General features: G+C 46.5%; 1 protein-coding gene across 1 annotated transcript; it reads right to left on the bottom strand.

Moving 5' to 3' along the window:
• Positions 1–32,738: 32,738 nt before the first annotated feature.
• Positions 32,739–65,533, bottom strand: LOC131216034 (uncharacterized). Its single transcript, XM_058210431.1, has 13 exons — positions 64,191–65,533; positions 58,821–59,128; positions 50,531–50,702; positions 46,202–46,337; positions 45,393–45,536; positions 45,119–45,319; positions 44,591–44,659; positions 43,471–43,580; positions 43,082–43,296; positions 41,267–41,405; positions 37,894–37,999; positions 36,563–36,722; positions 32,739–34,489 (listed from the first exon to the last, which is right to left on the bottom strand). Exons 1-13 carry the CDS (start codon positions 65,531–65,533, stop codon positions 32,739–32,741), a joined length of 4,854 nt encoding a protein of 1,617 aa, XP_058066414.1.
• Positions 65,534–72,089: the final 6,556 nt, after the last annotated feature.

The raw sequence follows: 72,089 nt of genomic DNA, 5'->3' as shown, positions 1-72,089 counted from the left end.
GATTAGCATGGCTGTTGGTCAACGATTTGCGCATCGATGCCTGGTCGTTAAATGGTTAAATTGCATCGGCTGTCAATCGACGTCCGGGGATTGTCGTAGTTTCGGGTTTCCTTCTCCTACGAGACAATTTTCCATTCAGCACACCTAGTTTAACGGTTCGCTGGTGCCCAATTTCCGTTTCGATTCCGTTTCTTGAGCTTGTTTCCGGAGCATTGCAGGGACCGGATGTTTCGGGAAGACAAAATTGGTTGGGTTTTGGTTGGTTGGCAAATTACATTATCAATGCACGACAGCACATCCCCAAAAGTCCGTGGTTTTGGGTGAGTGTTTGCCTTACCTTCCACCGACTGCGGATGGCGATCCGCTTCCTGGGTCCGCTGAAACGTTCCGACACCGATGGCGAACGAAAACGATGCTCAAATCAAAACGAATTAGCATACTTTTGCGGAGCAGTATATTTACTTTTAAAAGTCTACTTGTATTGATGCAGTGAGGCATTAAACAACGTGAATTTACAACGTGCTACGATGGCTTTAACAATAGTTATCGTTGTAAGAAGGGGATGTTGGGGCGAACACGTTGGTTCGCGCTAAAGTTACATCGATACCACACCGTGGAGCGTTTCGCGTCCTGCCTAAAAGAGATTGATATGATTTACGGGGTGCGAGGAAAGCGCTACCGGACACCAGTTATGCTAATTTATGTAACATACCAGCCCAGTCCTACACCACGCTTAAAGGGTTGCATAATCCGGGTGGCAACTAACGGTGACTGGTGGATGGCTTAAAAAGTGGCTGACGCTGCTAACACTGCTCATTGCTTGTGTTATGCAAATTTGACTATCGCTGCTAACCTTGCACGGTAACTTGCAGATGCGGTTGCGCTTTTCGGCGAACTGGGACTGTGTTCCGGGCGTGTACATAAATTGTCGGTGTATCTGTTGTGTATGTTCCTCTGGTGTGTTTTGAAGTTTGGTGCAAATCGTGTCACTATTTTCTTCGTGACGCGCGAGATGAATAGACCGCGGACCATGGGATGTTACGATTAAATTTGCTCTATCACCTGTGGATGCTCGTCGGTAAAAAGAATACTAAAAATTAAACTTGCAGTATGCCATTTATTTTGGATTGTTTTTAGCTTAAACTGTTTATAAAATCGTTGTATAATCGATCAGGAACTCTATTTGCAATCACATTTCAAGCAGATGTCGTGCATGAATAGTAGTGGGTAGACTCATTATATTCATAAATATTTAACGCGGACAATGCATATCGATTATGCACACAGCACGCCAAAGTGGCATCTGGTTCAATAAACACATTTCTTAATAACGAAAATGAGAACAAAAAATATGTTAATACTTTTGTCGAATTGCCCAGGGAAGGATTCCTGCATGCGCTATCACTATGCTGGAACCTGAATGTTGAGTATAATAAGCTTGATAGTACTCTGAAATGGATTAAATAAAGTTTTATTCATTCAGCATGTGCAATGTGTCAACAAAGTATGGTTATGGTAAAGAACCGACGAAGAAAATTAAGATTAAGCCAGATTTGAGTGTTGATACGCTAGTTAGCAATGATTTTCGTCCATAGCGTTCAAGCATTTATTTGCCACAAAAACCGGAACACGGAACAAAGGACTATGCCATACTTAGCAATGTTCATAATTAGTGTTAGATTACCATGTGGCCCTGGGAGTTTTTAAGGCCATTTGATAATGCTATTTATGCAAATTAATGTAATATATATCGCATTAGATAAATGGTTTCCCGTGCGGCAGGTGTTTTCTGACAGCCGCTCCGTCGGGTTGGTTTTACCGTCCATTATGTCCAAAACTTGGAATATGATTAAAAAAGAAACTGTATAGATAATTCCTACTCTGGGCTCTCTACGCTGCTTAACTAGCTCTTGGCACCAAGCGGTTCAAGCCATCTGCCACGCCCTGGGGATCGACACAGTTTGCGTCAGGTGAACCCTTACCACTCATCGGAGCCCCAGGACCTAAGCAGCGTTGTGTATCGTGATGTAATCGATTTTTAAATCTTGTACATTGTCTAAAGCGAACACGGATCGGAACGAGTGGATAAATATTTTAGAAGCACTCAACACTACCTGGCTCAGCTAGGTTCTGATTTCTCTGTCTATATCCTGTATTAGGATCCCATTGTTGAACGATTGGGCAAAACGAGATAACACATTTAGTCGATAAAGTGTAAATGCGTCGCTTCTCTTTGGGTATGCTTGCTACACTACGGAGGCGGTGGCAATAGGAGAGTCTTCATGTTTATCATACCACCATGCCGGTGAAGTTTGAAAAAATCAGTAATTTAAATGCAAATAAGGCACGGCCTGACATTTGCAGACGCGTCTACAGACCGATCATTCAATTGTCTACTTTCCATAGGATTGCGTTAATTCGCCACACAGTAGGCGCTGCCGTAAGATGAATAAATAAAAGATTTAATCGAATTTGTTGCAATGGCGACATTCGATTACCATAAATTCGTTTGATGTGCCTACTCGAGTGGGTCTTCAATGGAGTGCGGTTGGGGGCTGCAGTGAAATTTCTTCACATATGAAATGGTCGAATATTTACATTTGTTTCTTATTACGCTCCTCTTCTACGATGGGTACCTCACCCAGAATACCTAAGTTTTGAAGGGGCCTACGGTTCTACCTGATGGCGCATCTGGTCATAACCTTGCACGATATAGCACCCGGAATTTGAAGTATACAAAGTATTTGCGTCAATTTACTTGGAACCCACGGGCCACCATATGACGGCGCCATCAAAGCCAGCCGCGAATCAAAGTTTCAAATCTATTCCCTCATAGCGACGTCATAGGGATTTACCCGGGGATTCATGAATTTCTGCTCCTTAACCTTAACCCTTAACCTGCTGGCGTCTTTTGGAGCTAACCTCTGTCCTCGCAGATTCCTCGGCAAACATAATATCCTCTTGAGAACACTTCAAACCCACCAACAACGGATATTCTGTTCCTCTGTGCCGGTCGTTTGATGAAACGGTCCAGATAGAGATGTTTATGAGTGGATGGAAGCACTATTCATCCTTTTTTACTTCTATTGGTTTTTTTTCTCTCTTCCGGGTCGGGATGGTCGAGGGCCGAAAGATGCAAGATGCCAGATTGGTTTTTACGTTTCTTCCCCGCTTTATGGAATCTATTCGACACTATCTTTCAGCCGTTATCTGTACGGCTGATATGGTGGCGAAGAATGTTTTTTGAGTAAATAAAAGGATATTGAAACATCGTTAAAAACTATCTGATTCGGCTTTATTCCTGGCAATTGATCGTAAAAGGTCTAATGAAATTTTAACGTCTTTCGCATACCGTTTCGCTTCCTCGATTTGTGTTCGCCCGGTGCGTTTTCGTTTCCGGTAATGATCTGTTGTAAACGAGCTTGTCTTGTTATATATTACACAATGTTTTAATGATCACTTCGTTATGCCTTTTTTGATTTCCGAGATCACACCGTCTCTTGGCGAACTTTCGAGGAGGATGAATAAATGATTGGCAAACTGCAGACCACCAGTCACCAGACTGACACCAAATGGCGGTCGCTTGCCGAGTGCTTCGTCAACTGGCACTTTGCAAGTGGATAACTTGTGTCGGTGCGAAGTACCACCGCTGGCACTAACGGCATCCGTTGGCCTAATGAGCAACTTTCTTCCCTGTGGCAGCACTGTCAAGGATGGAGTTTTCGGCATTTGGCAACAGTTGCTACAGCTGCTGTTACTCTGCTTCCTACCCTAAGTAGGCACGTTACCCTTTTTAAAACGCTCTGTTCCCATAAGCTATCGGCACACGTGGACTTTACCGAAAGTGGTTTTAGTTTGCGGAAGCTGCGCAGAACAAATTTCCTGACTATCGTGCCAATTAACATCGCCCTGTGGCTGGGTTTTCGGTTAAACTTTCTTTTCTTAAAGAAACAAATGCTAGATGAGAAACAAAACGCTGCCGGGTGCAAAGGGTAGTAATGGGTTGCAAATTGAGGATATTAATTTGCCACATCGAGCGATGTGGGAGCGGTGCCTTGGCCACGTGAACAGTGGGTTAAGAAATTCAAGACACGAAAGTGCCTCGTTAACTTTCAAATATGAGATTATAATGATGATGACTTCATGAAAATGTTATCATTGCCGACGCTTTGTTACGATTTCGTATCTGCCAAAGGTCTATTTTTATGAAAAATTTTCTATTATAACAAATCTAGGCAAACAAATTTGTTTGCCAAATTTGTTTCAAAGCAACCAACGTTTTCAAGCAACAGTTTAACGTTTGAGTACATTTTTTTACAGTTTGGACGAATATGAGATATATTTATGAAGCCTCTCAAGTTGTTAAACGATTGTTCGTTATAATTAAAATGAAAACAAATTGTGAATTGAAGAGAATTATACTGGAAAGCATTGCAAACAGTGCGAAATGAAACATTACATTACAAACAACCATACAACATATAAGGGATAGTGTTCAGTACGGTTCTCACGTTTAAATTGCTACCCAACTTTAGACTTTATGTTACGAACCATTTTCCACGAAATAATTATCGTATTTACCAATTGAACAGTTATTACGGCCGTGTTTCGATCTGGCGCAGGCCTTCAATTGGTGGGTTGATCCCCTTTACGTGCTGTAATATAATACCTGACCCAGGGAAAGTCGATGACAGCACATCGACTTCGGAATACGTAGTTTGTAGAACCCATTATCACACAACCTGTGCAAGTTCTGTGTGATTATGCTACCCAACTTGGCAAGCCTGACGTTGTACCGAAACGTTTGTCCTGTTGAAGTGTGTCCGAATCAAATAGGTATAAGTTTGTAGAACGAAACAGTATTCTCATCATACATTACTCAGTGAGTATGCAAAGGCTAAAGATTTTACATTTCGTAGTGATTCAACTAAATCTTTCGTCATCATAACGTACCATTTAATCTTTTACTGTAAACCTGTGTACGGTTTTTTGGAAAAAAATTCGGTTGTAAGATCTTTATTATGAGGTTTGCTTGCTTGAAGGGTTTACATCAACCTTGAACCATCCAACCATTCTCTTGACGATAATGTAGTAATGTCCATAATTATGATCAAATGACCTAGCAAATGGAACAGAGATTTGTGGTCCGTTGTGCATATGTGCTAATTATCAGAAGAGTGTTTCTAATTGCTTATGCAGGAAACCAATCCTTCATCCGTGTGGTTCAGATTAGAGTTTTTCCACACAACTAAACGGCTAATCGGCGAACTGGGTGATTGATCTTTTCAACCTTTCTCAACCTTTGTTTCTAGACGATTTCATTCACTGTTTGCCGAAGCCAGACTCACGCCTGATGCCTATCGTAGTGGAACATTAACTCTGGTTCCAGTCGCACAGCTTCAGGCACAAATATAATAACAAGGGACATATTCCACCCACAGATGATTCGTCGTTCGGTTTCCCGATTAACCAAATTCAATTCGGTTGAATGTTACCTGTTTCAATACATTGTTTGTGAATGTTAGTTCGAAAACGGATCTGGTAGCCAGACCATTCTTAGATCATTGTCACAACTGATTGTAAAGATGAGTTCTTCAACGGTTCGTTGACAGATGCGGTGGTTTCCAGTATCTCGAAAGCCAAATGGTCCCTTACTAGCAAGATGTTGCGCCACACATTACGTTTTCCAAGAAGCCATGATACACGTCCAATTTCACACTCAATTGACTTGGTTACAAAACACATCTCTCGCGCTGAATGAATTTCGATTTAACACACAATTGGCGGCGTGCCGGTTGCGCGTGTATCTCACCAAATTGAAATAATAGGAATCGCGAGCGACAAGATCGATCTGCGCAATAACGATAGCAAATTAATCATGCATATCGTCTTCATCGGACTGTTGCGCCTATTTTGAACTAAATATAATGTCCTTGAACATCCTCCTGTTGCAAAGGTGCCGTACACAGCCTGTGGGTTCACCATCGACGGAAGTTAAAGTAATTCCCATTTTTCATAACTTTCCCGTTGATTGATGATGTCGCGCGGAAGGGACGCCCGAACGCACCTCCGAAGTATTTTTCATCGTTCCGTAATCGTCTGATTAGGACGGCGTAATCCACCGTCACTGTCACTGCGCCATTTTTAGCGCCACTGGCCTGCCACTTTCCACGCGATCCATCAAACTTGCCGAAAGATTGAGCAATTAATCAGTTATTGCATTTACGTTACGCTCGCGGCAGAAGTTATCGAGAAATACTAATTCAGACCATCGCTTTGCCACAAACGATGTTTGTTCTCGTTAAAGCTCAGCCGTCTCAATGATTTAAAACAAACTTTATGCACCACATTCCACACGACTCGTCCAGGGTCACTGTTTGCATTGTTGCTTGGGCGATCCAATTTCAGCGAGCGCCGTCGGCAAACAAAAATGATTGCATTGTTGGCGCCGATGTAGGCGTAAAATATGAGTTGTACGATGCATCTGGACGACCGTTTTTTATGTTTTCAAATTTTCTACTCCAACTGCGATGACGATCCTGCTGGTGACTGGTGCAACGGATCGCTTCCGCTCACCCGCTTTTAGAGTTACATAGTTGCCGTGTTCCACTCGCCACTAGGAGCTAGGACAAAATACAATCTGGCACGTGATGAGCATTGAATGATGTTCACGTGATCCCCTTTTTTTGTTTTGCGTTGACGAAACAAGTTTTCCAATCATTCACGCGCGCTGTCCCGTTCGTCCAAAGGTCGGTTTGTGCTGGCAGCAAAATTTATGACGTGAAATATAACAAAACACAGTGACAGCCTGGTCAGTCATGACATCGCTTCGGCAACAACGATTGTTTTAAAAGTTAAAACAGTAAAAAACGAGGATGAAGCAACATAAGCTAGTTAAGGGTGCCCGAAGGGTTTCCTTTGTTGACTGTGAATGATAACAATACACGTAAACTGTTCATGCATAATTGGTGTTTATTTTCTATTGTCGCTCAAAATTACATATTGACTCAGCTTGTTTCGTGCTGCATAAGAGAGAACGTTTGTTATTTTGAAGCCCAACACACCCAAATATCGTCCTGCGCGGTGCTGTAGACACTAATGCAAATGGATGGTGCCCACAAATTTTAATTATTCGCTTCGAATCTGCACGACCCCACCACCGTTTCCGAAGTGCATCCAACGGGCGCCGTGCCGATTCCATATTAAATCACTGCCAGTGCTTAGAGACAATGCCAAATGGATGGTTCCGAAACGTGGACCAGCATCGAGCTAATGCGTCAGTCCGGCGTCGAAATAACGTGTTTGGATGAAATTAATATTTCCCATGCCGGTACCGTGGTGTTGGCTGTGTCTGCATTCCATTCTAATCGCCAAAACGTGGCGTAACTATGCGTCACGATGAAATTCGATTAACAGAAATGTGCTCAAGTGCACGAAATCTGCGGATCGAACGAAGCGGTTCGTACGATGAGCCTGTTTGCTGCAAATTAAATTTTCATCGGTTCTTGTTAAAGGTCCCATTTTATTAATGGCAAGAATGTATTCGATAATACGTGTAATTCGTTTGCTGGGCCCTTAGTCCAGTGGACCGTGTTTTCGGCAGGCTGACGCAATTGGATAGTCGTTAAGGTTACCACCGTCATCGAGTTGTAGTTTCGTAATTTTACATACCGATTGTGGTAAACTATCATGAGTAGGTGAGTTTCGTTAGTTGATTCGCTAAACTATAATTTAAATTCATAGTTCCAAGTTACAGATTATAAATATTTAATTCAATGTGCATGCCATGTTTGATTTGTTTGTTTTCGATTATTTTTCACAAAAATGTAATTAGACTAAAACTGTTGCATCTGTTAAAAACGGCTTGAGTGTGTTATTTGCATACATTCTCGTTTAACTTAGTCCCGAATGCTATTCAACAAAATGCAGAATTTCTTTTCCGTTTCGTTCGGGTGCGGCCCAGAGAAGTCTAGCTCAAGTTCCACGTTGCAAGTTCTGCGGTGGAAAGCGCAAAGCCCGTCGTCAGAGCGCGACTTTTTCCTAGGAAGTGAGTACAAGCGTTTGGCTTACGGTAACGGGTACTGCGAATCCCAGGATTCATCATAACTTCCGTATCAGGCGCACTCCATTCATCGCAGTGAATGCTGAAAGCGATTAAATAGAATTTTCCACGCCAAAGCACAGCAGCTTTTCGGAAGTTATAAGCCTGCACCGTGGGAGACAGTTTGCCAGGCCAAATATAGTTAGACCAAGCGCAAAGAAGATTGGCTTTCACGATGAGCGCTAAGCAAATAACCACTCCAGCGAATAAAAAACTGAAAACCAATCTGTGGGAGAAGAACCATAAAATAAATAAGCAAAAATTCTTAAACTTCACTTCCTAAAAACGTCAAAAAAATGGTGGAAAAGACCGTGGTTCGCGGTTTAGTAAAGCATTACGTTGACATCTGATTGCTAAGGGGACAAAGTGTCCCGAAAAAGTGAAGGAAATCAGCAAGGCTCTTCATTTCCCAAAGAATTTACCTCCACACAGCACTTCATCAGTGATTTCCGGTGAAAAATTTCACCAATTTCTGTGCACCGCAACGTAGACAAACGGAAATGCCGTGACCGAGGTGTGACAAGGGGTGACCAGTGGAGCAGCGAAGTGGTTTGAGCTCCCCGATTGCGGGTACGAGATTGGAACCCCTTAAGCAGGACAAATTGGCTGTGTGAAACGTAAGCTACCCTCTCCTGTGACCATCTCCTCCCGGTGCCCTACATCATCGATGATAAACTTTTCCAATTCTTCAAAATGATTCGTCTCGCGGTCCTCCGCCAGCCTGTTGGGGGCATCGGGGGCAAGGAGGCAGTCAAGTATCAGCACGGCAACGGTGACCGTGCTGCTAATAAATCGATCGAAGGATTACGGTTGAGGCGAGGGTGAGGCCACTTTTTGTCAGCAAACCTCTCTTCCCGCGGTACTGATGACCAACTCCACGTCGTCAGGGTGAGAGCAAATGGTTCAGGGCCAAATTTTAGACTGCCTCCGTGGCCTTATCGCACCAGTAGAAGTCTCGACCAACCGTTTTGTAGGACGAACTTTCAAGACGGCCTCCCGGACAGTTCTGGATTCCTCCTGGGAGAAGTCAAGAGTTTCAAAGAATTTCGCAGAAGGAAGAAAATACTTCAAGGACTTCCAATTGTAGCACTTGGGGACCCCGTTGCTGGCCAGGGCACTTCTCGCTCCCTCGCTCCTGCATACAGACTGTCAACGGGGATGCGGTGAATGCTGTGGTCTCCCTGGGTCCCAGGCATGATAAATTTATTTCCGCTACCCAACTGTGAAGGACCAGGAACATTAACTTTAGTCGACCGTTTGACATACAAAAGCAGTTGGAGTTTGTTTCACTTTTTGCTACGTTCGTTTTCCGCTGGGCGGTGCTGGTCGTCGGATCGGTCATCTTTGATCGGTGGCCAACCCTGGGCCACCAGTAGCCCGGAAGTGTGTTCAAGCTAGGGCGATGGTTCATTTGCGTCGCAATCATCGTGTCAGCGAATCGAGAGGACAAGAAATTGATGCGGGACCGCCGTATGTTTTGTGATGATTTGCCTCAAGTACTTGCTTGATGTCCCACAATTTCAGTTCAAAAGTGTGTTTATGTTTGGTTTCTAGACAGATTTTTAGTCTGACAACGACAATGATCATCGATAGCGAGTACGAGCGTCCAAATAATTTTCATGTTTTCTGCAAAACAACCATTACCTTACTAGCCATGCAGTGGATACGATGCACTCCTCGCTCCTCGTTCATGCTGGACGAGTACATCACGGCCACCAGATTTTTATTTTCGACTCCCAAACCGGATGCTGCTACATACCGTATGTAGGGTGGCAGTGAAGCATAATCTTTATTGTGTTACGACGTGCTAATCCGGCGACTTTTCGGATCTAATGCTTTCGCCGAACGGGGCCACGGTCCGATTCGGCTCTCTAGACTATTTTTGGCGACGGAGAAATTGGGTTCGACCATGTGCAGTACGTTAGGAGACGATGGCTTGTTGCGTTGCCTCGGTGAAAGCTTGGCGAAGGTCTTTTGGTTCGTCTTGTTCGCCATAAACAGGACTCAGGGCCAGACGGTTGGACCGTGTGATTTATGATGGAGAATAATCTTCGGTTGAAGCCGTTAAATTGCCTTCTGAGTTGTACGTTGTGTTGTTAGATATATTTTTTTGCTGCGGTCGCTTTACATCGAGCCCCGAAGCACACGACCCTTGGCCAGCCATCGTTGGGTTTTGTCAATATTTTCCCATCGACATCCTTGTGACCTAGCACCAAGAGCGAAAGCTACAAAAAGTAAATTATCTTCCAGTGTTCCATGCGGCTTGTCTGCACTCGCGGTCTTGTAATGGATCAATGTGCGACGCCGCGATATGACGCATTATCAGCATCCGTTTCACACCCTTTGGGTTGTGTGTGGTGATCTCGGTCAGCCAATATGGAATGTTATGGCTTGAAGTGGCAGAAAATAAGCTTTCAGCTTGTTTAAGGTTTAGGTTAGCACAACTTGGGGTTACGAATTTCAACTGTTTGCCAACGTGTTTTTTAGTTGTATGCCGAAAATACGTTTCTATTATTCCAAATATGTACTGGCACGTATGAAGCGAGAGTTGAATATCTAGCATGAATGTGTATTTATGTTTAAATAAAATAAGATTTTTTTTAAACTACGAGTTTAGCTCTAAACAAAAGCGAGCCGAAAACACATGACACATTTCCAGACCCAAGCAGATAAGCTGAAATTTATTTTCTACCCAAAACCAAACCCCGTGACCTATTCATAGCTATGCTAAGTTGGGACATGAAGTACGTTTATCACGCCAATTGATTGTAGCAAATCCGAAGGTAATTCTGCTCACGTTTTCCAACTTACACGGGAACCCCAACAACTGAGCCTCGGAAAGGGGCCAAATGAATATGATTTATTAGCGCTTCCTGACGCCCGTTTTGTTCGTGTTGAATCGCACATGAAATGCACATGCAGCTCGTGTTGGCTCGATGGAAAAAAAACATTGGCAAACAAACCTATCTCCACCGCTTTGCTGTGTGCAGCGCAGTGCAGACACGGGTCTCTATCGTGTTGTAGTTGGTGTGAAAGTAATCTCCTTTTACTACGAAAACGGTGCGCTAGTGCCAGCTCAAGAAGATGATGCGCCGCATCCACGTTGTGGTAGAAATTAAATTTGCATCAGCCAGTAACGGCAACGGGCATCATGTGCCAGGCAGCGCTCGTTGAGCAAGTTTGAGAAATATGTGGCGCCCCGGAGCATGGCAGATGGATGTGAACTTTGGTCGGCGCGTTAAAGTTAACGCCATAGCACCACGTTTTGTTTCGTTCGAGTGGTTCGGGCTGGCCTGAAAGGCAATGATGGCAGATGGCAGATGGATGATGGCAGAGCAGAAAGGTGAACCCGCGGCAAAGCTGAAGGGATTAATAATTTAAAACCTTTGTAAATTGTAATTTAAATTGCATATTTGAAAGTGTGGGACATGATGACGTAATTGCTTCCTTATTTTCTATTTTCTTCAAATATGTACGATATTTTACATTTTGAACGATACTTATAACATGTAAGTAATAAAAATCCTACAGGCTTGGACCAATGTATGTGTCCATCGGCCTGTGCTCTACGAAAGTCTAGCCTAATCCACGTGGATAATAAATGCATTAATCAAGTTGATTCATAGCGCCAAAGGTGTGACGGATGCTTCGAACAGAAACGAAGGTTTCTTGAAGCTTAACTCCCTCCGGAAACGAGACTTTGTTCACAGTCTCTCGACACCTTCGAATTGCGCCTTTAATGTTTGGCAAGGTATGCCAGCTCCATGTCAGGCCGTAGTCACGATCCGGTTCATTGTGCGAGCCTTCGATAATTATAAATTTATCGGTATCAAGTCGTCGACAGTGCTGTAACGATAATCGCACAACCAATGGGTGGCCGTGCCAACCGTTGGCCATCAGCTGCTTAACCGCTGGCGTAGCTTTTGTAGGATTCGAAAATTGTATTATAAATTAGCGGACGGATTGACATGAGTTATGGTCCAGGGATAATTATTTTCGTCGGCGTATTATTAACGAACGGCTTGATGCTGTGTTTGGTGTTCGTTAGACGGCATAGATGATTTACAACAGAACGGAAGGTCTATCATGACTATACCAAGGATGAATCTTATTATGAATGGTTGATTTTATTCTGGATAGCAGCCAGGCTGCTCTGGACAGCAAGGCTTGTTTCAGTAAAAAATAGCAACAGTTTTCTTAACAGGTTTATCTTATTTCATGACGCATTCTGCACGGTGGCAAACATCTATTGTATTGAAGGTAATTAATGGTTATTTTTGTATCTGTACACAACTGTCCCTTAGGGAGCATGTTTGGATTCAATGTTTGGGTAACATAATACTTTTACTGCGACTTGTATATGTATTGAAACTTTTAGAGAGCCAGTTTTCAATTCTTTATCTATGACATTGATAAAGGAATTTGTTGCTACCAATGACCTTAGCCAAATTTCTCGAATGACATAATCGACAAAAACATAACTGTAAAAGTATCGAAGTTCATAAACAAAAGGAGGAGTACGAGTTTAAAAAAGGGATCTCCAAAACAAAAATGCGTGCATACAAGGATTGTAATAAAATATATTTATGCATACATCATGTTGCCGATGTCTGGTTCCCGGGGGTGGCAAAACCTGGGCATACACGGTAATCCGAACGTCATAATTGGTTACAATTTGAGAGATAAACTTATCCATTTTTTTTGTCAATCAACGCATACCGATTACATACCTCTTTTAATAAAACTTCAAGCACTAGCGATGAATAGTATACACGTTGAAGATTCAAAATAGGATGGTTTAATCAGAATTTAATGAAAAGTTAACGAATTTCACACTGCATCGTAGAAGAAAAATGGTTGCGAGATAGATACAAATAAAATGAAACTAATTTTTGCGTCGAGCATTTGCTCATTCTTTTCTAAATTGTAGTTTTCAATGTGGATTTCCTATAAAGTAAACAGTTTTGTTGAAACACCCTATTTCATTCATTATCAAATGCTTGGTTTTCGATTTGGTTCGTGTTGGAATGGAAGAGTCAATTTAGTAGCGAGCAAATCAGGGACAAATAAAATCGATATAAAATGGTTGCCAATTTTATTGGTGCGAAATAGTGGCACCGTCTTTTGGGAAGCGCCTAATCCAACCGGGCGCTGCGTTATAGTTGATGGGTTAATTAAAACGTAAATTGAGGCCGGTAAAGTTTTAAAAGGGACCAAATGCTGACCGTTTTTGGCCCGAATTGGTCGGTTACACATTCTCCGAAATTGGCCACCGGCTTCGAGGCCAGTTGGTTTTGGTGGAGCGTTGCTAATTTAATTTTGCCCATTGAATTTCTCAGCGCCCATTTGCATAGCAAAATTCGGCCGTAAAGTATCGCTTACCTGCTCATTAAGTCCATTAATGAAGCGACCGATCGAACCCCGCGGTGGTGGGCCACGGTAGCAGAACGGCATCGGAAAGACATCTTTGCGCAAAGGGTGCAGTAGCGACGGGTCGCAATCCTTTTATTTTCCAGACGAGCTGTTGTTTGTTTTGGCACTTCTCCTGTACCGCCTGATGGAAAGTTCTGAGAATTCATTCAACAATGTCCTTTATTGTCCATTTGAAGCTACAAAAATCTGTAAACGGAAACAATCTCGAGTCGTTGGTGTTGTTCCACGTCAAGCTGGAAAAGGTCGAAGGTAATTAGCTATTTATTAGACACTTTGTTCTATCGCCCCTTTGCAAACGATTATGCGGGGTTCGAGGTGGGTGGCGTATCTTGATGTTTTGTCTTAGAGCACCGTAAAAACTTTATATTGGTTCACCGCATGGTTAGTCATTGTAAATATCACTTTCCGTTGATCTCAAGCAATGGGCGAATTAGTTAAGATGAAGAGTTTGTCGGAATGTGTCTTTTGTTGAAGTTGTGCTCGTATGTTACTAGCTACAGTTACTGGGCCACAAGGCGAGCTAATGCCTGGGTCCGCCCCATTCATCGGAAGGCTTCTGCAGTGAATCTTTTCTTTGCTTACCAGGCAGTAACTACCGGCAGATAAAGAGAAGCAAGTTTGGGCGTGATTTAGATGGGTTGTCAGAATGTTAAATTTCATGTACCATTTTAAGTCGTCACTTTCTGCTCCACGAAGTTTCCCACGCTAGGTGGCCACAGCCAGCGTTTCCGCAGTGTTTGGCTAGTTTTCTGGGCTGTGTTTAGCTAGCGGACACCGTGAGCGACCAGCTGGTGATGAAAGGTGCTGGATAAAATTGAATTTATTTCTTGTTACATTACGTTGCCGTCTTTATCCCAGACGGACGATAGGCAAATCTCCGGCTCGTCTGCTCCGCTACTGGGCGACGAGGGAAACTTCCTTTTCGGCGAAGTTGCGCACAGGAAAGTTTCTGTTGGCGCAAGAGTAGCGTTCATTTCTTTTTCTTTTCTCGTTTGTATATTTTCGGTATCTTGTCAGCTCTCTGTGGCCGCCGTTCCCGCTTGCGGATCCAGGCGCTTGTGTCTGATCTGATGGAATTTACTGCCTAAAGACTATCTCCTGTCCTCGCCTTCGGTGTTCTGGTTGGAACTGGAAGATATCAAACTTACAGGCGACCGAGAGGAAAGATGGGGCTTGAAATGGGACGCACGTTTGAAGAAGGCCAGCTCCGCGGGCAGAGGCGCAAACTTTTGGCAAACCGGGCCGGAGCGTAACGGAAATGGAACGAACGTGGTAAGCTTATGATACTAGTGGTATTAGAAATCAATCAAACCCTCCAATGATCGGTCCCATCGGTCCGGGAGATCGTTGAACGCCTTCGAGATTAGTTTGGTTCGGGTCGTTTTGGGACCAGTCGGAAAAATCCATTTCGACCGAAAGTAGGACTCGGCTGCGAGACGTAACTTTCCAAAGAGCATGTGGCTTCGGAGAGGTGTCTTGTGTTAATAAAAAGGCTAACGGCTGGGAAGGCTGTCGATGGTGGTAACCGAAAAAGGATCGTGTTTATCGAAGTTTTCTCGGCTTGTAGCAGGACATCAGGCCGGCAAGTTCGGAAAGAAAGTTTATCGATACCGAAAGGACCCTAGAGAGTTTGTCGGAGAAAGGGGATAAATCTAGCATCGATCCATCCTGAGCATCCGACGGCTATTCAACGATTGTGCCACACGTTCATTACAACTGCCACACGCTTTTGATCACTTTCTTATGTTTATTCAGTCTCCCCTGTCTCCACCAGGGGCCCTTTAATGGTCGTTACGTTTGAGAGCATTCCTGATGTAATCGGTGCACGAGTTACAATTAACCTTTTCTTTCGTAGTTGTCAAAGAGTTTCGGAAGTTTTTGATCCCATTTGGAGTAGGGTGACCCTCTTCAATGGAATGTATATATTTGACATAGCCAGAGTCTGTTTGAGCTTAGGAAAATGTTATTTCTTTGTGAATATTTTTAAGAAATGTTGTTCTTGTTTAAATTACATCTAGGGCAAATATTGTTCACGTTTAATTTACTGTATGACAAGGACTGCGCCCTGGACTTGAAGTTCATATTGGCGAACCCAAAAACTTTTTTTTGTGGTGGGTTGTCTTGTTTATAAATGAACCAAAAGTTCCTTTTCTGAACGGGGATCCTGAACGCTACAAATCCCAGATGGGTATTCGATTCCCGAATTCCAGTAAAACACATCCCCATAACAAAATACGGCCAACGGATCGACCATTATTTTGGTGGCATACATATTTTCCTTAAGGATCTTATTGCCGGCCAAAAGTTGGGACAGTTGTTCTTTGGGGTACATTGTTACGATGGCAATACGGATTGGGTAGTGACCCTGAATGCTGTCACTTACTGTTTCTTTTTCAGGAAATGCTTAGGGCATACCGCTGTCAAGGGACTTTTATGCAAATTTCACATAAGCGGTAGTAAAGCAAACGGAAAACATTCAAGCCCATGTCAACAAATTGTTTCCCATAGAGTAGGCAATCAGATCTGTAAGCTGTATTGAAAGTGGACCTAAAATAAAACATTATTTTCTTCTACCCTTTTTTGTATTATTGTGCTTTGGAGGAAATTCAACACATAAAGGACCGGAAAGTTGATTTAGTATTTAACATCATTGCACACTTCACTTTGTTCTTCGTTTCTTTTCTTCGACCCAGCGAATGCTGGAATGTCTCCAGATCCACTAACTGAGAAAATTGATCGCCTTACCACAAATGCCCATCTTACCAACTACACACAAGTAGATCATTTTTAGAATATTTCTTGAGTTCCTTATGCGGCAGAGATAAAAGATTGAGAACGGACAGATACAATTTGACTGTACCTGGAAATTAGAACAAATTTTGGTCGTCCGGAATCCTTGATTCTTGGAACCGAGAGATCCAAAGAAACAATCAAATCAAACGCAAATTAAATATAACGTTTTGGGCGCGAAGAATTGATTGTTTTACAAAGTTCGCAACAAAAATGGAGGAGCGCACACGAAAATGCAAATAAAACAAAAAGTTCTTCTGTTGTTCTTTGGGTTGTACTTGTGTTATCTTTCTGCCACGATAACAAAAAAGACCGAAAAACCGTCGACAGTAACGCAGAGTGTAGAAAGGCGTCGTAATTTTGTTAGAAAAAATGTTCCAAAGAAGTCCGACCGTTACTGATTCAAAATGCGCCCGAATCGAACAAGATGCGCCCGGAGCTATAAATTAAATTTAACAAAATTGTTTGCTCCACCAACGGCCGCCATTGTGTGGGGCTTCCGAGGAAACGGCTTTCGCGGAGTTTGCGACGACGACGGCCCCGTGCAATGCAGTTTACCGTAAATGAATTATGAGTAAACTTCCTGAGTGCGAAGCGTTCCAGCGGGCATACGAAACGTTTGCTTTTTACCGACAATGGTGTATGAATGATTAATGGTTGCTGATGGACACGAGCCACTCGCTACGGAACCTAACCTTCCTGCCAGAGATGTGTCATTTATCTTGTCATTTTCTATAAACCCACCGTTGTCGGGGACGAAATGGACGGCGCGAGCCTCACTAGCTTCTAACGGTTTGAACACCCGACCCAGGCTACGACGAACATATGATGTCAAAGAGTCTATTGCCGTGAACGAGAACGAAGAAAATCAGTCCGAGTCGATATTGTGTCATAAGCACACAGCTCGCAGCAGAAGGTGCTTTAAGATTTAAACTGCTCCCATCCTGACCATCCTGGCGGGGTGGTGTTTGGTTTTGGCATTGTTTACGCCAAACTTTTTCGAAACTGTTGATGCCGATGAGCAACACGTTGGGACAGTGTTGACGGACTGTAGACTATGTGTGGTAGATCATTTCGAACACAAGTTGGGCAAATTTTAGGGCTGCTCCCAAAGTGCCACATACGAGCAAATGAGTATGGCTTACGATGACACTACCGTCCAGTTTCAAATTCACTTCAAACTGGAACACTTTTATACAACTTTTCAAATGCCCCAGGTTTTCATGTGCCTCGGAGTGTAAATACTGTGCCAAATGGCTTCCGTGCGCCATGTTGCCTTAAAGTAGTCTTAAAGTCGCTTAGTTAAAGCGGCGATGCGGTTCGCCGTTGAGTCGTAAACCAGTCGCGTTACAGGAGCTTCCACGGGGCTTTGGAGATTTTAGTGACACTTTCAACAGACTGCACCCGTTAACCTATTTAGCGGGCGCATGAAAGCTCCCTAATGTGTAATATTTTCTTAATGATGTCAGTTTCTATTAGATTTACGGTGCGGTGCTGTGGTGCCGATGCATCGGATTCAATTTTCCGGTGCATTACGTTGCGCTCCGGGGACATCGGTAATGGTAGATGCATTGTGGTTACTTACCATCTTTCAGTGCTTCAAAAGATGAAAAATAAAAGAGTCAAGAACCTGCAAAAAAGCATTTAAGGTTGAATCTTTTCAAAGAATTCGGCTAATGGAGTACCATTTTAAGCGCGTTTTACTTAAACGTTGTCTATTTACCACTGATCTCCAACCTACCGACAAACGAACGGAACGCTGCCACATTTTCTTGGGAAAAAAGACTTTTGGAAATCTCATTAATGGCTTTGTAAATAAACGACTGTGAATGAGAGCATGGTTCAGTTCATCCGATCCCTTTTTCGCAAACAAACAAAATAACAGACGATAATCCCAAACTGGAGACTGATAATCGGTAGCTTGGTAGGCGATAAGTCTTCACGGCACGAAAAAGCCATTTTGAGATGGATGGAATTATTCATTTTATTAACCCTTCGCGATGACTAATTCGATTGCAATGGCGAGCGTGAGATAAAAGGATGGAAAGATCGGAATGAAAGTTTCGCAAACTCTTTTATCGCACTCCGCGCACCGTCGTCCGTTTGCTCGAAAACAGCGTTGTTATGAAAATGGCAAGAAAAACGCACAAAGTGCGATCAAAACGCAAACTGTACCGAAAGGATTGCCGTTGCCGAGCTGTGTTTTCGGCGGAAGAAATGTTTACCATCCCCAGTACTGTTGCTTCTGTTTGATGAGCGAAGGGCGAGAAAGAAAGTAGACGTTTGCCGGGTTAAAGGATTCCGCGATTCGCTACAATGCATCAAATCGCCTCAAGAATATAAACCGGACCCTACGGGGGAGTAACGGCCATTTTTGTTTTTTGCTTCAAAGTTTTTGCCCCGGTCATTGATTTATTTAGATTTTATGCTTTTCCGCCAGTCGGGCAACCCAGGCGGAACGATGGATTAACACTAGTCTCAACCGAATCGCGTCTGGCCGGAAAAGGAAATAAAACGAGTAAATAAAACGAATAACTCCGACGATTCCGCTACGGAACAACACACAACAACAACTGGCCCTTTGGAAGGGCCTGGTCCGTAAGGAAGAAAGAGGGCGAAAAAAATGTTACTTAGCACCTATCCCGACCAACGATCGTTGAGTGTTGTTTCCGACTATGAATTATGGAATGTGCATAATGTTTCGCGAAAGCTGTTTTTGAATATAAATCCCCTATTGATACTTCTTTCGCAAGCGATAGACAGCGGGATGATTGATTCATGAGCCGTGGCTTATAGTACACACTTTTGCTACGACTTAGGCCCCGACTTCGCTTGTTATTCATTCGACGACATGGGTAAAACTTCGGTTGGCGCTTCTTTCTTTGTTCATACGCTTTGTACGATGATGATGTCCACAGCAAAAAAAAACTCTCTAAATTACCATTTTATTGGCCGACATAAGAGAGATTCATCGAAGCAAGGTATATTAAAAATTTTCTTTTGTTTCATATAAATATTTATGGCAACGTGGTAATATCGCAAATATTTTCTGACACGTTCAGAAAGTGAGCGGTCGTTGTGACGGGTTCTGTTGAAATATATACAAAAACTGGAATTCTCGTCAAATACTGAGGAACAAAGCATCGAAGCAGATTATTCGCTCGCTGATGTTTTATGCTACATTTGCTTCCAGCATCTGTCGTGAAATTTCTTCTTCTCATCGTTCGAAACCACTGCTCCATGTTGTTTGGGTCGCTTTACTGTGGCCAGCTGAACCGCTTTCGGAGGCAAAGTTCGAAGAAGAAGCAGACGATGCGGTCCTTCGCACAAAACCATACTGTTCTATGGTAGACTTTCAATTTTATGAAGATTCTTGAGCTTAAGTGAGCTCTGCAGAGAAAAGTTTAATTTATTCAGTACCATGTACCATGGAGGAAATAATGATTCGGAGTTCGGATTTCCTTTCGGGAAATTCCTAGTTTTTGCCCCGTCCGCGTTAACCTTTCGCATTCGTTATCAGGCTATTGCCTCTGGCAGATGAACGAAACTGGTGCTAGCTAAGCGCGGGAGCTTTGCAAAATCCGGGTAACATTTGGACGATGATTTGCTACTTGCAGTCGGATTGCGTTTGAGAGGAGCATCGGGGAAGACTGCAACGAGGAAGAAACAATATCAGTGTAATCATAACCCTTTATTAGAAGGTTAATAAAATCCGCACCGAAAACATGCCCAGAGGATCTTCAATTTCATTACGAAATGGTCCATTTCCTTGGTTAGTTTTTCCACGGAACCAATCACACTATCGAAGGGCGAATGTTGCCCCATTCGTGACATGTTTGCAGATACTCGTGTTTTAAAACCCATCCCAGGTACACCAGTTGCGCGAACAAACGTAACGACAAACATTCGGTTTTAGAGCCGTCCGGTAATCGCGTAGTTCACTCGCAACATGCAACAGGCCTCGGGAAACATGCCCCGAAATCACCACCGCCATCAGTATCGGGCTGTCGGGCAGTAAATTTTCTATTTCGTACAATTTCTCCAAAGCCGACGGGGCTACAACCGTAAGCGGCCATAAAATCAAGGATGCTTCGTCGGCGCAGAGTAGTATAATGTGGCAATTTGGCTCCCGGCTTCAGACGATAATCCCGTTTTATGAGTCCCGCAAGCCGCGTCGAGCGACCCCGGCCAGGGGTGTGAAATGTGTTGCCAATGGTGTTGTGCAATTTTACGAGCAGCGAAGGTATCGATAAGCGTCAAATTCGATGAGCAAACTACATTTTTCATCGTGTTTGTGGTAACATTCCGGAGCATATTATTTCGACCGACGGTGTAAGCAGGTCCGAGGTCCCCGTGTGCGCAGAAGACAAGTGATCAAGTACCTTGGCGCTGTCGGCACACACTTACTGGGAAGCCGCAGTATTTGTGCAACGATGAAACAGCAGCTCACATAAAAGTTTTATCACGGTATTCTGGCCGGTTTAGAATAAATCATTAATTTCATTTCTAGCGGGCCATTGATAAATTACATTTCTACACCTTCGAAAATGGTGCAAAAATGTTCACAAAAAGGCCAACACCAAAATGACCAGCTGAAAATACTCACTTTAAGCACATTTCATTTGCACACGGTCCAAGATTTCGACCGTAAATTCGGTAGGTGAGTTAATTTATTCAATTACGACCATAACTCTTATCAATTTAATTAAAAGATAGAACGCATCCAGTGGCTAGTGATTTATGGCGCCGCTGCAGTACATCGGCTGAGTCATTGAAAAGTGCAGCAAATTTATTTCCAACTTAAATTGATAGATAACCTGTTTTACAAATACATCAAATACATTTTTATTCCGAAAAACCCCATTTGCCCAGGTCGTAACAGGTTTCTTTTGTCAAAGAGCGCTTTACAGGATTGTGTCTGGTTATGATTTGCATTAGGTCCGATGCCGGTTGCTGTTACTCGTTTATCCTCAATTTATCGTGCATCATTTGTCCCCGAAATGGCAACGCTCGCAATTGACGACGACTGTCAATTTAGCAAAGCGGGCGGGCGTTCCAAGATTCCGAGAAACAAAGAGAACCAACGGAAAACCGGACCACGCGGTCGGCAAATCGTTTTACAATAAAGATAAAAAGGGCGCTCGAAATAAACGGTTCCTTGCGGAGCTTTGGTGCTGCCGCTGTCCGAGACCACCGATTGTTAACCACCGAATTACGAAATCCTGATTGAGACATGTCGATAAATAAATTGTCGCCCTCTCCGCTGCGTCGGGTGTTTCCGCAAGAACAGCAGAAGCGGCAGTGAGTGAGTGTAAATTGCGGACAGAATTTATGCTGCCGAGGCCTCAACCCATGTTCAGCCCGGTTTTCGTCGTGGAACTGGTGTTTACCTTCGCTTTATTTATTGTTCCATTCCTAAGGGGTTTGGCGAAGATTTTTCCACTGTCATCGCCATGGCCAAATCTAAGTGCGGTAACTAGCCATCAGCCAACGGACATAACGTCCTGGGTCAGGATCGTCACTCGGATGACCTCCCCGTTGACCTTCGGGCCCTGGCCAGCGGAAGCGGAGCACATCCTTTTTGTGTGCTAATTTATTGATTGCAAGACACCGAGGAGGACATCAGGGCAAATACATGTCGTTTGGCCTGTCCGGCCGCACGAGATGTTTATTGGCGTTTTTCGGTCCCCGGTCTTTTGCTTGTTTGCGATGGCTGAGGAATTTTAAGATCTCTTGTCCCAGTAGCCAGTCAGCCGCTTGGGGACCCACCTTCTTTATTTGCTGTTTCGTGACCATTTGCCGCTGATCAAGATTCCGAAAGGTGAATGATCATTTTATCGGAATGTGGTTAGCAAAAGGAACGAAAAACCACCCGTAATCGGCCCAGTGAGCTCGTCCCTTTTTATGCCATAATTTAACAGCATTTTAAGGGCAGATGTACGGATCATCTGACCGAGCTTTATGCCATCTTAAATAGGACAACAAAAAATGTGATAATATAATTAGAAGGCATTTTATCATGACGTCGCTCCGAGAAAATTTATAGCATGTGTTTTTATCAATGGAACAAAATGATAAAAGAATAATTGCCCTCACGGTCCGAACAAAAAAAAAGCACTGCTCGTTTCTTATCCCATTCGAGCTTTATTGCGACCCACCGTACGTTTTGTGGCGGCGTGGTAAAGGCAAAAATTACGAATAAATACGCGGCCCAGGTGAGCCGGAGGGCAATCGCCATTTGTCAAATTCGTTCGCCCGCGCGGAGGGGGCTTGAGGGAAATCTTGCGTTCATAATTCAATTCGTCGGCGTAATAACTCAAAATAATGGAAAGCAAAGCTTTTTCCCTCCGTGATTTGTCGCGAGTGGCTGGGCAGGCTACATTCGTCACGGTCGAAACCGGGTCGCCTACGACAGGTGGGCGAAGGCTCGGCCAAGGATCAGCTGTGGATGTGTCACCGATTTTCGGTCACTTTGCGATTTCACTTCATGGCTGTGGTTTTCTGTGTTACGCGTAAGTCCCAAGACGTCACCCGGCCATGTGGTTCTGAATGAGGTCGAATTTTACGGTTCAACAGCCGGTAGCTGTCCGGATGACATTATTCCTTTCCCGCCACCGCCCGCAGCGTAAGTCATGCGTCTCTTCTTTTGGCGTACGGAAACGTTTCTCATTCTCCAGAACGAGAAAGAGCGGGCATCACTCTACCTGTGGTCCTGTAACGACCCGAAATAGAAAATCATTTATTTTCACGCATCAAGAAAAATGGGGCTTCTTCCCTCTAGGCGGGGGGTTGGCCTTGGTAGTGCGTATCTCCGGTGAGCAATTTATCGTTGGATGGCCATTATTGGACGACATGAAGGCAGTCCTGGCGATCGGTTCGTTGGCGTAACGGTGCGTTGTAAATCATTTAACCTTGACCTCAGCGCTATCTTCTTTCTATGGTCGGTGAAGGTCCGGTCCGAAGATGATCCGGCAAAGACCAGCTTTGCAGAGGTGAGCCACCAGAGTCACGTGCATAACAATTCATTCGCTCGGTACAGTCTATTCGTTAAAGTGAGGTTATAAATAATGTGCTAATGCTAGTAATAAAAGAGGTGCGGTGCCTGAAACACTAGAGTGGAGCCTGCCAGACTAGCCAATGGACGTCGACTACTGTTGTTAAGCTCTTCATTTGTTGTCATTCCTATGACGGTTGCAATCGCCGATCTCCGACAGAAGGTAACACGGGTGCGATGGTCATTCGTTCCGCAGACAGATGCAATGTATGTATGCTAATCTTTTAGTAAAACATTTTATGCCTCGTTTGGAGTCATTGTTCCTGCATGTTTAAACACACATTTATTCACCTGAAACAACCCGGATTCGAAGCGGATGCATCTTCTTCATCTCTGCCAACTCTCCTCGCTTTAGTTCAAGAGCCTAGTTTCATCTCTCGACATCATGGGTCGTTTAATCAACAATTTAAACTGAAAAGTCTCAACTCGTTCGTTTGCCCGAGAAAATCCCTTACACCATTTCTTTCTGGCGTCGCAAAAGCGCAAAGTGGAAGAAGAGCCGGCCAATGGAACGGAGTTTGGTTCTGGATCACGCCTTTTGTAAATACAGGGGACAAAGTTGTATTCACACTTCCAATTAGTCCGAGGCACTTCGGTTGGACAACTTCGGTAGTCCGTAGATTTCTGTCTGTGATCTGTGAAGCAGCTTGGCCAACGATAGCAAGTCGCTTGGAGTGTCATTATCCATCTTCGGCTTAATCGTAGCAAAATTTTATGGACAACGTTGTGGGCGGAGACGTCAGGCGCCAGTCAGCAACTTGATCTTATTGTATTTGCTCTGATAGACGGGGAGGCGGTCTTTTCTGCAGGCTTCCGCTTATTTATTGTACATTATCGTGTGTCTCTCGGCGGGCGCTCTCAGGGCACTGCGGATTTGAGCGTTCCTGAAGGAACGACATGGGAGTCCTTTCGGTGCCATTAATTTTACCCCTGTTTCCACGGTATAATTAATTGCAAACTGATTCCTCTGTAAGGACCGAGTGTGTCAACAGAATGAAAGGAAAATGTCTTGACTGAAAACAGATAACGCGTCGCTGACTTCCAGACGTTGACACGGCTGACTTTAAACATACACATTTGTTTTAATTCGATTTTTGCCGCATGTTTATCAATCCGATTGATTCGCTGGAAGTAATCGAATGTTATTTATATGCAAATCACGCAATTAAACGTCACTTTTTCGATTTTTTTTGTTTCTCGCGACTGTTCCGTATCTGTATTGTTTTTGCTCTGTTGTGTTAATGGAACAGGAAGTTGATGAGAGAATCACTGATTGGCTCGTGGAATAACTGACAGCCTTGTTTATGCTGAAAAAATACTCAAAATGTTAATTCTTTCTCCGCCTACTCAGATGTCGAATGTCACCTTATGCTGCATTCGCGGCAAGGCAATGGAATCTCATGAAATATTAATGCTGCCCCGTTCTTAAGAGTCGGTAATGGAACGTCTCTCAATGTTCTTCGAGGGGAAGTTATTTTACGCTCTTAGGCGTACTATTGAATGCCATGAAAGCCGCCACGTAGAGGAGTAATTAGTAGAATTAGTGGACTGCAAGGTATTGAAGGTACAGGTCGCCTTTGTTATGAATATCGATCTTCTGCTCACATTTCTTAGGAATGGTGCTATCTTTATTTGGTCTCCCTTCCTAAGCGAATGAATAGACGAACGCCAAAGCTTGAATGTCACAGGAGACAGCATGAAAAGGATATATAAAAGGTTAAAGAAATAGACCACCAAATAACAACAACATGTATGCCAAACAAACGTGTAAACGCTTTACTCAGATGACGAGCTAGTATAGTGCTTGACTTTTTTACCTCCTCAATGCGGTGAAAAAGCCTTTGTTGATTTTTGCTGCGTATGCGCCAGACAGAATATGTGCTGAAGCGCTTCAAAGGAGCGAAAACACTCCACAGGCCGATGTCGGGTGCCTCACCGGATCAAACATATCCGATCCGCACCGAGCTTCGGTGCGTTTGACTAACAGCGATGGGACGGGAGCACAGCGTGGCGAGTAAATAACAATTTCGAACAGAAATTGTTTTTGAAAACAAATTACACTCGGTTCCCTTGGCGTGGCCCTTCTTCGAAAAACTTGAGGCCCGTTTTGCCAGTGAAAATTCCAGTGAGCTGAAGAGTTGCAATACGCCTATATAGCATCCGTCTATAGGACACTGCGAAAGCCAACAACACGTTTTTTGTCCGTATAATGACGTGTCAGCCGTTTGCAGATGACTTATTGATGCGTAACTACAGAACATTTGACAACAGGTACGTTATGCCATCATTTATTTTTAATCTTTTCGACCGCCTGAATGGATGTTAGAAGTGTAGATGTTGGAGTGTCTTGCGCTATTTACACCGAACAGTCTTGTTTATCTAGAACCTTAACTAACACACGGTGTCAAACGCCTACTTTGATCCTCGTTAAGCCAGGTGGAAGTTGGCGAAACGAGCAAAACTTTCATCCTCTGCCGACAATATTATTGTTGCGGCCGTGCTCTTTGCACAGTAACTATGGTGATTGGACCTTAGCGGTGTGGTTTGCGGCCAAAGGTGTCAATCGAGGATGGTCTTGGGAAACGGAAGCCTGCTGTCAGTGAAACTAATCAACTGTGTCCCGATGGCGTTGAAGTTTTTTCTTCGCCAGACGAACCGCGTGTCGCAGGCTGGGAAAAGTTGGTTTACACCATTTAACACCAACTGTTGCCCAACAACCAGATCCTGCCAAACTAACGACGGTGTTGAACGGCCTTTTTTTCTTTATGTAAAAGCAGCATCGGACGTAAGTCGTTGTGGAGATCGAAAAGTTGTAACAAGTTTTTCTTCGTTTTCAACAAGTTTTTCCAATGGTTTCGAATTTAGGATGAAGGTACACGGGAAAAATAATATCTACATGTTATTGAGTGTCTCGTTGCTACATGCAGATGAAACATCCAAAATATGCCGTGTGCGCTGCTCTGGTGATTTTAATTTTTTCGCCTATTACGATATTCCATTAGAACATAAGTTAACGAAACCGTGCACTGGAGGGGCAAATGTGTTTGCCATCCATGTTCTGGGCCTGGCCAGCGGGGAACATGTGGCAACGGAAGCGGGAATAAAAGGAAATGTGGTTCAGCCATGCATGAAGCGCAAAGTCAACGCCATAATTTCTTTCGAAAAGTTGGAATCCACTTCACCGGAAGCGGGGTCGCCGAGACATTGTGGGGTGTAGCATTAGAATTTGGCCCGCATTACAATGGAAAATCCTGGAATGCACGCACGACAACATATTGCAGATCCCGACAATCTCGAGGAAAAGGACCCTTCATGGCGGAAAGACCCAAGAAAGTTGTATGCGAAACATATATTTCCGTGTTGATCCCTTGTAACGAGTCTGGAAAATAAGGTCGTCCCTGGTCTTTTTTGTTTCCCGTTAGCTGAGCCAGGCGTATTGTAGAATTTCTTGGGTAGCTTATTTATGGACGGGAGATTCTTTAAAATACTGTATGTGCCTATCGACATTTCCCATTTGCCAACGCGCTAACAAATGCGTGTGAAAGCAAAGATTCTAAGCCAACACCCTAATGAAGTCCTTCATGGCCAATTCATTACCATTATGGACAGTAGTCTGTAAGCTATTACGACATGCAAATATTTCAGTGAACCCGCATTTTTTAATGTTCGAGGTCGCGCTTTCGGATTAGCAATGCAAATTATTTGTTCAACGATCTATCTTCTTTAATTATATCTTGACGGTGAATATTATTTGAAATACTCTAAAAAAGGTTTGGTTTTGTTTGCGGATCTCACCATTCTTGGAAGCAGGTCGCAGTAAATGGTCTTTCAATAACAGTTCTTCGAAGCGAAGCTTTTCACCACCGGTAGAGTGTGACTTGAACTTTTGCCTCTGGCTGAGTGAATAAGGAGATTTTGGTTGGATTTGATTAAGGTACCGACGGCAGGTGGAATTAATAAAAGTAATTAAATTACGTCTTTATCCGGAGCGACAATTTCTTCGGTGATTGTAAACATAATCTATACCTGGAATCAACAGCATTCTCAAAGCTCGACGACGGGATTCCAAAATTGAAAAGAAATGGAAAATTCGTTGATTTCATTTGACGCTTAAAGTCGTCCTGCCGATAGGCTGATATTGCAAGAAGTGCTACAAAAAAGCCGAAAAATAAATTTCACCGTTTTACCGATAAACTTGTATAGTTTAATTGTATAAGAACTTATCACTCTAAATCGAATTGAATTCGACACGAGGAAAATTCAAGCTTGTCAAGCAAGCTTAAGGTTCAGTTCATGAACTTTCCGGCCAGTGACTGTATTATTTTACTAGTTCGAAGACTGTAATATAAATTTGCAATTGACTCACAGCGAAAGATCATACTGGAACTTTTCATTGGAGTAAATATTTGAACATTGTTTGCAAAGTTTCAGCATCCCGATTGTTGTGATTGCACCACGACGCAGCTTCGGCATCATGTTTTAAGTAACAACCGGGGCATCTATTGACCAGAAAACAACTGCATTGGGCTTGGTTGAACCAACAGCCATAAATGATGTAAAGATGGTAGAACTCCGTAAGCTTGAGTCTGTTCAACGGGACGTGGGCGCCCGTCAAGACGTGACGCCCAAATCGTTGTTCTGCGCCATCAGCAGAGTAAGCAAAGTCAACGGTGAAGCTATTGGCAAATTTAAATGATTACAGCTCACGCCAACGGTGTCAACTCCCTTCAACAAACTCGACCCCAAAGTGGCTTGATGAAGAGGACCAAGAACCGAGCAAAAATGCTAACAATAATCAACCACACCGAGAACCTCTTGCAGAAGCCTTGTTCAGGGCGAGAGATATCTCGTTTCATTAATGATCCGCGACGAAGACGAGGTGCTACGCGGCTTGGTGACAATCAATGCCCTGCTCGGCGTTTGGAACGTTAAACATTCCGTGAAAATCGACCAAAACCCGACATCCTGCTTGTCACTGTTTTCGTTTGATTTTTGAACCTGAAGCATACCGTTTCAATAACCGGATTTTGTGACATTGGTGACGGGAACAAAGGCTAATCTGTCACGCGGTAGAGTGTTCCGGGCGGTTTCGCTTAAGGAAGTGTTACTTTGTGTCACTCTCCCTGATCAAACCGAAAAATCTTATCGCTACTTTTCCCAAACAAGACCCAGAACATTTATCACTCATGAATGCATAAATAAATTCTGATGATAAAAACACAAGCTTTTATGTGAAATATTTAACGATAAAAAAACCATTCCACTGGGCCTCATTCGGTATTCAGTGCTGATCGCTTCATTATGCGACGAATTGTGATAAAAAATAAATGATACATGGCCCGTGATTTGCATTACACACTCTCGTGGAGCGCAATGGTTTATCATGGTCACAACTTTATGCTTTATAGGGGTGAAATATTAAAACTCATTACTTTCACAGCGGATCCAGCGGACTCCGCAGATTGGCGCCGACTGCGGTTAATCAGCGGACTGGCATCATACCCAGCACGAAATTATTCATTACGAAATGAAGTCATTCCTTCATCCATTCGGGAGCTGCCTTCCAAAATCCATGCGTTCCATCGGACGTAAACGAATGAGGTACCAATTTTTAATTGGTTGGTTCGAGTTGGTTCGATAAAAACAAGATGCGCTGTAACTCTGACTTACCGAACACAGAAGGATGCTTCAGCGTCCGATTGTTCTCCTAAAAAGACTTTTCATAGAAATGGCGAAGCGATTTGTGTTTTCAAATTGATAAAATAGTACTTTTATTTAGTATAATAGTATTCTCTCTACTGGTCTCGCCAGAGGAAGATGAGAGCTTTTTCTCTGCCTTGGACTCAAACCTTGGACTAGTTCTTACGAGTTTTGGACTTAGCCTACAATCTTCGTGTGATAATATACGCAGTTTTTCGCCAATTTTTGGTACGCTACATATAGCTACACATAGCACGATTTGCTGACTTAAATGTATGACTGTACAAAACATTAACAAATTGTCCATCATGTTCGCCAAATGGTTCGCTAGTTTTGCTAGAATAATGCTGCTGCATCTTTGGCTAGTTCTGTGCACTGTGCTTCGATTTCGCTCACATGCAAATAATTCTGCGCGAAGCGTTCTGTGGGTAATCAATTAAACTATTTTACGTATAAATGTCTACTTAGTTATCTATCTCACTTTCAATGCTTCATGTGCAATGCGCTGGGATCAAAGGTGGACAATCGCTTGTGCACCTTATGCATTTTTAAAATAGTGTCGATTGAATAACGATTTTCGTTTGGAATGCTCACTGAATAAAGTACTTCCCAAGCGGCGATTGAGTGCAATATTCGATGGCTTAATATACGCGTGCTTTGGAACGTGTGTCGATTCAAATGTACAGTGATGCGATTGCTAGGCCTAGTAAAGTAATAGCAAGGGTCTTACAGATAGGGTCTGAACAAGTAAACCGTTTGTCGTCGTCGAACGGAACTAAAACTAAAACTCACAAAACCTACCACAACCAATGTTTACCTTTGTTTACTCTATTCATTTACCTATTATATTCGAACAGTCAACGAAGGATCCTTAAACTCTCTTCAGACTAGTGCAACGAATGTTTGAGCGCGTATTGAATGGGTCGCTTGTTTGTTTAACAGTATTTTTTACACTCTTACATTGTTTCTTTGTACATTGATGCAACGTTTCGTTCAGTGTCTCCATCTCTCTATATACAGTAACGATGTCTTTTGATTCTCCTTTTCGTTTCTACTTACGAATGTAGTAACGGTTCCGTGGCGTTGGTGCGCACTTTGTCAGCGTTTGAACACTACATCTTATAATCTAACGTACCTTCACCGGATGTTTTGGGTAAGGTTTCACGATATGTTTGATCAAACTCAGCTGCTAAAGAACGAGAGGCACCGGCAACAAATTGTCCACCAGAACCCAAACCAAAGCCACAGTCAGACGACCGCAGGACTTCCAGTGTGTCTCACCGACCCGAACAACGGAAGGAATCGCTTGCCAAGGGGCTCTCTTGGCTAACGAAACTTCTTCGGGGTGTCCTGGCAGTGCCCCCATTCGACCGAAGCTGGTCTTTGCCTAACGGAGGGTTTTGGTGAATTCTGTGGAGAATTTGTTGTTTCACAAAAAAGGATATTGAGCAGGAACTGAGGAGCTCGACCTCGGCCACAACTCCAAATGAAGGAACACGTATAGAACGTCACGTTAAATGGAAACACGTATAGAACGTCGAGTCTCGAACGGAAACCAGTTTTTCGGAGCGTTGATTGTTTTGATTAAAATTTCTGGCTAAACAGAGTTTTGCCTCTGCTAGGCGCTGAATTACGGTGCAATGGTCGTTTCCTGTTGCACACCTGAGCATCGGGTCCTCGAGGCTTGGGCCGTTCGAATCAATCATGTCCTAATAAGCTGTTCTGCGCAATCGACGCTGCGGTACCGTTATTGTGCAGTGTTTCGTGTTCTCACTCGTCTCGGACTGGTCATTCGTGCACAGATAATAGCGATTGAGCACGCCAAACGACTCGCTTCCGTGCCCGCCAACACGAAACAGCGTTGGCCCTTGGCGTAGGAAAGAAAGTCATCAGATAAGCGTAATCGTCTACCCGTTTATCAGATCTCAGCACATGTGTCATGAAACGCGTTCGGTTGAATTTCTTTGTGTCGCAATATTGTACTCTTCGACCGCGACCGGTGTTATGGCGCGATAAAAATAGTCCCCCAACCCAGCGGGCCATCACCCAACCATCCGATACCGTTCCCCGGCAATATGGAAGCAATGCATTTTGGACGATTTTATCATTCCTGCCAAGGGGTGGCCAAGTGACTCAAATGTCGTCAGGCGTCTCCATCGTCGATTTGATCCCGTTGCCACGTGACCGACCAGGCGCCTCCATCGCCGGAGGGATAAGTTAAATTTAATTTGAAACGCGATAGGAACGTTCCCGTCGCAGAGCTTCCGGTTTGCCGGGGCTTCACCAAACACTGCCATTCGTCCAACTCCGCTCTTGCACTGTCTGCAACCAGATGGAGGTCCACAGGAACCGCAGAAAAGATCAAAAGAATTACTTCGCTGTACTGCGAATCGTGGCTTCATTCTTGTGCACATTCTTCTGACCCGTGTGGGGCAGGGTAAACCAAAGCTACAACTTCTTTGTGTGAGACTTTGCGTGGGTTCGTGGGAAATTATAGGCGGCAGACGTTGTAACGAGTGTCAAGGGGAAAAATGCAACATTCAAACCGCTTGCTGACAGTTTGGCGTATCAATTTAAACATGTATTTGCAAATTTGTCACAACATTTCGACACCGAAAGGCGTTCGAACGAACGGAAGGAAATGTGTCGGGCTTTATTGACCGAAACCCGCTGGGGAAAATGAGGTGCCCTAAGTAACGCACTCTCTCAGAGAGCAATAAGGAAGCCAAGACAGGGCCATAAAATGGGGCTTTTTATCTTTCCCGGGGAACGCTACGCACTTTTCGAGCATTAGTAAACAATTTCACTGCACGGAATGCGGTGCGATTGTTCGATTTCATAAACATTCCAGATTACGGACGGCCCGGGCTTTGACGGCGCGCGGCCTGCGGGATTCCGTAAAATAAGAGCGTCATATTTCTGTGTTTGCCCACGATGGTGGGTTCATGTGTGGAGAAAATTGGAAATAATGTGGCAGGACAGCACTCACATGTTGTTGGCCGTGCCAGGAGCCGATCGCGAGCCAATGTACAAACAACTTTCTGCTCTCCATTATTGTGGCCGCCCTTCGGAGCGAAGGAGGAGCGTGCCGAGAAGTGTGTGGCGGCTGTCGCGCACCGTTTCCGGAGAGATAACATCAAGGAAATAGTAGCGTCCCTTTTTCCGGACGTGTTCCCGGGGGTTGAGTGTAGTACATAAATTGATTTTATGACTGCGACGTTTGGCGCGCATCGCGATGTTGATAAGCGTGTTTGTTATGCTCCAGCAAATGTGGATATGTGACGCAGTTAAAGCGATGCACGACAATGGCCGACATTGCTTCAATTATTCAGCGATTCCGGAATTCCGGAAAAGTTTTCCTACTTTTCACTGCACGTGGAGTCGAACGGGGCATGATTGTGAGCGAAAGAATGAAAATCAATCAGCCCGAAGGTAGTTAACTTTCGTTAAGTAACCCCGAAACGTTGTATGCTGTCCCGTCGTCACCGAAAACAACGTAATTACATTACAATTACAACTCTGGGGTGCGCACAAAGAGTGGCGTCCATTGTGTTCCCTAATCTGTCGGCGTCCGCGTCAATTCGATTGTAGTGCGCTGATTGGACGTCGGACGGATCCCGGGACTCGTTATCGTCGGTGTCGTGTAGCGTCAGTCTTTGCTCACACCGACACCTCCTCGGTATACTTGGAGCGATCGTTCAGATCGATGACCAAGCGCTTCTCGGGTGACTTCTTCTTCTTACCACTGCCCGTTCCGCTGGTACTGGCGCTTCCACTTCCACCACCACCGGCACCAGCGGCGGCACCGGCCGTTTCGAGCGTATTGGCGCTGCCACTGCCGCTGCTGTTGCCGTCGCTCGGGTTCAGAGGCGATCCATCCGGACGCTGTATCGTTTTGCCGCCAGGTGGCCCTACGCCGGTGGCGGTGATCGCTGTTGGATGCTCTCCGCCAACCGCCGTCGGTGAGCTGAGTGAGGATTCGATCGATTCGGACACTACTCGGATCCGTGACTGCTCGTCCGCCACCTCCAGCCCACTCAGGAGCTGCTCGTCGAAGCTGGCGGATTCGGTGGCCCCGGCCGTGGACTGGCTCGTGGACGAGTCCGCTCCGTCCGCGCTCGACCGCCGATGGTGGCGATGGTTCGGGTGTGCCCCCCGCGACCGGTTCTCGTTCTCCAGGTTCTGGAGCGCCGTCGTGAGTGCAGCTCGCATGAGGAAATTTTCTTGCAAACTATCTATCCTATTGCCGGAGTCGGCGTACAATTTGTTAAACTTTTCTAAGTTCCCCATCTGGGCGACCGGTGGGGCACTGGGCTGCGGCCGGTTGGCCCCCGCACCGGCACGTCGCGCCGCCTGATCCGCAGGGGCATGATTATCTAAATTATCACCGGAGCAGGAAGTTTGCCGTTGTCGTCGTTGCTGCTGCTGCTGCGGTGGATGGCAGTGCTGGTGGTTTACGGGCCGGTGGGGCTGATGTGGCGGATTATCACAAGATTCGAACGCTTTTGTACTGAGCTCACTGTAGTCACTGGACGTGCTGGAGACACACTGATGCTGCGGCGGTAGCGGTCCCTGCTGCTGCAGCTGGCTGGCACTCAAAAGAGCCGCACTCGAACCGCCGGCACCACTAAACTGACAGCTTAGCACCAGCTCGGAGCCGGGCCGTTTGGCTCGTCGGGCCCGGCCCTCGGCCTCCGACACATCGTTCACTGCACTTATCTTACAATTACAATTAACCGTGCGGCCCGCACTGCCGGCGTTGGAGTAATTTATCACACTATCGTTGTGGGGCTGCTCCCGCTGTCGATGCGAGCGTCTCGAAGGGCAGCAGCCACAACCGCAGCAGCAGCACTGGTCGCTACCGCACCGGTCCTCCTCGGCACCGCCACTGCACATGCACTGCAGCTGCTGGTGGTCCAGCCGAAAGTCACTGCCGTCGATCGATCGGGCTCCGGTGCCCGACTGCCGACCTGCATCGACGTCCTCTGCGTCCGCCACCTCGTCGGTGATGGTGATTCGCGTCTGCGACGCAACCATGGCCAATCCTCCGTCGGGCACTCCGTGGCAAACTCCGGTACCATTCGGGATGGTTGCGATCGTGCTGGTGTTGGTGCTCTTGTCTAGAAGCTGCACTGTGGGCGATGCACCGGAAGCGTTCGTTGTCGTCCCATCGAGGGCCGGCCGGATGGCTTCGGTCGGGCCGGCCTGGATGGCCTTCAGGGGACTGGGGGCTCCGAGGGCACCGAGGGCCGGTGGCTTGAGCGTGGAACAGCGACATGCTTCCATCAGACTCGCGACGGTCAAGATGGCGGCTCCGCGCTGTGGGATGCGCTCGTACAACCGCTGGAGTTGCGTGTAGAGCTGCTTCAGTTCTTCCGCTGCTTCCGTTTCCGTCAGCCGGCCCTCGTTCACTGCAACGAGACGAGAGAGAGACATACCGGATGTGGTCACTCCTTCACCATTACGCTGGGCGGGCTTTTTTCTTGCTCTAAAATGTGCTCGGCCGAAATCTGGCGACACCGAAGGGACAGATAAATTAGACCAAATACGTGCACCAGCCAGCTTACCGGTTAGCACCGTAACTGCGGTCCAGGCCAGGCGGCAGAAAAGCCCACCAACGAGCAGTTGAATCAAAAACCTCCTTATCCCAGGCCCGCAGAGAGTGCAACATTCTAATTAAAATAAACCAAACGAACATTTCCTGTTTCTCTCGTGCGCCGGGGTGCCGGGACTTATCAAAGATGAAGACCGCAGACAGAATGGAATGGACGACGGGCGGGTGTGGTCTTTAGCAGTCTGCTGCTCGTGTGCCAGTCGCACCATTTTTTCCCCATAATCCGGACCACCGTGCCACGAAACCGCCCTGTCACGGTCCAGAGAGCATTGGTGAGCTTTTTGATCGCATTCGCCGTTTTTCGTTCGTTTGTAAATCCGAAAAAAGGACATGGTGGACGAAATAGTTTGCTTTTTAATTTCCTCTCGCTGGCCACTGGGCTGCGGTCGTCGCTGGGTAGACTCCGTTCGGCACTGGGGTCACCACCACCTACCAGCATTAATATTCATGCACGGATGAAACGTGGCAAAAATCGATCGGAGGTGTTGTGCGGAGCGAAAAAACTCGTCGACGGCCATCCGCTCGGGTTCGAGAGATAGGAATTTAAAACAAACGCGTTTAAAACTTTAATGTCCATGCCTTTCTGTAAAAAACGGTATATTTACTAAACAATTCCCTACCAATCTCATCTATCAACCTGTGAGCGGCAATCGACCTCCACAGCTCGAGGGCCGCGCCCTGTCGCAATGCGACCCAAGCTGAACGATCGATAAGTAATAATTCTTCCTCGAGCTTAATCAACTGGCCACCAGAAAAGGGTCAGAAATCCTCTAAACGTCACTTGTGTGAGCATGGCCAGCGCTGCTAACTATGGCGCAGGGATAATGAAAATAGCTTCTCGATCATTCGCACCGGCTGCGGAATGCGATAACGATAATTCATCGGAAAATGGATGGGTCCGGGTGCCGGTCGCCGTTCCAAACAAGCGTCTCCATCCATTACTGCATTCATCATCCGCCCCGGGTCGGGGTCGGCCTCGTTGTCCCCGAAACCTGTTCTAGTGATTCTTGATCACTTGTGGCCGGCCAGCGAGGGCTGCGCCAACATTACATTCGGCCACCGGACCGGACCGGAACCTCCTTTCAGCCAGGGTTGTGCTTTGTGCGGGCACCCGCCCTGTGGCCCCCGCCGTCCGGCTGGCCGCACAACTTCCGCAATGATCTCGAGTGAGGTGATTTATCGAAATTTGCCTCGGACTGGTGTGTAATTGGTTTGCTCGGTTATTTGCTTTACTGTGGGGAAGTGGACTGAAAAAACCACATAGACCCAGACACACAGCGAGCGGACGACGCGAGTCCGGAACAGGAAACGAACGCGCAGCCAGGAAGCCTTTCCTGTTTGGTCGCTCCTTTTTTAGGACTTGTTTTGGGTCCATTTCTATCTATCCGTAACCTTTGATTTGCCCGAGAGCCCGAGAACCGGGGAGTGCCTGCCGGGGGTCCTCTCCATTCCCTGATAAATGGTGCAAAAGTTTGCCGGTTTTGTTGCTGCAGTGCGCTCCCGGAGCGTCCTCAGCTTATGTCAAATAGTTTTCCAAATTGAATTTAATGAAACGAAAACAATCTGGCACCCGCAGGGTACCTCTAGGGGTGTGTTGGGGTGTGTACATTTTGTGCATACCTCGGACCCGGGCAGGGAAACGCATCCCGCTCCTGAGCTGGGTTTGGGGGCACTGTGGGGTCCTCTAACCCGGAGCAAGGATGCGCTCGGTTTATTTTTCTCGATCCCTAACGCTTGCAGTGTCCACCCGGCGCCTTCCTGCAGGACTATGGGCTCCTTTTTTCGATTTGTTCCGTCGACAGGTTCCGATAAATTCTTGTGTGCCCCTGTGTCCCTTTCCCGAATGACCCCCGTTGTCCAGCTTACTTACCGATGTTTGCCCCAAGCTGGGCGGTGGATGTCGTGACGCTGCTCGCATTGGCGAAGGTACGTCCGTGCGAGCGGCTAATAAATTTGGCACCAGATGGCTTGATGCCGAGACCGGTCGGATCGTCCTGATGTTTGCCGCCGCCCCGGAACACCAGGTAAACCTGTAAGTAAAGGTACGATCGTGAACGATTTCCTCCCCAGCCGGTTTGGCGAGAAGTTTTTGAATGCTGAAACTTGTCCGCCGCTAGGATGTGGGAAAGGAACACGGACGGGACATCCAATTAAGCATTCCGTCGTCAACTTTCGGCCCGTTACCGCTCCGGGCGTTCTGGATTGGGTGAATTCATCTGGGAGGGCGCAATCTTTAGTAGGAACACTTGTAAAATATCATTTTATCGGGAAACTCAATCACGGATGTGGCGGGTTGCCTGGGCGGAAGAGCTATTGGCCAGATTTAATTGAAGAGCGGAAAGGATTTGGGTTCAAAAATGTTGGTCGGTGTTGTTGGAACGAAAGCGGCGCATTCAGAACAGAATCTTTACTTTATTGTCCTGAAGTAAAATATGAGCATTTCAATTCGCAATGGAAAATTATTTAATTCAGGTTCTCTTTTGTGTGTTCTATTCAAATTAGTGCTCGGAAGCCTGTCAAGGCGATAAACGTCCAAAGCATTATAAAATCCGTTTCATCATCTGTTCATATTATGCTGGTGGCCCTGTCGTCGTCCTCAGCTTAAAAGGCATAGATTTGAGCTAGATGGAATGCTGGATTCCAAGAAATTTATCGCAAAGAAAAATCCTTAGATCTTTCGGTACCGGTGCACCCGGCGTGTCGCCTTTTTTTCCTCCGGATGAGTTTTTTATCAACACTCGAAAGCGGTGCATTGCCTCGGCAAACGGTTTCTGGGTAGTTTTTGTTGATTTCTGTTTGCGCCATGTCACTAAAGCGCCTCGCGAAACGAGCAAGAAATAGAAATAAACGTAAGAATTAAAAACTCCCTTTTGTCCACTTCCACTTTGCCCGCTGACAGCCACTCGTTCCAAAGAAGCAAACAAACCCCAAAACATCCGACCGTTTAGCGACGGGATCGTGACTTAGAAAAACGACGTTGTTTCGCAAGAAAAAGAGCTCTTGAAGCAGCAGCACCACCACCACCAGCAGCAATCAACTTTCCCCAAAAGGACATTTATTTGGCTCACCATTCCCGGGACGGGACGGCGGAATGGGGATGGGCAAAGAATAACGATTGGGAAATCCCCGGCAATCCAGCTTCGAACTCGTTCGGGAACTGTGGCTCGCTACGGGGCTCGGGGTGGGCCATACAATCCTTACCTTGCTGCCAAAAATCAAAGCCAGCAGCAGCGTGACCGTAAGCTGCGTGTGACAGAAAAATATGATGTACAATAAATCGGGATTAGCGGGCGACTGCAGGAACAACCTGTAATAAAAAGAAAACGGTTGGTGAGCAAACGGCCGCAAGGACAGGAACGGGAAAGAACACGGTTGATGGCATAAGAAAAACTGTAATGTAATGCGGGCGCAACGGAACGGGAGTGCCATTCCGTTCCAGAGCCGCCACGAAAGGATGCTAGGGAAGAAAGCGCACACATAATGGCCATCAACACTCTCATCATCGGTGTCGTCGCGTCGGTGTGGCATAAAGATCGTGGATGATCTTTAGTATTCTCCCCCCGAAAACTCTGCTGCATCCCAGAAAATAGGGCAAAGGTTCTGGAGTTTGAAAGTTCTCTCCCGGCGAGAACATCGGCCACGAGAATCTTCTTGCGCAGGAGCCTTCCACATTTTAACTGCCAAAGAAATGACGTCTTCAAATCGCTAGGGGCTGTGGCCTTACTGTGGTGCACTGATTTCCAAGATGACAAATCTGGCCGGCTGGAGAGTACCGGTTTGACGCGTTCGCAACATCCACGGGCCCCGGGGGAAGATGCAAAATTGTTGAATAGTTTATTGCGGGAGGTCATTAAGCTGGAGCTGCTGGAGAAAAAGTTCCCCGAAGGCCACCGTCACAGATCCTTCATCCCTGAGCATCCTTCTGATGTCTTCTTGAGCGGTGCCGTCAAAATGGCCTTCTGGACGGTGGGGGATTGATTATTCCCATCCGGCCGTGGCCGTCGTGGCGTCGTGGAAAGGCCGACGGGTGGCAGTACGATTTATTACCGACAACCGACTTTTTGTGGGGGTTTCTTCTCACCACGAAAGCCTCGTCGGTCGCGACCGACCGACGTGGACCGGCCAACTGGCTTGATTTATTTTACACCATGTTTTGTTTCGTTTGGCTTTTTCGTGTGGCGTTTTTTCGTGCCGCTTTTCTTCGCTTTCCGCCATCCCAACGCATCTTGCGGATGAGTTGGCAGCTGAGTGTTTGTTTCTTGTTTTTGCCTGCCTTGCGGTGTGCCCCGAAAAAAGTGCGCTTTCCCGGTCGACCAGGAATGGTGAAAAATGGAAATGGTTAGCTCCGGACTCCGGAGAGATGCTTTTGCGGGAGAAAAAACCGACCACGGTGGTAGATGGAATCTTTGTTCCTTTACTTTTGCCTGGCCACTGATGCAGCCAAAGCAGGAAGCATCTCGGATGGTCGGCCTGGGGAGATGGATCGGCTGGCATCTTCTTACGTCAAACCGGTGATGCATGAACCTTTTCAGCGGATCTCAAACAGTTTCATTCTTTGCGATTGGTCCGTTCCGTTGCCAGAAAGCCCACGATGACCATTTGACTAGCGTCGAATGAACGGGATTTGTACGCTTTTTGCCCTGCCAGCCGGGACCAACTAGTGGTTATATAGTGGCTCCCAGGTGGTATGTTGGTGTTGCGTAGTGTAGCGTTGAGTGAAGTGATAAGATAAATTGAGCAAAGAGAGCTTTTTTGTTGGCATTTCCAATTGATTTTTATCGATTGAAAATTGTTGCAAATGTGCTTTCTTACTTCAACAGATTACTCGGGCACAGAGATGTTCACATTGTAATGGACCTACAGCACATCGGCACTAATCTGGGCTAATCTCACTGGCAAGACCAAAAACTTTCCGAAACCGATGACTGGGACCATCCCGGTGCTGCTCTTTTGTGGCCAGTGAGCGCAATCTTGCTCGAGTTTCGCTTAACTCAGGTAATGGTACGCAAAGGAAGCTACATTTTCCAATAAATACGCTCGCCTTGAATATCAATGAAGCGTATTTGCATAGCCCGGAGTGCGGCTGCTAAGGCTAGTGGCCATGTTGACCTGCGCTTGAGCGAGCCGGAGTTGCCTTTCGACCATTAACCGACGTGGATCGCAGATAAGTGCGATTCTGGAGCCAGAGCGAATGGAAGTCTGTTAAGAAACGGACATTAAAAACCCATCATCGGAAGGATCGATGAAAGTGGCAACCAACCAACCGGCCACCCCTCGATGATGGGTTGTGGTAATGTTCCCACACTTTTCATCCATAAATCCAACGGATCCGGCCAGTATCAACAAACGATAGGGCCCAACGTAAGCGCCAGAAATGCTTAATAAAAAGCTCTCCAAAGGGTACGCCCATGATGATGATGAACGCTCGATGATTTTATCCAACTGCGGCGGGGCTCGTAAAGCATCACCAACATTCGAATCTTATGGGCCACCCGGTGAAGGATCCATGCGGAGTCGATTCATGGCCATATGTTGCCGACTTGGCACACACACTCTCTACAGATTGGATACAAACTAAAAAACGACCCCAGACGACGTGGAATATTAAACAAAATGAAATACCTCGTTCACCGCGGTCAATCGGTGTGTGCAAATTCGCAACTCATTGTAGCAATCTGTTATGACCTGGTGCGAGCGGTGAAGTGGCCAGGTGGCAAAGCAACATGTTTGTCTGGCAAGTGAAGGGTTTAAGGATAATAATTTTTATATTCAAACGTTCATTAGTTTGCAATCGATTGCCATCGTCGATAGCGACGGATGCAGCCGGAACAGGCGTCACGGTCACTGCTGTGAATATGCTTTTTGCATCACTCTCCGATGCATAATTAAATTCAATATTGGGTAAACTTTTTATGCTTTTCGCTGTTTGGCGTTGGCCGATTTCAAAGTGCAACTGCTTGAAATATGCATCCGCATTGATTGCACGCTCGGAGTGCTGGCCAAATGCGTGGTTCGCTGCCCGTTTACCAACCGCGGCCGCAAATTAATAATCGATCGCGATTTTTTGTGTCCGTACTTCATTCCGTGTCCGGCTGTGCCTTTGAAGTGTCGGAGCGTTTCCTCTTGGATTCGGACAATCGATTTGGAGGGGCACTCTGATTAATTAAATTCGAACCTCTTTGTAAATGGATTGCCAAACTGAGGATGACAAATATTTGTTATTAATTATTTTGGCAAAGTTTGAAGCAAAATGTGAAGTACTTTCAGCACTTCCGTTTCGTGGCCGTTTTCGATTCCAAAGAGTAACTCGCTCGTAATTGGAATGAAAGGTGTTATAAAAACAATCGTATACAAAAGCTAGAAGTAACGGAGGCTTTGCTTGCATTTTAAAATACATTTTCAGTGAACTCAGGTCCGGCTAATAGTGACTTTGCAATGTGTTAATGATCGTGTCCCCGGCTATTGGCCGATGGCACAGCCACCGAAACGCTGGCACCCATCAACTTAGTGAATAGGAGCATAGCTTTGGAGTGTAAATCATGCGTGACGTTCGTCTGTCTGATAATATACTTACATGGACACGTTGAGGAAGCATGTCAGAAGGAATTCGTTGTAGATCGCCATCGAAATGAAGCGGCTTTCGTTGAACTCGGACGGTGCCTTCCGCACCATGATGCAGAGCCGAACGCCCCAAGCCAGAAACAGGACTTCCACTGCGAATATCGGTCGGACGGGTCGGTGTGTAGGGTTTTTTTTATTTTGTTTTTATGTTTCGCCATATTTCACGGCCAGCGGTACACCGGAAGTGTATGGTTTGGGCGATGGATTTTGCACCGCCATTGTTGTTAGTATCGATGGAACGGCGTACGGCACACGATGTAGCAAGAAAAAAGGAAATTTTACGGTTTTTGCTTTAGTATGTAGGTTCGGTCGAATTTTTCATCCCGGACAACCCGGAAAAGGTATCTCAGTTGTGGCGAGAAGAAGGTTTGTTTAGTTTTCATATTTTAGAGGCAAACTTCGGGCGCTGTTTGAGTTACGGTAAATATTTTTTAATCAAACGGGAAAAGTCCCACGAAAGCTTGGGCGCCACAAAGGTTGGGAGCCCCACAAAATATGGATAGATAAGAAGTTGTTTCGAACAAAAACAACTGTTCCCATCCTGACCCACCAGTGTGTTACCGGCAGCAAAAGTTGGATCCAATTTGTAACGTACGCTGAGGGCCGAAGCTCTGCACTATCCTGCGAGCTTGTGCATACTAAAGGGTTCTCCCTCGAAAGGTGCCTGGAGTAGAGAACAAATTTACTGGCACCTTTCTTTTTCGGTGGCAAGTAAAACATCGTACCCGTTACTCCAAAATCTCATTCTTCTTGCACAAAAAATGAAAGTTTCATGTTGTGTTGCCAAACAGCGCTCTTCTACACTGTTACGTGGCGCACGGCATGGTAGTTAGTATCATGAAGTTGTTACAAGAAACTAACGGCCGTACGAGGAGCGAAAAGAAACCCGTTTCCGGGATCGACCCTTGGCACCATGTGCCAGTAATTGAAGCTTAGAGTGCACACGCGGACTTTCTAGCAAGCCGAGGCTCGCCTCAGCGCGTGCAGTTCACCATAGGTTTGTCGGCAAACTAATGACGAAAAGCGGCCACTGTGAACCAAACATAGGAAGGTGGTTCGCCTTCTTGGAAGCGAGTTTTTGTGGCCATGATGAAGTGATTGCACAAAGGTGTGAAAGTTAGTCCATGGTTTTTCCTACACAGCCGGAAAAGGAAGAAACTGTTACAAGTTTGAACCGACTACGGGCGTAAGCGGGCGTTCGTTTGAAATATGCTTTTAATAGTAAACTTTTGGGCCAACTTGGGCTCTGGCACTTTTTGTGATATACCACGCAGTCGTGTAATTAAAATAATAATAATTCAAAACACTGCAAGACGAAGGAGGGCGCTGTGAAAACATAAAGTGGATCCTATGAAATAACTCTCGCAGTTTAATGCTTGTTAAAGGGTTGATACTTCTGGCTTGTTGAAGGGAGCCTGTACCGAACTGCAAGTTCGTTATTATCGCACGTTTTGCGCCTGCACGCAAAATTAATCGTAACTTTCACCATTAAATTATGGCCACCCGGCGTCTTAGTCTGTCTGCACAGTTAGTGCCATTACGGGAAACAACTTCCGCTGGCGCATCCGTGTTGAGGTTGACCACGGTGCTGTGCAAAATAAAAACCAAGAAAAACTCTGCGAATCCCAATGATTCGCCCGTCGAGCCCGGGGCCATTGGCTGGGAAAGCCAATTAAACGGACCAAAACATTTTAATTAATCCAACTCGGTTGACTTGAGCTACGTGGAAGGGCTCGACCGTTGGGCGCTGCCGACGGCGGATACTTACTCGACGTGAAGGTATGGTCCCACCAGTCGGTTTTGCACAGGAACGCTTTCAGGTTGTCGGCCGTACGGCCCACGATCACGACCGGCGGGGCCACTAAGGTGCGCACCAGGAGTGCGATCCCCACGCAACCGCACAGCACTCCGATCCGCTTCAGTAGATACGCGTCCGTGATTTTGACCGCCTTCGCTGACCGGACGCGAAAAATGACCGATATGCTGGAAGAGTCGGGTACCAAAACGAATAGAAACGTTAATTACCCGCCGTGCATGATAATTTTTTGTTGGTTTATTTGCAATTTACTGTGCACATTTCTTTCGTTTTTGAAGAAAGACGTTCGTTTTGTGCGGAGGATTCGGTTCCTGATGCGTTCACCGTCAACGTCAACTTACCGCCAGGTTTTCAGCATCAGCGCCCCATAGGTCAGGGAAAATCCGATTTCCCGTAGCCAGATGCGTGCCGTGCAGGAGTAGAGCGATGGCGGTGGATACATCACTACCGACTGGAAAAGAGACGGAAGGATATTTTTTTACGTTTCCAGACTTGTGTTGAAAATGCAATCGACAATTTGCGAACTGGCATGGAGCCGAAAAGGACAATTATGGCACAAATTGTTATCTCTCTTATTTCACAGTTTTCGCACGACGAGGATCGCTCTTGGTAGTTATTTATGCAGATTGCTGTAGGTACGGCATGTTGAATTCTTTATTGGACTGCGTAGCGAACCTCTCTCAAATTTCTGGCTACGATGTCGAAGACTGCGATGACTTATTCGCGATGAGCATAAATGAGAATAATTAGTGATGCCGACAGTATCCGAACGAAGTTAAGAGCAGGTTTTTCATCGGCTCTGTAGCGTCACCTGCCGCTGGATTTTTACGGTCATTACTTTGACGCCAGCAATGAGGGAGGAATTGCTTTAAATGCTCCTTTCGCACGGTAGTCACCACAGTTATGCATCACAACGCTAGCGCCTGCAAGAGACACATGACTGGACACTCAGGAGTAGCGAAGCAACACAACACTGTGAACTGTGAGCACTGATTTATGTTCGTTTTGGCCTCGTATTTGGCGCGCTTTTTTGTGTAGAATGTAATGGAAAAAGCACACAACGCAACTCGTGTTTCAGTATTCATGAATTCAAAATCAAATTAAAGACAACGTATTGTACGTGGCTTTTTTCTGGTCGTTGTTCACACAGCGATAATCCTTTTTAAGAATATTTTCTAGTGACGGTCGCTTTTTGTGGAATTCTTGGAGCGAAAGATTTGACAGAGAATTTGGAGAATTTATTGCACGCAGCGACTCGAAGCTGGTGGATACAAGGAAAACCTAATCGGCTTGAAACGGAACAAGATTAATGTACCGACGGTACGGATTGCTCCCGCCCAAGCCATAAGGCAGCATACGGTGCCGAAAGGGACAGTTTTCCGCTGAAAGCTACAGTCAAATACGAAACGTATCCTTTCTATTCAACCCGGCCAACCCCGGTGCCGGCGGCAGAAGACTTACCGTGCAATAAATGCAAAACGCACCCAGAGCGATTACGCGCAGCAGCGCCGGACTTGCAGCACGAACAACCTGTGAGATTGTGGAGAGTGGACGAAAGAGACAGACAGGGAAAAAACTGTGTTAAAGAGGAAAATTACATGTTCCGTTTTTGTGCTCGAAGGAGTTTAATTTCAAGAGAATTTTCGCAAATAATTGCCAGCTTTTATTCGCTAGGGATAAAAGTTTTGCGCTTGTCTGTCCTTTTTACGGTAAACTGTCCGGGTAATTTTGAGCATTGCATTTCGGCTATGGACTCGTCCTTGGTAAAATTTTTTGACTTTTTAATTTAAAAGAGTTTTAATTTTAATTCTTAATTTTTCAATTGTCAGTCAATTCAATTGGTGTTGCATGATCATAATGTACTGATCATTTGGTAATGACCAGATCGAAGGTTTCCGATTGAGTCATCATCAGATTGCGTTAATCGTGTACTCGTATAATCGTGTTCGAAGAAAAATGTCTGTGTTATCTGAGAAAAGTGCTTCATACCTTAACTTGTTGATATTTGAACGTAAAAACGGCGGCAGGAGGCAGAAGACCAATAACGGCACAGGCCAACACAAGGATAGAGGTCCGCATCGGCCAGTTTAAGGCCGCTACGCACGGTGACGCATCTTCGCAGGAGTCGCATCCTTCGGCACATTGCAGACACTCGTAGGAGTTTGGTATGCTGTACGTGCTATACTCATTCTGGAGCCAAAAGAACGTAATTAATCTTCCGTCTCGAGAGAGCCATTGACAAGCCGCAACTTCAGACACTTACCAACATAAGCTTTTCGTACTCTTCCTCCAGCGTGCTGCCATTGAAGTACTTTTGCTCGATGGTCGTATCCGGAAAGTAGTAGCCCTTACGGCAGATGCATCGATAGGATCCGCGACGAAAGCCTAGACCCGGAATGGGAGTGCACTGTAAAAAACACACCGACGAGGATTACTATTGGACCGTTGACCGTCATTAAATTAATTAGAACTAATGAAAACAATGAAAATTTATCGTTTTTGGCATCGCCAACGTGAGCTGCACGACACAGAAAAAATAAATCCTGCCTCTGAGAGGTGGTGCACCTTTGAAATTTTAATGCGCTGGTCATACGTCAACAGCCCGCCCACGTCCCCGAAATGTGTTGTTGTTGCGAGTAGCAAAAAGGTGAAAAGCTGCCCTTACAGGCCGCCCGTAACGGACCAAGCTACCGGAATTACTGGGCGCCAAACATGGTTTTTTTTCTAAATAAAGCCTTCGCTCCGTTGCACCCTTTTCACGTTTCGGGAGAAAAACAAGAAACAAGTTGAACTTTTCGCCATCCTACACAGGCCATAAAGATGACGCCGAATACCCGGCGCGGTGAACCATGCTGACGGGTTTTTCGAAATAACGCCAGAATTGGCTGCTTTGTCTGTCGACGTACCAAGATACTGAAAGAAAAGCGAAACTCTAGAGACAATAGTCCACCGCCGACATCACGCAAAAGCTGAAACAATTGGCACACAACGATTTTCACGCACCACCGCTCCGGTTGCTGTGGGTTGAACTGGGGAATGTAATGAAACTGAAAGTGTAGGGACGCGACTTACCTCCGTGGTCCGCTGCTTGCACTTGTCCGTCCCGGCGAAAATGTTTAATGGCTGCGGGGCCCCGGATGGTGAGTTCTTCTGCGAACACTGATCAATGTCGACGCGCCGTAAGTCGATATCTATTCCGGATGTTCCTCTGGAAGGGCAGAGAACCATAAGGAAGTGGATCAAAAAGGCAGAAAAATCGTTTATATAGATTTACGAAGTAAAGACTAACGGAACAGAGATTTGAGAAACATTAACAATGGAACCCTTACTTTTATCACTAACACAATGTTTTAAGGGGCTAGGAACTAGGCCACTGAAAACGATATCAAAGCAGAGCATTCGGTGGGAAGTGACGTTACTTTACGAACCCGGCGTAATGGAATAATTGTAGGTTGGTTTTCTTATAAGCTGACGGTCATTGCTTTGTGGGTGAAGTGACACGAGCCATGTTGCGCCTACGCTCGACCGACAGATTATATCCCCGGTGGGCTCAAATGATTGAGTTACCAACAATCAACCAACGCACCACCTTACGTGCCGATTTTGGTTAATAATTCATAAAAAATGCACCCACTCGTGGCAGCGACATGCCGAGGAATCCCCGGAGGTCGTGAAAGTTTAATCTGATGAAAGCAAAACGATCGGTAGGCGGACGCAATAGTTACGCTGGGTAATCGGAAGCGATGAAACGGATCGAGAGCAGACAAACTGGCGGCCGCGCTGAAAGTAATCCTATTAAGTTGTCGCTCATTGATTTTTAATTGAACATGAAATGGCTGGCTGGCAGGCCCATCGTCAGAGGGAAGGATCCGGTTTTCGCATCCGCCCACACAGCGAGGCGTCCGACACCGGCTTAGGACGCTGGATGCAATCCGGCAGAGGAGGACAACCACGTCCCACGAGACCGCCACTCTCAGCAGGCTTGTTAATAAGTGAAAGTCAAAGTTGGCCCGAACAATCCGTCGAACTTTCTCCAAGCGTCCATTTCGGGAAACCCCACGGGACGCCCGGAACGGCATGAGCTTTTTTCCGCAAACTCATCATTCTTCCTGCTGCCGAGCGATAAGTCGTGATCGACTCGTGATAAGCGTGGCGTTCTGAAAAATATTCCACATTTCGATTACAGACATCGTTGCCTTTTCTTGTTTGCTGCATCGATCCACTTCGGTTCCAGTCTGCGGTTTCAGGCGTTTCTTTTTCAATCTTGGAACCGTTCATGGTGCGTCACCTTAAGCGCTGTCTGTCTGAGTCAACGCTGCGTGGGGCTTACGGGTGACGAAGTTTTCCGGCAACTCTTCCGGGAACAAACTTTTACATTCTTCGTTTCATCGCCACTGATCAACTCTGTTTTGTTTGTGTTCGAAGAAGGGTAGCGCCAGAGTGCTGAACGGGCGCTTCCCGGCGTAGAAGTTTCGAGCAGCAGCCAGGGCCATTTTTCGCTTCAGTTTGCTGCCGAAAGAAAATTGACTTGACTCCTTTCGAAACCAATCGCTGGGGATGTTGTAGTTGCCTCAACTTTGCCACCGAGTGCTATACTTGGTCAACAGAATAGACGCATTGCAATTGTCCAAAGAAACCTTGTAAATTTTTCGTCGGATTCTCCCTGATTCTGAAGCTGTGTGATTGTGTTACTGATGATTGTGTTAAATTGATTTTAGTTCTTTTAGCATCCCCGTAACTTATTATGCCACGAAGATCACTCGACCAAAGTGAAGCTTTGTCATTAATCACTCAGCTCGGCGACGATTTTCATCTCCGAACGGCCATGCAATGGCAAAAGTGACGCTTACCGCTGATTGCAATCTTCCAATCCATTCGGGGCGTGTCTATTCGAGTTTTCCTTCCGTGCTCGAAACTATTAATTATCGCCCGATAATTGATAGCAAACTCTCGATCGATCGGTGCCTTACCGAAAGTAAATTCGGTGTTTGAGATGTTCTTTTTGCATGCACCGTTTGAAACGCTTGAAAGAAAGAGATTGTGCCATCGATAAAGACTCTGATTAATAGAAGCCACAGTAATTGCTCTCGCCGGAACCCAATGGTCCGGGGCGGGTTTTTGGGCTGCAAGGCATGGTGGACCAATAATTGAAAGTCCGCGTGATATCCGCGTAACAAAGAGGTCTGCTTGAAGCGAGTAGTATTGACAGGCAGTGCTTTCTTCTTCCGAGCGCAGAGGAGGATTTATGATACTCCCGAAGCACACTGAAGATAAGCGGATTAGGATGCCGATTGTTGTTGCCAGTTTGAACCATTGTTAATTATCGACGTCGAACAAAGGCCACCCATTCTATGGTGGACCACTAAGTTGCTTTAGCGAGGAAAAGTAATGCTTCAAAGATCTTGTTGACGCACGTAGAAGACACTTCCAACAATGGACCGAGCTTCGTGGTTTAATAAGATTGCAGGTGCCCACAGACGATGCGGTAACGCTCTGTGCTGATGGAAAGATCTTATCGAAGAACCGAGATCAACCACTCTGGCCAGCACTGGCCCATTTGACTACCATTTTGTGTCGCCTCGTCTTGGAAGTGATTCAGTAAAATAGACTCCATTTTGGTCTATCCATCACGTTTTAAGAGCCAATGCTCGATGAGACCTTTAACACGGTGGTCACTCTTGAACGCACTCGAGGGCTGAGAAAAAGTTCTGACAGATCACTGTTCTGCGGCGGCGTCTAGGCTCGATTGGTTCGATGGTTCGATTGGTGGTTCGATTTATTGACCAATGATGTAACGATGAGTGATTTACGATACTTGGCGACTTTTGCCTCCCGGTGACGGATGCCTTAGACGTAAATAAGGCCGCCCTTTGGGGAGAGGAATGGATCCTCGCTCAGGGAAGTTGACACCCTCGGACCGAACGGTGGACCGCAACAAGTCAGCCATTAACTGAGGCCTGCGACATTCGTGAAGCGGCAGGTTCGTGTCCAAAAATTACCACAATCAATTTTCACTTGTGTGCCACGGTCTGATAGCCACAAGTGGGCTACTCCTGCGCCGGTGGTCAGCAGCTGTGTGCTGTGAGCATTTGATGAGGCCCCTGACCGGTACGATGGCAGCGATTTTTCTTGCCCACCCCCGTTCCGGATGAGTGGCCGTCTAGCGATTGCTTCTTGTGGCTTTCGTCATGCGAAATTTTGTTATGAAAGCTAGCCGATCTGGTCTGGAGATTTTGTTTTCTTCCCACTGGCAGGAAGCGGGAACAGAGGCTCATTCAATCAAATCCCATTACGGTTTTGCACGTTCGGTCGTCGTGCAAACGCTGGTGACCACAGCGTTGACGCAGAGGGAATGATAGCCGAGCGGCCGGCACAACCGATTCAACCGGTAGCCCTTTTCCCGTGTTCCTTACATCTTGCGGCCGGTTTCACCACAACTGCCAATATAGCGTCTGAGGTTAGCTGAGCGAAGCGGCGTCATGTTGGCTTCAGGAATTCGTTTTCTCGTTCGTTCGAGCTCGACCGACTGGAAATCATTTTTGTTCCACTCTTTCGGTCGGCTGAGCCTTGCCGAGGGAGTTCTGCACGCCCATTGACAATGGCGATTTTTCTTAACCTCACTATCCAGCCGGAATCCAATTGGATGCGCGCCCGGGACAGAAACTTCTCTCACTAAGCCCGCACATAATCCCCCTTACGGTAGCGGCATTTTTGCAACCTCCGCCGGTGCTGCTGCCAACAACACGGATATACATTGGCATTCCCAGAAAACGTTGCTTCCCATCCCAGGCCTGGAAGTTGAAGAATGAGAACAATTATTTGTGGCCGAAAAAAGCATGCCAGCACCAATGGCACGTTCTGTGTGTCGAGGCGATCGTCACGTGGATGCTGCTTCGCTCGCTAGCGCACAGATCGGAAATCGAAAGTTCAGCAATTATGTGCCACAGACCCATTAATAATGCTGTCGATAGATAACGAGCGCACCCTGGCCGCACCATTGTGTGAGTCCGACCATGTTCCGGATTGCGATCGTGCCGCTGCATCGCAATCGCCGGTTTTCTACACTCGATAATTGAGCAGTTTTCATTTAATGTTTTTTTAACACGCTGCATTCACTTTACCGAGGACAAAATAATCAGTGTGACGAAGACTCACAAAGGTTTGTTTTGCTGATAGTTTTTGTTATTTAACCGCCGAACTGCGTGCCTTCTGCTCGATTGCCGTGGAGGCGCCTGGTGGTTTCAAGGCTGACCAAATTACTTCTGGCTTCCAATAAATGGGCTTTTAAAGGAGCTTGTTAAATGCATTCGTTTCAAATGTCAGAAGCCGTGGGCGAGTTCCTTCAATATTGTTAATGTGTCTAGCGTTCTCCTACCGCCGAGCAGCACAAGCTAAACTTACTTGAAGAAATAGGTTCCATTCTCATAGCCAAAGAATGGAACGGTGTACGTCAGCATCCAGATATTTCCGCCTCCACAATCGTAGTATGGTTTTGACCAGCGTCCGTCTTCGTACTTCACCGACAGGATCTCGTCTGCTTGCCGCTCGGTGTTGTTCGTATACACGTGGAAGGCTGAAGAAGGTAAAGAGCCAATGGCAGAGAAAAGATGGACGGCATTAATAATGAATGTTGAAGAAAAATTAAAAGTTTTCTTCTATTGCTTTCTCCGCATTCAACATATTTTGATTAAATGACTCGTTTACGCTTTGCTGCAATAGGAAGCAATCAAGTGAAAGCCGTCACGTCAGAATCTTGAAGTGGCAATCCATTTGCTTGAAAGGTTTTTTATTGGCAGCGGATAGAACAAAATGTAATAAATTGGTTCATGAGTTCACCCGAAACACGTTTTAGATTTTACAATACCTCCATTTTATTGCAAAACTTACTGGAACAATAAAGTGAAAATTTAGTAAAAACAAAGCAGGAGAAAAGTTTCACAAGCTTTAAGTTGATCAGTCCCCCGGGCACCGGAGACACTAGTTGGTTTGAACGGCTATTCTTTCATCAACCTGTCCCGATAGTCTCATTGGAGAAAGTTTAAAATGAATGCTACAGCTAGTTGAAGAAGATGATAAAGTATTAATTCACCCCGTTCTCTTTTCGTACCTGATGCGAAAAATCGAAAATCGCGTAACATCAAAAGGCTTGCTCCAACCTCCACAAAGTTTGAGCCGATTTTGGGCACAGGGGTTTATTAACGAGAAAGGATTGCGCTGTCGAGGAACTTCCGTTAATGTGATTTCATCAGGTGTACCAAAGGCTCTCACTTTTCCAATCATTATACAGCATTCGAGAGAGGCATGTTCCCGGGACGCTTTCGAATTTGCGTCAAAAGGGTAACTTTTTGAAATTCGATGAATAGTCGATGGGCTGGGCTCGAAATGATACGGGTTAAGTTTCAGTTTTCGCTTCCAGTCTTATTTGGACAGTATAGTAACGACCCGTACGAGAAACATTCTGCTCGAATGGTTTCGCCGGCTTAGGCTCGGCACTCGATTCCCCGGAGATTCTGCGACAGAATTTGCCAAAGCAAACTCACAATAATGGCGACATTTTCCGTACCGTGATCGAAGCACCGTTCCGGATGATTTCGACAACCGAAGCGCGTTTCCGAACTCGACCTCAAACCAATTGTTGATTCAATTGTATACTTATCGTTACGCTTGTTGGGTTGACCTTTCCAGAGGCTTACGGATGCTTTAACTTACTCCTTCTGATTTTATGTTTTTTCAGGTGGAGCATTAGGCATTCTGGGTACTGAAGAAAACAAAAGCACACCGACGATCCCATGTTAGGATCGAGCATTTGAAACACGTCACCCGACGGTCCGGAAGCAAGCTAATCTCTCATATGTAGTATAGGAACCGGAAGCACCCGTGTATCGCATATTATCTTCCTGTAATCCGTGACATTACCAGCGGTTTATGTTTCACAAGCATAATCACCTCCGCGGTTTATCTCCCATATGAGCCAAATTCCAAAACGTTCTCGAGTGCTTGGCGCCCAAACTCAAGCTTTAATATCAGCGCCGTGGCCACGATTGCGTGACATGGTAATCTAAATAAAATATTTTTATGAACATTATGTTGACACCGAAACCCCTTATGACGGTTGTGCCATGCCTTTATTTTCACTCATCGTCTTCCACTCGAAGATGTTCCCATTTTGACATTCGTTTGTTTTTGTTTGTCGGTTTGTTTGCGTTGGCTGTCTTGGTCGGTTGTTGTTGTGTGTTCATTTCATAATAAACCGGCACACAATGGGAAAACTGGAAACGGAATCCACAGGCCGTACCCTAGTGGCATGGCAGTCGGATTATACGTTGGCATGATGATGTTGAGCTCGGGCCGCCACTGGCTGAAAACGAAAGGATGCCCTCTGTTTGGACACGGATGCAGACTCGTTGAAGGGTCTTGAAAACCAGCAAAGCGGTTCATCATATGGCAGGGACGTTTCTCGGTGTTGGCGAACCGCTTGTTCTATACACTGGAGCAGCCGGAATGAGAAAGGCAGATTGTTTCGCCATGAGTTTTTCATTCATTTTCTTTTGCTCTTTACGAGAGTTCTGCTCTTGCAAGTTTGGCTGTAATCGAGTCGATGGTCCCGTGAAGCGAACATACATATGTATCCGGGGGATCTTTCTTCGCTTGAATGCTGGCCAGCCAGTCTGAGGACACACCGAACTTTTCTCAAGCCTATCGAACAGAGATACCGACAACCCGGCCCGGTACGGTGGTAATAGTGCCGTTGAGTGTGATTTCTGCGAACGTCGATGGCGGGCTGGAAAAATATGTTTGTTGACTATGCTGTTAGCACGAAGCACCGTTTATACTTCCTGAGCAAGCACACTGTCTAGAGGCTAGAGCCTCGAGGGCGAAACTGAACCTTACTAAGGCCCCTGCAGTTCAACGTTCGTCTCGCACCGAACCGCCGTGGAAGACTCACAGGCGAGGAAATCGCACGAAAGTGAGTTATAATAATCATCCCGTCGTGTATAGAGTGACAGAGAGAAAATTGACATCGTGTCGTGTTAGCCAATCTGCTACTTTACGCAGAACGGAACTTCGAACATGCCCCTGGAGAAATAGGACCGGATCATGTTCGGGTTTGAGTTTTCCGGTTTTACGAGCTCACCGGGTTTTTTCTATTGTTTATGCCATCGTTCGTTGCCGTAAGTCTCTTAGGACTAGCTACTCGGGTCAAAGGTTTAAAATTTCTTTAAGCTCACATAATGAGGCAGTTTGTCACTTAGCTTGATATATACGGGTTTTCGCTGCTCTCGGATCGATTTACGTGTAAAAACTGGCTTCGCCAACACAACGATGCAGTATGCAACAAGCTGTGGCCTAAATGTAAAGGAAACATTCGTTTAAACTCGACACAATTGGGACAATTTCTCTGCTTTCGTGCCTGACAGCAACTTCTTTTAGATAGGAGTATAAAAACTATAATCTTAAGGCAGAAAAAATGTGCCTGCAATGGAATTGAATTGAGAAAGTATAAATAGAAAGAAAATTCATTCTAGCATACGTTGGCAGGTCGGAATCAAAACACAGTTCTGGAACCTCCTATGCCCGGCCGTTGTAAGCATAAGAAATTGCTTCGTTTCTTGCTCGTAAACGAAGGGGCACCAAATACATACAATTTTGTCCGAAAGTGTAAAAGGCCGGCGTGGTTCCAAATACCGTAGATTCTACGAATTCGATTAGTTCAATACAACGGAAATGCTAACCATTCCGCAGTACCAGCGCTGTCCACGCTCGTTGCTGCGTATCATTATAACAAATCAGGACATTGCGACGCTCGAGAGCAACGGCAAAATCTGTGCCTAGCGCGAAAGACCATCGTTTGCGATACACTTCGTCCGATCGTTGCAGCCATTGCGGCACTATTGGCAAAATTTACCGCTGCACAAGTGGAAGCAATTAAGTTGCCGGGACTCCGGTCCGTTGGCCGTTCGATGCAGGACGTGGTCAATTTGCGATTGTAAAGCGTAGGAGAAAGATTATGTTTTAGGTCGAACAAACTTTTGGGACATTTTCCAAAGTTCTTTGGAAATACGTTCTTTCTCATGCACCTTCTGGTTGGTGCTGTTTCTAATTACCGCGTTCGAAGCCACTGATCGGAGCTGATTATCGCGAGCTTGTGCTTGTAATTTACCCAAAATAGAAAATACGCAAAGTTAATTAAAATGGGGTTCTCAATTCAAATTTGATGTCAATACCATTTATAACGCTGTTCCTACGAAACGGGCTCTTCCGTTACAATAATCCTGTTACGATTCTGTGCCAACACGTGATGAGAAATGAGAATGAATGAGATTGGATCTAAATTCATAGAACCGTCGAATTATGCTAATCGGAGCCTCATTGTTCAAAGAAAACTCCAAATCTTCATGCCTCAGAAAACTTTACCATATGCCGAAGCTACTGGGACCGACGGTGGATCGTCTAGTGCTGGGCCACTTGGTTATAATTTCCCTACAATCCCCCAGGATTTCACACGCTGGAAACTAATTGTTTCACTCGACAACGCCACAATGCCACCGTCTAGCTGTCACGCATGACAAGCTACGTGGGAATTTAATTTCAACGATTAATTATTTCTGTCCCAAGTTTCGCTCCCCGATAAGCGAGCTGCTGGAAAAGCCGACCACAAGTACGGCGCTGGCACCGTGCAATGGCAATCCTGTACTGATTCCAGAATCTGGTGTAGAAGCTGTCAGCCGGCGGTCGATTCCCGTGGCTTATCTCGCGCTTCCAGGTGTCGTTGCGATGGCTTTTCGACTTACACCGGGCGACCGATTTTGTACCGACAAACCGGAAGCGTCATGAAATCCTTCCCAAGCCACGATTCAGCTTATCCCTTCAGCCTTTTCTTTCACAGTGCGGATCCTGATTGGAACTTTTCGCCATTCGCGCCAATTTTGGTCGAAAATGGAGACACAATTCCTTGCCCAATTCGCACAACGCCAATCGCCAATCGTTTGTATAGAAGCACACATCGAAAGTTGTGCTTTTTAGCTGTCATATTACCCACTAGTTCGGGGCTGGAATTACCTGGCTGCCGTATAATCCAACCGGGCGGCCTACCGGGCCCCTGTAGGTTGATTTGTGTGAATCAACCCAAATTCTAACCTATTCTTGCGCGTGTTTTCGCACGCGATTTTGGCGAATTCCGAGGACGAGGATGGTTTGCTTGGCGAAGAAAAGTTTTTGAAACAAATTGGGTGCAGTATTGAGCTGGGCTGCGCTGGGGAGAGTTTACTGGGGAGACCTGCACGCGGTTTTGCTATGCGGCAAAGAAGAAGAAAAAAACAAATCGATAAACACCATTTAGCGAGTGGAAGTAATTTAACGACCCTCCAATTGCTCACGGAAGGAATAAAACCCGTAGCAAAGCGGAAGTCATACTCCGAACCTCCGGGGGTCGGATTGAATATTTTATCGTCAGACACGGGATGGGCACGGGACCGGACCGGTTTGGACACTGCGGTAAAATCCGATCGCACGGGAGTAATGTGTTCCTGGGGCTGAGGGAAGCAGATAAAACTGACCGTCCCGTCTTCGCTTGGTTCTGTGGCCTGTAGACCGCCCCGGTGCAGATGGAAGTCGAAGCTCGAAACGGGGAATCCGCAGTGCACTTATGGCGGTCTGCAACAGAATTCGAATAATTTGTCCGCGCGTGTTCGACGCTTTACTTTCACATGGTTTCCAACTTTGAATTATTCATGCGCGTGCGGGACGGGGAAATCCTGCAGTAAGGTTATTTTTACGGTAAAATAATTCGCGAGTAAACGCAACGGAGGCAGAAGACAGACAAAGTGTAAAATTAATCGCTACTCCATTGTGCTTTTGACATAAAATAAACGGTTTTATAAACGGTAAGGACGAAACTGAAAGTAACAGCGGGTTGAGGGAAAAGCAACACGCCAGAACGCAGCAAAAGTGACCTCTCCACCCTAGCAAAGAATGATGAGAAGTGGGTCGAATAAGAGACAAGACTCGATGCCTTGAAGTGTTCTACGTGTGTTCATTTTCGATGAAACACGGCTGTGTGAGAATTTTTGGCAATTTTTTGATGAATGTTGGATCGTCACTCGCGGGAAACCTAACTACTTTTCCACATGGAGCTGTGCAACTGCCACCATCTTGAAGAAATCGAAAAAAAAAACTGTAGGGGCAAAAGTGCTGGGCAAAAACTTTCGATCGGAATATTTAATAATGCGGGGTCGGTAATGATTGATGAAACGAACCACGCTGTCATGAATATTCATGTGCAGTCCCCATTGCGCTTGGCATTGTGGCTCAATTCTGCGATCGAAAAACCAATCGGGAACAAAGGAAAAATTAGCTACACTGTCTTATGGAAAGAGCTGCCGCAAAAGCATGGCTTAGTAGCATCATCCAATTTACTGCCTGTGCCTTGGGGCTGTAGTTAAAACGAAACAAGCCACGGTCGATTGCTGTAATATACACAGCACGAAGAGCTCAACTCGTCGAGAGTCCTCCTTGAAGAGAACCCTTTTGAGTGTTAGGCGGCACCATCGTCGCCATCGGCTTGATTTCGTAAGCTACCCTTCGAGTGCCCTTTTTCTTTTCAAAGAATAATGAGTTAATAGGGAGCTTAGTGGTGCTTTTACGGGTCGGCGTTTGGTTTCGGGGCGCTTTTGCCTCTCCGCCTATGCTCAAGACCAGATAAGTTCCGCTGCGGAGACCGTCCCCAATCCTCGCGCTTGTCAGTTCGAGGCTTTACCCATTCCCGGGGGCATAATCAATTTTTGCTGACTTGCGGTTTTCTAGTCAGATCTTTTCGTGTTCAGATACGAACGGTACATGGCGGCACGCAGGGCCAAAGATGGGGAAAGAAAAGTCCCAACTTCTCCATTACAGGGTGTGTCTCCGTTAATGTAACAAAAGCCGATGAAAGAGACGAAAATTGTTTCCTCGGTCGACCAAAGACCACTCGAGTATTGTGCCATCTAAACGGATGAGCAAACTTCACCAGAAATGACTCACAAGAAGAAACTGGAACTTGTTGAAAATGCGTATCTCCACCAACGGCAGAAAAAAACCTTTTCCAAGAAACAAAAATCCGTCTAATCTTTGACTAGGTGTTTAACAATGTTTTGCCTCGATTTGTGGAAGGATTCGCTAGGTTAGCCTCATCGAAGGCTATCGTTTTTAACTGATTTAAAAGATGATTTTTTTATAAAATATTTGCTAGCTTCTCATTGAGCATCCGGCAGACAATGATCGTTGCTTCCTGACGTACTACGCGTCAACACACGCTGACATTGACGCAGTGCATTGTCATCAACAGCTGGTTGGTGTGAAATGAGGATTTCTTATCTCTTCTCTTGGGCCATGAGTGTAAGAACGCCCCTAGGAACGGAACCAAACAATCGTGTCATCGCCCAGAAATGAAACGCTGCTGCCGGCATTCAACAGACATGTCAAGCGAAGAAGTGAACAAGTGACAGCTGAAAGAAAAGATCGTGAGCACCAGAATCTCATGCTCCATCGTCGCCGCTACATGAAATTCGGTGTTGGCCGCCAATACAAAAGACCGTGCTGAGAATCTTTTTCTACATGCCGCATATGCTGCAAGAAAGCCCCGGGCTGTGAATAAAGCAAAGTAAACCCTGTGAGGCGACGAAATTGCGACACGAAGACACTTTACAGCACTACAAAATTGTTCACTCACGCTGAACGTATGATACGGATTGTTTTTGTCCGTAGAAGGCAGACCTAGAATTGGATAGTTTCCATGAATCAACACATTTTCTCATTGACCTCATCGAGGCCTGCACAAAAATCCTACAAAAGGATATTCTAAGAAGATTTTTTAATAAAATATCTTCAATTTACTCTACGAGCCTTTCCTGGAATAAATTTGACACGCTTCAACGAAACGGGTGCAGTCTGCTTCCGTATTTTTTGCCCTTTTGGAGCCCTTTTGGATTATGAAATTGCAGGGAAGCTTGTCACCAGCAATGCGACGCCTGCACTTGTCCGGCAGATATTGCGCTCTTTTACATCATCCACACCTGCAGAATACATTCGTTCTGCTATAACTTTCAGCCATACTGCGCTGTTGGGCTTCAAACTATTAGCCATAATTCCTTGTAAACGAAGACACAATTCCTCTTAAGACGACACCTAGGGGTAGGAGCATCTTTAATAAGAAAACACTTGCTGGCTCCCCATACTGAAACAATAGGAGAGCGTCACGAGGAGGATGAAAACATTCCAAGTAAGTTTCGAAATTGAATTTAGCAAAAATGATGAGGAAAAATGAGTTGTAAAGAAAACAATGAATGGAGGGCAAACAAAAATTAAGCTCGCCGACTTCTAGCGAACGCAAGCAACCGACGCCATTAGTGGCACAGGCAAGACTTGGGTGCCAGGGCCGGTAGATTCCTGTTCAGTGAAAATACCACAGACAAAGAACTTTATCACTTTATAGGATTGCCGCGTAAGTTGGTTGCAGCCCAGGAGCTACGAGAGGCACAGCAAGCCCTACAGAAGGATGGTAAGAATGCGTTTTTCGTAACTGGATCGAGCTGAACCAGGACACTCCTAATGGATCCGGGACGCTAGCGACGGCCTGGCCAAGTGCAATGACGGTGGCAAGGAATTGGGACATTATTACCGTCTGGCTAGCAAGAAGTGAATGAAATATACTTACATTTAATGTACTGTTCGTTCCTCGCGATGACCTTCTCGGCGTTTTTGCGCGCCAGAAAAAACCACTCCGAGGTGTTGCCCAAGTAGTGGTACTCCAGCGCCAGGTCCTTTACGAGCGACGCGCCCTGGTCCGGGGGTGGTAGCCGGTAGGCGAACGGGCAGAACAGGCCCCGCTTTGCCGGATGCTGGTTCCAGTCGAAACAATTGCCCCCGGCGAAGATGTCGTCGTCAAACTCCACCATCGACAGGACGGACGCGTGCAACAGGTGCTCCGAAGCCTGGACGTCCGCCGACGAGAACTTGAAAATTCTGCTCCCGAATCCATGCAGAATAAAAAGACGAAGAGAAAAGAGAGCAAAGAAAATCTAATTAACTCGGGACGCCTTTTTTGGCTGACACTGGAGTTTTGTCCAAGCGAAAGCTCCCTCAGACTGGAAATCGAACACGATGGAAAACGAAAAGTTCGGGGTAGTAAAGTTATATGACAGCTCGTAAATGTTTCACTCGCCGGCCTTCGATGGCTACGCTCGAGAACAGCGACAAGAGCTCGAATCGTGAGCGTAATGTGCAAACACAAGGCAGTATTAGGCCGCCACACCGTAACAGTCACTTGAAAATATAAAGCATCTTCACTGGGTTCATAGTGTTTAATAAATCACACCCGACAACACGATTTATAACAGACTTGATGGCACACGCTAGAGCTCAGGACTAAATGTAACGGCGGCTAAATCGCTTTTGATGTGCTAGTTTTCAGTTGCCATAGCAATTACATCTTTTCGCCCGGTTGCTAAATCCGTCCCATAATGCAGTAAATTTGGCTCAACTTAAACCGCACTCAGGAGAACCAGCTTACGCTATAAATGCGACGGTGCGTTTCCGTAGCAACGGGAACCAAATTAATCACCAACCAACTGTTCCGCACAAGTCGCGAGAACCTTTCTACACCCCGAATGACAGCTTGCTAAATCAAGAAACTAATTTATTAATATTTCACGGGAAATGGCAAGATTTAAAAGCACTTCCCGCACAGGTTGGTCAAATTAGAAGTTATTTGCTGTGTAATATCACTTTCGCTGGGCAGCAACCCAGAAGATGAATTTGAGTTTTGAGATGAGGTCCACCGCCCCATGGCTACGTCCTCGGTCGCGTTGACTCTTTGTGCCGTTAGCACTGAGTCACCGGTGGCTCTTGAATCGCTCTTATCATCATCAGCAGGGAGCAGCAGTGGCATAATGCGGCCGTCGGTCCCTCCGAGCAGGCCAACCAATTCATTATCTTGAAAGCCACGGATTTCGCCGACGCAAAAGGACCAGCCCCTGGGACGACAGGACCTGCCCAGAGACCTGCTCCGTCCACCTTCAGGGCGATAGGCATCTTCGATGATTGATTACCGTATACTTAGCGAATCAATTTGCAACACTCGAGGCGTTTAATCGTCCTGATTCGCAAGCCCACGTGTCTAAAATCTCCACCAGGCCCGACCCGACTGATGGCATCGACGTCTTCTTCATCATCGTGGTCGTTCGTTCGCTCAAAAGTGGTCCCCACGAGGTGTTGGCTTTGGTTGAAATTAGCTCCACCATTAGTAGCCCTCCGTTACGACCCATCTTTCTCCAAAAAATCTTTCGCGGGCGTGACATCCGGAGTGCGGTGGCCCCTCCGAAAGCTGCTTTTCATTTTGAAGCCAACAAGAGTGTGGATGAGTCAAAGTGGTCCCGTTCGACGGCGCCATGCGGTGCCAGTGTCTGCGAGATATTATTTCCATCTTCAGCACCAGACTCTGCTTTTTCCTGTGAAGAACCGAAGCTCCTGTCACGGTGAAGAGTGCCGGTTTTTCTTCGAACCGTTTTCGGGTTTTAGCCTCTTCCGTCAAAACAATCCGATTAGTGTATCCTTTGGCAGAAAGGCTTTTTACGTGCGCATCTACGAATTGGCCGCAAGTTTAGGCAGCATACGGGAACGAATGCCACGGTAGGCTAAGTTATGCTTTCAATTTAAGTAAAAGGAATCATTTACCTTATGGCGGTTCGTTGGCCGTCGCTCTTCCAATTTACATTGCGCAAATTTGCATAACTGCATCTAGGTCGAAAGGGTTTCCCTTGCAATGGAAATTACGGGAATGTTTGTTCTTTCGGGACGCCGCTGAACTTTGCACAATTTAATAAGTGTCGACAGTGGCTCACTGTTTGATCCGAGAGATCAACCTCCGTGAGTGAACTGTGCACAACCTACCACTAATCGTGGCCAGACATAGTTTTAATGCTAACAAAGCGTTTGTGGTGAACAAGCATCCCAAGACAAAGGACCACTTTATGCTGCACACACTCGTGTAATGTAAACTACAGCAGAATTGCGGTCGAACATGATGCATCAAAAATGGCCAATATAAAAGACGTAAAAAGACAACAATAGCCTCGGTCGGTTGCATGAGCCAATTGTGTATCATATTTAAGAGGAACATTAACCTCGCTAAGGCCCCTCAGAGGACGCTTCATGTGATACGCTCAGCTCCCTGCGACTTACAGATGGTGCCATTGTTCGAATGCCCCCCCGCAAAAGGGTCTAGCGTCGGTATTAGCCAAAGTTAAAGTGCGATCTTCTCCTGGAGGTGTGCCATCGTGCAGGCTCGATGGGCTCTCCACGGAAAGAAAATGTGAACGAGGAAAACGCTCAGACATTACGGTACGTGACGCCATTGTGTGGTAGAAATTTACGTTAATTTACGAGAAAGTGTGTCTAAAGCGGTACAAGCACCGGAAGTAACGACACTTTCCGTACATTGTCCTCTTTTACATACCCAACCGTTGGGGCGGAACACAAACGGTACGGTTCTTTTTTCTAGTCTCACCACCAACAACACAAAACAATGCTCCCGATGTGCCGTGGATGGTCAACATACGTACTTGGCGGCTGATGCCGGCAATAAAAGCATAGGATGAGTTATGCGCAACAAGGAAGGTGGAGCTGTTGTTTCGTAACCATAATTCCGATGCCAGATAAAACGAGACCTCTTTGTTCTTTCGCAACGGGCCGTAAATGTGTTGTCTGGTTTCACGATTTGGTTTCGGACCACAAAATGATTCTTAAAATTCACGACACAGAGTCGAGCCTTCTTCGGCGACTCTTTGCAAACCTTGAACCAAAGTCGAGCTGCAAGTATCAAACGCTCCTTCCAAGCCATTTCCTCGTTTAGGCCGGCCCCATGAGCCCCATCTTGCGTACTTCACATGATTTGTATTCATTTGTTGTCTGTTCAGGCATTCCTCAAGGTGCGCCGGTCTTGTGTTGTACACGGTCATCAAGGCTCGGCGGCGCCGGATGCTTCACCACCCGACTGGAATCTGTACCGCAATTAGGACCATATCAGAAGGTCTTTCTTTGTGGTTAGTTTCATCCCTTGTGATCGCTTAAATGCTTTTGAGGCTCCCTCCGCTGCCTAAAGAGTGTGTGGTTTCACACCCTCAGCCCCAGACACGATCTGTTTCACAGGCCATAGTGTATGTTCCTATTGCTTACGTTTCGGGTGAACTCCCGTAAGGAGGCACACGTTGATGAAAACAAATACCACTTCAGCCCGCTAGCTGACCGTGTTCGGCAGGATCGAGAGGCAGCCATGTGTGGAGCAATCTTGTGCGCGAGGAATCGCCTCAGACGGGAGCGCACATCATCTTGGCCATTAAGAAAATTGAAACACGGCACGGTCTATCGGCAGCAGAGACGGCGGGCCAGAATGGTGTTGGCCGAAGTTAATTAATGGAGGCACTCACAACCAATTAACGTCAGGAGGAATAGCAATTTACCATTTCTTAACCTTCCGCTCCCGGCGGCAAACAGTGCGCTTATTATGACGGGCTGTCGAGGGCTGTGTATGATGGTGTAACTAATATGGGGCCCGCGAGCAACGCAACACGGCTCGGCGGAAGGGCCCCGTCGAGTAGCTCCCCGAGTCTACCTGACGAGTTCTCGGGATCCGGCACGTCCTTAGGAGTTCGTTTTGAATGAATTTGGCTTTCAATTGGAAGACACGAGGCACCGAAGTTTCAAGGCAAGGGTCTAAGGAACAAGTTGGAAGGCCAGCGAACCATATGAACGGCAGAAACTTCACACCGGCGGAAACCGGGTTCGAGCACGCTGCGCCAGACTATTGACGGTATCCGATCGATGCCGCAGCCCATCGAAGCGTGCAGAGCAAAACAGGAAGACCGAAATGGAAGTTTCCTTTTGCGGAAGATGCTAAAGCCAGATTAAATGGCACTTGACTTTACTTCTGGTTCCTTAGCCCGGCGCCATTACAGGTACGGACGAAGCGAACAAAGCAGTTCGATTGAGACGGTTTCCGGTCTTTATGTTATGGTCATACTTGAACGGTTAGGCAATTGAGTGTTCCTTGTGCTTGAGTACGAGCCCTGGGGATGTTTTCTTCTTGGCTGAGTAGGATGCTCCCAACGCCCTCTTGCGGTACCCGGGAAAGTCTTGTGGAGACCGGTGGAAGGAAGTTCGGAACTGATCGAATCTGACATATTTCAATTACTGGCTAAAATCAAATTTTATAGAACAAGGAGGGGTTCGTTCCACTTCAGTTTCGCACTTGCGCTTTCTCTCTCTCTCTCTCTCTCTCTCTCTCTCTCTCTCTCTCTCTCTCTCGGGGTCTCCGAGGACAACACGTGCAGACTTCTTGGGAAACTTAATTATGCTGTCGAGTTAAATCTAACACAGCACCTCGGTTTGCCAGTGCGTAACACCCTGATTTTCGAAATTGAAATTGAATTGCAGTAAATTGGTTCATCAACGAGCGTTGATCAATTATGGCAATGGATTTTGATTTTGCAGCATTCGACTCTATTACGCGACTAGACGAGGAAAGCCTGTTCTGGTGAAAGAATTGTTGAGAAGTCGGTAAATTCAATCCATTACATTACGGCAACATCACTCGGCAGGTTCGTGGGAAAAGTTACACACAAAGCGAACTCAGGGCACAAAGTTTTGAACTGTTCGAATGCATCTGAAGTGTTGCGGAACAACATGTTTACTCAGCTGCAATCTCATCGGCTTCCGGAGCGGAATCGAGTTTTTTGCACAGAAATAGTGCAACTGGCTCCTTGCAGTTGCAAGCGACACGATGTTGTTGTTTGGCCGTGATCCTGACGGATTTCGGTCGGGAAAAGCAATCACCCCCGAGTGGCCCGACGGCTAGCCGTGTTTAGTAGCCTGTTTTGCGGACGACACCTTGATAGCCTCTGATCCCCGGGAGGTGCAATTTTCCCGTTTCCCATCGTGTCCCCGAGGCATACGGTGGGTGGGTATATAACGAACGAAAACAAACAGCATGACCATCGCACCGCACCATGGTTGGGGCCTGTGGACTCACCTGGTCAGCATGTTGGCCCGGTTGACGGCGATGTCGGCCTCGATGCGAAACCGATCCTGGGCGTACCGGTCGACGACGCCCTCGCCCAGGTTGAGGGCCGTTCCGGCGGTGCAGTTCGCACCGAGCAGATGCTGGCTCTCGACGATCTGCAGAAACTGCGTGACCACGTCGCGGCCCTTCATCAGGTTCCGCCGATTGTTGCGGCTCGTCTCGTCCAGCTCGCGCAGGTCGGCTTCCTCCATGTGGAAGATATTGTTAACGTCCACGTCCACCTCCGCGCCCGAACTCACGTCGACCGACACAACCTCAACGCTGGCCTCCTGCAGGAGGGGATCGTCGTCCTGTGGATGGGTGTCCATCGTGGCTTCTTCCCGTCCCGCTTCCTCTTCCGCCGGTTCGTCGTACACCGACGCGCGCTCCTGGCCAACGCTGAGTCCAAAGTCAGCGACTGACAGCCCATCGTCGTCATTGGGATAATCGCGGACCGACGAACCACTGTCGATCGCCTTTCGGTGGCTCCACCCACTGATTTCTTCCGGGGTGTCGATTGCACCGGTGATTGTTCCCGCGCTTCGATGTGATGATAATGACGGCCTGTCAATAAAGCTACCGGCCCCCGATTGAGACCACACGGCGGCAATCCTATTGTCGCTGTTACTACTACTACCACCACTACTGCTGCTAGTCGTTAGCGCGCTGGACGTGATAGCGCTACTCGTCGCGCTAATCGATTCCTCTTCCAACCGATTAGGCCGCTTGTCTGGCTCCCGAAATGGGACGAGCTCAATTTTCACCTCATCGAGGTTCTTATGCGACTTCAGGTACGCTAGGCCCTTATCCACCGTGCGCCGAATATTCTCCATTATCTCCTTCTTGATGAGCTTTCCTTGCAACGATGGTTTGGCCGTCGAAGACGGTGACCTGGCCGAATCTAGCGGCGGGCCTGCACCACGTACCCCGTAGCGAAGGTTCTCGAAGTCACTTACTTCAATCATGCGCTCCAACTCTTCGGACTCATTAAACTGAATCGTAAGCGTACCCTCGCCACTGGCGGCGCCATCGCCAGGGCCACCAACGTGCTGACCGCCCGGCGCCGGCTTCCGCGCCGTCTCGTTCGATGTCTGCTCATCCCCGCCGGACCCGCTCCCGCTGCCCCCGACGACGTCGTAGTCGAGGAGGGTGAAGTTGTCGAACACCTGCAGTCCCCACCGGATGTGGTCCTTTTCGCTCGAGTGCCGCACACGCGACCGGCCATGGCGGATGATCAAGTACTCGGAGCTGGAGGCCCAGCCACTGGCGACAACGGATGCGAGCAGCAGCAGCAGCTGGCGCTGGCATAACATTGTTGGAGCTCCTTCTCTCACGCCGCTCGCCGCGAGCCGCGTGCCTCGTGCTGCGCCGCGTAGCTCGGCAGATCCGTTTCCGCTTCCAGCCGGCGGCCACTCATCCAGAGGGTTCGATGGCGAGGCACGGGGGCTGTCCTCACTTATCGTCGCCTTTCGTCACACACGCTCCTGCGCCACTCACAGCGGTCGTACCGTGACCCGCGAATGTCCTAAATGATTATCAAACAACATGATAACACGCGGCTGAGCTTGCACGGGTTAATTGGCACAGGTGGCTAATCCGGTTGCTTCCTGTTTGGCTAAACAGATTGCATGCTCTACTTTTTGTCGCTCAAGGACATTCAATTACCGGCCGTTCAGACACCACAAGCCAGCAGGCCGTCACTTCCGGTACTTCCATATCCACCTTTTGGCACGACCGCGCTCACGGGAGTGTTTTAAGCACTCCAACGAAGGGTATCAATTAATCAAACCCACATCCGGTGGGTTGAGCTTTAACAGAGAAAAAACCACACGGTTGATCGAATTTAAGACCGGATCGATTATTCACCACTTGATGCAGCCTTTAGCCGGTCGCCTTCTAGCCCTACCGCTCCTATCTGATGCCACTTTCCAGCTTTCACTTTTAGTTCTTTTTTCACGTTTGAGCACGTTTTTTCGATTTACGGTCCTCGATAGCCCCACGGTGGTGCTGAAAAAGAGAAGGAAAAGAGAAATGAACGGGAGACCATCATGCTGCGGGACATTAGGGCAAAATGATTTATTTAGCATCAATATCTTGGTTCCGTTGTGACTGGTTTGATTAGGTTTTTTCTTCGTTGCCTCGCGGCATCAACTTTCTGCTTGGTGCACGCTCCGTTTCTTTTTGTTGGGCATTTATTTTATACCACTTTTCGATCCTTCCGTGAAGCGTCAGAAAAAGGAAACCAATAACTGTAACAGCTGGGAACTTTGGAGCTTTTTTACGGTTTTGTAGGTTCTGCGGCTGTTCAATGTCGTCTCTCTCTCCTACTTGCTTGCCTTTCCTTACTCAGATGATGTTTTCTTTGTAAAAATTCTTCCAATATTGTTGAACCTTCTTTGGGTTCCGTTGTTTTGACCGGAAATGAGACTTTTCTTGGCATGATCGACTATTACATGCACTTGAAATGACCGAAAACCATGCTCGACGCTCATGCTTTCCGCGAATGATGATTACATCTTCCTGCTAACTTGCACCATTTCGCGGGTGCCGGAAGAGAAGTCACGAGAACCGATTTCTAGCATGTTGCACTACGATTTCGGACGTAGCAATTGTAAATCTCCACGTTGTCGTCACGCTTGTGGAACGACTACAATGGCCGCATCCGGAAGCACCCAACGTTGGAGTCTGCAAAAGTAAAACCCTCACTTCAAGAGCAGTTTGAAGTTGTTTGGTGACTTATCGTTGAACGTTATGGGCAAAACATTTAGGAAACTCGCATTTCAACTTTAAAGTGCTTTTTTCTGTCAAAATTTTCCCTCTTCAAGATTTGGAACATATTTGCAGACGCAACACCCGAGAAGCGAACCAATAGTCCTCGAAAAACGACACTATCATTGTGATTGCATTCAATTACGGAACAGTAAATATGTGTTCCATTACATTACAAACGCTGCTAATGGCGACCATCCATAAATTGAAACAATGCCATGGTTTTTGTTTGCCGTTTGAGCCCCGGAACCGGAACCGGAACGGACAAACACACCGTGGCATGAAGCCAAGGCTTGGGAGTGAGAAAGCCTGGAAAATGTGAACCATTTTCCAGACCCAACTCAATCGAGAACTGATGCCGGAGGATACTCCGCTTGCGGGTGCAAACTTATCGATTCCAGTGTAAATAAAAATAGGATTATTGCAGCGGACCGGCGCGCCAGAGAACTGATCCAAATCAAGCTGATGCCACCCGATGGAAAAGCGTTGCCTTCTCGTTCCCGCTGCTGGGCGAAAAGTACCAGGTCCAAAGCGGAGAATGGTAAAAGCAAATTCGTGCCACTGCAAGTGCATCGCATCGGAACGGAAACAAACAGGGAAAACGGAAATGGATGGCACAGAGCAACACCACGGGTACGGCACAAAGGATCCCGGGCGTCGGAAGTAATAATAGAAAAACGATTTTCTCCTCGGTGCCGGCTCCTCGGGTTGGGTTGTCGCCGTGTTTTCGAACGACGCGAAGGGTTCACTGTTTTGTTTCGGAAGAAATGGGACCAGAGCTGTCGGGACGGAACAGGCGAAGTAGTTACTACCCATTAGCGATATTGGTGACAACGTAGAAGAAGGTAACTCATTTCAACGAACGATGGGTAAAAAGGTTTTATTTGTTGAGATCGATTGAATGTGTTTCTGGCCTGGCGTACGTTTGCATAACGCAACGAACAAATATTCGCATTACCCTTCTACCTTATGTGTCTGTCCTCGAACTGTCCTGTTCTTTCTCTGTGTAAGATGCCCCTTCATAAACGATCAGTTAACTAAAATCGAACGCATTCCAATCCTGAAAAGCAGTGTTTCCCAGAGGGGCAAACTATGTTTAACTATTTATCGAATCACTTTCCGTTGGGTTGCCGGCGAATGTGCCGAGACTAGTTTAAGCGTCCCACGGAACGTCGGAAGCATGTGCTTTCGGCGATGGGCCCGCGCCAGCTTGCTCGCATTCCGTGGGAAAAATCACTCCGGTGATGAAATTAATTTTTCCGCTTATCTCGGCTCCTCTTTCTTCCGTCCCAGACTCAGGACACCCCACCGGGGGCCGCCGAAAGCTGAAGTTTTATGCTAATGAGGGGGGGTATTTCAGTTCCAGCGGACATCCGAGCAGCCGAATGGCAACAGCATTCGCCCGCCACCGACGGATGTTTGCCGTGGCTACTGCCCCACCATGATCCCAGCGCCCTCATGATGAACTCATAATGAGCTGCGGGCCCTCGGCGGGACGGTTTGATAACCGGCTGCGGCGAAAGTTTAGTTTCATTAAATTTTAATTATCTTTCTTCGTTGCTTTGGCCGTGCCGGATCCGTTTGGGTGTCGTACTCGAATCTGGAAAACAATTCGAACATTATTGGACCATCGTCGCCCACGGAAAACCCGAAAACGGAACCGAATATCGTTTCGCCCTCGACCGGGACGTGAAAGACACAATTTATTGGTTCACACTGCAGGAGATGGCCCTTTTTTCGGGAGGCTTACAGGGAGCTAGTGAATGTTGGTGGTAAGCTGGAGAAACTCTCGGAAAATCCGGAAAAATGTTCCACCCCGAACTGGACGGTGAACGAACGGATGCCAGCGGTGGGCGTTGGGTTTCGATTAATAACGGACAAACAGCTACGAGATTGGCTTGGCCCTGTCAACACTGTTTGCGTGGGGGGTGCTATGCTCTTATGAATATTCCCGAGGACACCGTCTACGGCTTCTGTGCCTTCGGGTGGTGAATACATTAATTGTACATGTTAATAAAAAACAGCTCCCTCGGGTTCTAACCATTAGCGCGTATCTGCCATAAAATAATGACGTTGGTAATGCGTAGTTCCTCGAAGCGTTGGTCGCGACGAACCATCCACGAAACCATCTTCAGCCCGCAGCGATTGAAATCCCTCCGAGAAACCACTTGCCGCGGTTGTTTAACGAGCAGCACTCGTATCCTGCATCTTCCTCAGCGCTCACAATCCCCGTTGGCGTTCTTAGCGGGCGCTAGTGGAGACGAGTTAGGCACTCCGGTTAATTCACTTCTGCGTAGTAATAGTTATTTGGGCGCGGACAAACATCGTGAACTCTCAGGGATAAACAGGGCCGGGTCGCCAGCTCTCTTCCTCTTCCGGCTATGGGTGGCCTTGGTTCGCAAACCGATCCTCTACGGTCGCACCCAATCTGGACGTGTCTTATGCCCTCCGGTTCGATTCTGACTAGATCCACATCATGCAACACGCGCATCCCACAGTTCCCGGGCGCTTGTTTGGTCCGCCTTCATGCGATGGTCGGGGTGCGTCTGGCGTTGTCAGTTTGTCGCTCGGTGACCTGCAGTTGCGGCAGTGTGTTTGTTGCCCCATGTTTAGCATAACACGTGCCACATTACAAAGCCATTCTGCCAACCCAAATCAACCGATTGTTCTGCGCCCGTCGTCAACCGCCTTCGGTCGAGGCGCTGGAGAGCTCTTAAATTAATCCCCCTCCGCATTAGGTTCATCGCCGCAGGTAACGTTGGTGGTCGGATCGAGGACCAGCTTCTCAGAAGGATTCTGGGCTTTCGTCAGGATCGTGTCGTCAATCAGAATAAACACATTCTTCTAAAGGAGGACGATTGGTAGCCGGAGGCGGCCAAATTAACTTGATAATCTCATCATAATGTTTCACACACGCTCCGCTCGTAAAGATCCGCTAAACCTTTCTCAGATCCCACGCTTGGTGCGCTGGATTAAGAAAAGTTAATTTCCGGAAAGCCTACGCAAGCTGGCGCATCCCGCAAGTGTGTCGATGTTCATTGATTGTCTTATGGCCGTGGGGCAGGAAAGTCTTACTAACTCACTTCGGTACAATGGAAATTGCTCTTCATGTAAATTCATGCATGGAGCACTGATCGAAGAAAGTTTATTTTAAGGAACTAAGGAGAAACGTTGAATGCTGCCACATCGAAACAGAATTCTTAGTGCCTTGTTGGTCGAAATATTGCCTTCGTTTTTCCTACTCAAATCTGAATTCTTCGGTGTGCAAATGAATAACATTAACTTAAGTTGTCCATTTACCGGACGGGAATTATGCCATCGGACGGCATCGTTGAGATTTGTGACGACGGCAAAACATGGCCCTTAGCCATGCGCTAATTTATCATGCGCTTCCGTGACGGCGCGCCAAATATTCAACGACATTACCGCCCATCTTGCTGTTCCTTGAAACGATGCGCGTAGAAATGCGTGAAAAAGCGGAATTTGGTGACTATTTCGTACACACCTCACACGCTCGATGCTCGTTTCTGTCCCATGTCGCCTCACACGAGGAAGTTAGATTAAATCTACTAAACTCATTAGACACTTTGCGCCAAGTTTGCGCGCGGCTGTTAATTAAATTATGTCAATTCATGTTGGTTTGCTTTTTTGAACACCTGCACACATCTTAAGAACCTTCTGAAGCCACCGGCGAAGGCGCACGAAGGTTGCCGGCGAACAAGCGAAATGATTAGTGCTTTTGGGAAGGTAGCAAAGTTTTTGTTTCTCTGAACGGTGTTTGTTCAAGGTATTTTACGGAACGTCAACAAGATCTGTTTGCGACAGGTCTTGGACTAGCGTAAATTTGCTTGACACCTTCACGATGTTTTTACTTCTCTGAACACCGAGGGAGAAACATGTCATCTTCGTATCGGGCTTACCAGGCACATCGCGCTGTGGTTGGAGCGGATCCTGAATAAAACATAAAATCTGAGACTGAGGCTTCCCAGGAAAGCGTTGTATGGCGCAAAGGACAAACCGCACTCGGTCCGTGCGAACCCATTGATATTCTTCCATATGCTGCGAAAAATCTTCCGTTTTTGTATGACGAAAACGAAAAGAAAAGCATATTTATTCAACGTCGGGCGAGATTTGCAGTCTTTCTCAACAGTTTAATGTTGAACTTCTCCACGTATAACTTCGATACGAGTAATTGTTAAAACTATTGAAAAATGTCCAGGTGCACAATAAATCAAAAGATAAACTGCAGTAACGGTTCGAAGAAGGGCGTCCGGCTCGGCATGGAACATCAGGCGGCTCCCGGCGTATCAGCAACCTACTCAACTGCTCGTGTAACAACCTCCACCATAGCGCTTATGCCGAACAGCTTTTAATGAATAAACAAGCTAACATCGGTGAGCATCGACCACGTGGCACGCTCGAGGAGGGTTTCCTGCCGATGGCTCAGGTTGCGGTGCGGTAATCGTTTTGCGGGGGAAAAACATCGAACTTCGTTTCAAGAGGAGAGCTTCCCCAGCATCCGCTTCGAGAGATAGCGTAACGAATGAAAGTGCTTCGTAATGGTATAATAGTTTCCAGAGAAACTTATCCCGAGCCACGATACCAATTTGGGACAAAAGCTTGCATATGAGTATCAGTATTCATGACAAGCCCAGCAAGAGAAGGTGGGAAATATGTTTTGCAAACGGGTTACAACTTTCTGGGTTGTTCTGGAATACAAACACGATTTAAACAATACCTTGCGATAGTTTTTAGGTCACATAAACGTTCGTTTTCTTGTATCGTAAATGAATTTAGAAAATACGTATCGTGTAGAAATAAAAACTGTTCACAAACTCATCTGGGAAATACGAGACAATTCTAATCACAATTCAGCCCGCTCATCGAACCTTTTGGAACTGTCTTTGTTTTGCGAAAATAACAGTTAACATGTCGATCGTCACATCTCAATTCCAATTTCGGAAAGCACCAACACTGTATGACCTCCGCAAGTACGGTCGGCTCCAAGCGGCCTGCAACGCGTCAATATTTGCGGCTGACAACTGCGTATCCCAGCAAACGGCTCAATGTGGTCGTCAACCCCGATTTGGCCCCGATAGC

The sequence above is a fragment of the Anopheles bellator genome, chromosome 1 (genome assembly GCF_943735745.2).
Source record: "Anopheles bellator chromosome 1, idAnoBellAS_SP24_06.2, whole genome shotgun sequence".
NCBI lineage: Eukaryota > Metazoa > Arthropoda > Insecta > Diptera > Culicidae > Anopheles > Anopheles bellator.
This window is presented reverse-complemented; position numbering and strand designations above follow the sequence as displayed.

Excerpts from the sequence above, each read along its gene's own strand:
- LOC131216034 (XM_058210431.1), bottom strand. The coding sequence starts at position 65,533 with ATGTTATGCCAGCGCCAGCTGCTGCTGCTGCTCGCATCCGTTGTCGCC. Across the intron at positions 45,320-45,392 it reads AGTACGAAAAGCTTATGTTG|AATGAGTATAGCACGTACAG; the intron begins GTAAGTGTCTGA and ends TTTTGGCTCCAG. Across the intron at positions 41,406-43,081 it reads GGACCATACCTTCACGTCGA|TGGAAGTCCTGTTTCTGGCT; the intron begins GTAAGTATCCGC and ends CGATATTCGCAG.